General features: G+C 32.1%; 1 protein-coding gene and 1 long non-coding RNA gene across 2 annotated transcripts; both read left to right on the top strand.

Annotated features, from left to right (window-relative positions):
* Nucleotides 1-22049: 22049 nt before the first annotated feature.
* Nucleotides 22050-23194, top strand: LOC133814523 (uncharacterized). The gene is made up of 3 exons (XM_062247470.1): nucleotides 22050-22465; nucleotides 22619-22906; nucleotides 23014-23194. The coding sequence occupies exons 1-3, from the start codon at nucleotides 22050-22052 to the stop codon at nucleotides 23192-23194; spliced, it is 885 nt and encodes a 294-aa protein (XP_062103454.1).
* A 493-nt stretch (nucleotides 23195-23687) lies between these two features.
* On the top strand, nucleotides 23688-24041 carry LOC133816182 (uncharacterized). Its single transcript, XR_009885060.1, has 2 exons — nucleotides 23688-23758; nucleotides 23837-24041. It is a non-coding gene; the product is annotated as an uncharacterized LOC133816182 (long non-coding RNA).
* Nucleotides 24042-50575: the final 26534 nt, after the last annotated feature.

The following is a 50575-nucleotide window of genomic DNA, read 5'->3' as shown; positions in this document are numbered from 1 at the left end:
TTATTTTAGGTATATGTGTAGTTATTCATGTGTTTTTTGAAATTTTTTAATTTTCAATTTTTATGCATTATTTGATATCTAGTTGATTTTGGGGTACTTTTTAGTGTTGTTTTTTTAGTTGTTTAAATTTATGTATAGTTGTTTTCACGTTGTTTTTTAGCTGTTTAGATTTATGTATAATTGTTTTCACATTGATTTTTAGTTGTTTTAAGTTTATACGTAGTTGGTGTGTTGTTGTGTTGATGTCTAATTGTTGTCTAGTTGTTTCAAATATATTTTGATTTTTTTTTATAAAAGAAAAACATGTTAGTATGTAATGGGTTGACTTCTAGTTGTTCTTCATTTGTTGTTTTTAAATGTGTGTAGTATGCAGTGAGTTAATGTTAGTTGTTGTCTTATTGTTGTTTTTGTGCCATTTAGATTTTATGTATAGCTGTTTTCATGTTGTTTAACTTTATTTATAGTTGTTCTATTGTTGTGTTGTTGTATAGTTGTTGCTGATATATTTTGATTTAAAAAAAAAACAGGATTATTGTTTAGTTGTTGTCTTATTGTTGTTTTTTAGATGTTTCATTAACACCGTATTTTTGTAAATATAAAACTTTAAAAACATATTTTTCGAAAACTTAAGATAGTAATTTTGAAAAAAAAATCAGAGACAGTAAAAAAGTAAAAAAATACCAAAAAAAGTTTATTTTTGAAAAAACCCCTAAAAAAATGGTTTACGTTTTTCTTTAAAGTTAGATAGATTTTTTTTTCATTCTTTTATCATTAATTAATCATAAATACATTTTTTTGTAAAAAAAAAACATAAATAAATTTTTTTTTCTTCTTTACGTTTTTTATTTAAAAAATTAGATATTTTTAGTTTTTTTTCTAATCATAAATTTGAAAAATAAGAATTAAAAATTGTGAAAAAAAAAGAGTGCTTTGGAACAATTTTAGAGTGTCACGTCACCTCTTTGGGGCTCTCTTTATATAAATATTAAAAAACATAATCGCACTTTGCAGTATTTCGTAATGATTAAAAAATATATATTCTGAAATAATTTTTAGGAGATTGTGTAGTAGGGATTCATTTTCACCCTACCCGTACAACATGCTTCTTATATAGACACGTGAAGGCATCTTGATTATAATTTTTTTTCATGATGGTGTTCATTGTATAACGAATCTCTTGAAGGTTTTCAAGAAAATCTGAATGACAAATTTCCCGTTTTAACCCTTTATTTTTTAAAATTAACATTTGGACTGTGTAATTATTCAAAAGGATAAAATTCTTTATAAAAAGTAAATTATAAATTATATATTTATATAATTTATATTTTCTGTAAGAATTCACACAATTTTGAACCTTGTGTTTTAGTTGATTACCCGTTTGGACTCTTTACTTTTAAAATTAACTTGTTGACCTCAAGTTTTGTCAAAAAGTTAAAAATATAAATAAATAGATCGATTATTTGAACACTATGTTTTGGCTGATTTCCCTTTTTGACCCTTTATTTTTTTAAATTAACCTTTGGACCATGTATTTATTCAAAAGGTTTTAAATTCTTTGTAAAAAAAGTAAGTTTTTGTAAGGATTCACACCATATTGAACCTTGTATTTTAGTCGATTAACCTTTTGGTTTTATTATTATTATTATTTAAATTTTTGTAACAGTCCCTTGGGACCAAAAAAATTGCCTTCGGCCTTAGGTCGAGGTTTTCTTCTCCTTGAGATGACAATATATTTTTGAATATACACCTAACTTGTGATCTATTTATGTTTCCCTCAGTTTATTATTTTCTCATGTTTATGAATCCTTAGACTCTTGTACATTCGAAGTCTTAGGGATTGACTTTTAGATCGAGATAGATTTTATCAATATCTTAGTTGTATCCAAGATTTTGCTTGCTTATTTGTGTCATACATGTTAAGAATCAAGTCTTGGACCTGGTTATGTCTAGGGATTTTAATAAACTTAATAGCACTATTTCTGTTAGAAATCAAGTCTCGGACCTAGTTATATCTAGGGTTTTTAATAAACTTAATATCATTATACCTGTTAGAAATTAGGCCTCGAACTTGGTTATATCCAAGGTTTTAGTCATTTCTCAAACTTAGTTCACATTAGGTTTATTGAAAACTCGAGCTTTAAAAAGTCGTTGAATAATCAATTTCTCCAAACTCCTAAGTTTTTAATCCTTATCCGAGTAAGTTGAACTTTCTCAAAAACTCTCCTCAATTATGTGCCCCCCAAGGAACCAAAACGTATAAACGTTCGTGGTTGCTTTTACAGCGTGAGCTCATAATAATAAAACAAATAAGTAATTATTTAATAATCCAACTGTTATTGAATTGAAATGGATTTTATAAATAAGCCTCACATAAATGGTAATACTATTGATAATACTTTTTTAAATGGAGGGCATTCCAGGTCCGTGGGACTATTTCCCCATTTAGCCGGGCTAGCTTGAAAGTTCATTTGCATAGGACCTCTACGATCTGATACGATCCTTCCTAGTTCAGGCCTAACACACCATCCTTGGGATCTTTATTTGCCAAAAAGACCCTTCAGAGAACCAGATCGTATAATTTGAGCCTGCGTCCCTTGACCTTTGAATTGAAATAATGAGTGATCTTTTGTTGATAATGGGCGAGTTGTAACTGTGATGCCTCTCATTTTTCTTCGATCAAATTGAGGGATGCCCTAAGCAGCTCGCTGTTATGATCTTTTTCAAATGTCCTTTGTCTCTGAGTAGTCACCATTGCCTCAATTGGAAGCATAGCCTCGCTTCCAAAGGTTAGGGAAAAGGGAGTATGTCCCGTGGAGGTTCTATGGGAGGTCCGGTAGGCCCAGAGTACTTATGGGAGCTGCTCGGGCCATAATCCATTGGCTTTATCTAATCTTTTCTTTATGCTTGACTTCAGGGTCTTATTTACAGCCTCGACCTGCCCATTAGCTTGTGGGTATGCTACCGATGAGAAGCTCTTGGTTATGCCATATTTTTCACAAAAATCTGTGAAAAGATCACTATCGAACTGCGTTCTGTTGTCTGACACGATCTTTTTAGGGAGTCCAAATCGACATATGATATTCTTCACAACGAAATCCAGGATTCTCTTCGAGGTGATGGTTTCCAGAGGTTCAGCCTCTACCTACTTCGTGAAATAATCGATCGCCACTACTGCATACCGAACCCCTTCTTTTCCCATCGGCAGGGAACCTATCAAGTCAATTCCCCATGCTACAAATGGCCAAGAGGATAAAATCATGGTTAGCTCGACTGGAGCAGCTCGGGAAACTATGGCAAAACGCTGGCGTTTGTCGCACTTCTGCACATACGAGATTGAGTCCTTTGTTAAAGTGGGCCAAAAGCAGCCTTGTCTCGGTACCTTCAGAGCTAGGTTTTGCCCCCCAGCATGATCTCTGTAGAAGCCTTCGTGTATTTCTTGTAAAATAGTTTTTTCTTCCTCAGGCAGAACACATCGCAGGAGGGGCAATGAACGACCTCGCCAGTATAGGATTCCTTCAACAATTACATACCATGGAGCTTGATATAGTAGTTTTCTCGCGTCTTTCCTGTCATCGGGTAGCTTTCCATTCATGAGGTACCCCATTATAGGAGTAATCCGGGTCAGTCTTATGTCAGTCATTCCGACCTCCATCGTTTCTCCCGTTACACTTGGGCTTTCCAAGAACTCCACCGAAACTGCATTCATTGTTTCGGTTTCTTTGGTGGTAGTGAGTCGAGCCAGAGCATCAGCGTTGGAATTCTTCTCACGGGGTATAGGCTCAATGGAGCTAAACTCGAAATCATACAACTCGCCCTTTACCTTAGTCAGGAAGACCGCCATCTTGATGCCTCGAGCTTGGTACTCCCCCAATAACTGATTTACTATGAGTTGGGAATCACTATAGCATTGGATGGCTTTCACCTTCACCTCTTTCGCCGCCCTTAACCCTGCCAATAAGGCCTCATACTCCGCTTCATTGTTGGATGCTTCAAACCTGAACCTGGAAGTTGTATGGAACTGATGTCCTTCAAGTGACATCAAGATTATCCTAGCTCCCGATGCGTTCTCGTTTAACGATCCATCAACGAAGATTTTCCATAATTCCTGCACTAGCTCCCTTATCAGCTCGTTAGTGCACTCAACCACAAAGTTAACAAGGGCTTGACTCTTGATTGTTGTTCGTGGCATGTATAATATCTCAAACTGGCTAAGTTCGATGGCCCATTTTAATAGACGTCCCGACGTTTTAGGCTTTTGCAACACCTACCTTAAAGGTTGGTCGGTTAATACGTGACTAGAATAGGACTGGAAGTATGGCATGAGCTTCCTTGATGCCAAAATGAGACAGAATGCAAGCTTCTCTATCAGTGGGTACTGTGATTCATCTCCAAGAAGCCTCTTCCTTACATAATATACGGGTTTCTGCACCTGGTTTTCTTCTCGAACTAACATAGCATTGACTGCATTCTCTGTCACGGCCAGGTAAAAAAATAAACACTCTCCAGATGTCAGTTTTGATAGTACGAGGGGTTCAACTAGATGCATTTTTTTATCGTGAAATGCCTGTTCGCATTCTTCGGTCCACTCAAATTTCTTGTTTCTCCTGAGCAAGTTGTAGAATGTTAGGCACTTGTCAGTGGATTTTGAATGAAGCGGTTTAGAGCCGCCACCTTTCCGGTCAGGCTTTGTACTTCTTTACATGACCTGGGTGAAGGCATTTCTAGTAGCAACCTGATTTTTTCCGGATTCGCTTCTATCCCCCTTGTGTTGACTATAAACCCCAGAAACTTTCCTGACGCAACTACAAAAGTGCACTTCTGGGGATTCAGCTTCATATTGTACTTTCTTAGTATGCCAAAACATTCTTCCAGGTCGAATACATGGTTATTGGCAGTTTTTGATTTGAAGAGCATATCATCGACATACACCTCCATGTGTTCTCCTGATCTGGTTAGCGAACATCTTGTTGACCAACCGTTGGTATGTGGCCCCGCTGTTTTTCTACTTGATTTACATAACTTTGTAGCAATATACGTTATGCTTGGTCATAAAACTAGTATGCTCTTGGTTTGCAGGGTTCATCACGATCTGGTTATATCCAGAATACGCATCCATGAAAGACATAAGCTCGTGACCGGCCGTGGCGTCTACCAACTGATCAATTCTTGGTAGTGGGAAACAGCCCTTGGGACAAGCCTTGTTGAGATCGGAGAAATCGATACAGGTTCTCCACTTCCCATTTGGCTTCGGGACCAACATGGGGTTAGCAACCCTGATCGGGTATTTTGCTTCCCTGATAAATTTGCATTTAAGTAGGCGAGATATTTCTTCTTCTAATGCTTCAGCTCGTGCTATCCCCAAAAGCCTCCATTTTTGGGACTTTGCAGGCACACTCTTGTCCAAGTTTAAGGTATGAATTATTATACTTGGACTGATTGCCACCATATCCTCATGCGACTAGGCGAAAACATCCAGGTTCTTCTGTAGAAACTCGACCAGCTCTTTCTTCCTTTCGACTTCAAGATTTTTCCCAATTTTTACAACTCTTGAAGGTTCTTTCGGGTAGATGTTTATTTCCTCGAGCTCTTCTATTGATTTAAGCTCAAACATGTCTTCATCTACTCGCATATCAATATTGTCCCATTGGGCGACCTCACCATATTCTTCTCGAGGTTCTTCCGTCCCACGGGTGACTTCGACTCCCTGGGACTCCTCACCTCCCTCACTTATGACCATTGTCTGCTGCCTGGGTTGTGATTTTTCCTTCATAGAAATGTTATAGCATTCTCTGGCGGCGAACTAGTCTCCTCTTACTGTGCATGTCCCTGAGGTTGAAGGGAATTTCATTGCCAGGTGTTGGATTGAAGTGATGGCTTCAAATGCCATCAACGCAGGTCGGCCCAAAATCGCGTTATATGCGGCCGAACAATTGATTACCACGAACTCGAGTATTTTTTAGATAGTTCGTGACTCTTCTCCCAATGTCACTACTAGTCTGATTGTCCCTATGGTCGCTGCTCCTTCACCCAAAAACCCGTAAAAAGTCATTGAGGTCGCCTTCAAATTGGTTACAAATAATCCCATATTTTCTAGGGTGGACCTGAAAAGTATATTTATGGAACTTCCGTTATCCACTAGTACTCTGTGTACCCTTTGGTTAGCGAGCTGGACGGTTACCACCAGCGGGTCCTTGTGAGGGAATTGGACGTGGCTAGCATCCTCTTTCGTGAAAATGATTGATTGTTTTTCCAACCGTTGTTGTTTCGATAACCGCTGCTCCGGGATGAACTCCACACCTTTATGAGTTTTCAACTCCTTGATATACCTCTTTTGGGCCCTGCATCTCGTGCCCGCCAAACGAAGTCCTCCGACAATAGTGGTTATATCTCCTCCTACTATTGGGGGAGGGTTGACCTGATTCGTCTGAGTTCCAGGTTGACCTATTGGAGCTTCTAGAACTGGCTGAGGATTCTGCCTAGCAGGTTCATTGGGAACTACCCAATGTCGAGCGTACTGGGCTAATGGTCCAGCTCGAATGAGAGTCTCAATTTCATCCTTCAACTGTCAGCAATCATTAGTGTTATGACTGATGTAATTGTGGAATCAGCAAAACTTTGAAGGAACTCTCTTTGCCCTCTGGTGCCTTAAAGAATCTGGCTTCTTCCATAGGAGGCGATTAAAATTAGCCAGGAAGATACGCTATCGGGTGTCTGTTAGGTCAGTTTAGGTAGCATAAATGGGCTTGAATTTCTCCACCGACTTGTTCTTCTTCGTCCCTTTCTGGTCACCCTCACCATTCCCCTTCCTCTTGTTATTTCCCCCAGTGTTATTCTGGGTATTGGGTTGAGTCATAGCTACAACATTCGTCACTGTTCCAATGGGTTGGACAGGGACCTAGCTGGTTCTTGCAACAGAAGCTCATGCCTCCTCTAGGTTTATTCACTCCTAAGCTCAGGCCAGAAATTCATCTATGCTCTTAACTCCTTTTCGTTGGAGTTCTTGCCACAGGTCGCCTCCCACCATGATTCATGTTCTCATTGCCATGAGCTTGGAGATAACATCAACGTCCTTAGATCGCGCTGCAACATTAGAAAATCTACTCAAGTATGCTTTCAGTGTTTCACTAGGTTGCTACTTTACATTGGCCAATGAATCGGCTTTTGTTAGAGAATAAATATTTATACTCAATGGAAATATGGAAAAACCAAAATACAACTCTATGCAAACATACAATGGACAAGATAATTGATTAAATAAATATTACAACTCAATTGCTCAAAATAAAAGTAAATAGAAAGATGTAGAAGAAGAAGATTACAAACTCAATACTATAATAATACAAGTAAATAAGAAGAACAAGAGGAACAAAAGAATGAAAACACAAACAAACTCTCACACTACCAAAGTGTAGAGTAGTGGGGATTACCAACTTGAACAAGGTTCAAGACCTTTGTCCAAAAGCTTATTTCCCCTTATTCTCTAAGCACTGAGGGATCTCTCAAGGAAATAGCTGTCTGGAATAATCAAGCCTCAAGGTGTATTTTTCAGCCAAGTGCTTTGTGGATGAAAAATGGTGTGTCATACAAGTGAGCATTAGGCTCCTATTTATAGAGTTTGAGATACCCTTTGGATTTCAAATTCCACCAACCCCCATGGCTGTTACCAATGTTTAATTTGATTAATATGGAATTAAAATTGAGATTTGGGAGTTATTTGGGTTTTTAGAACCATTCAACACATTTGGAAAAAACTGAAAATTTGGCCTAAAATGCACTTGTGGCCGCGGCCAGGGACATCAGTGGGCGCGGCCACTGCTCTCTGTCCCCCAGGCCGTGACCACCATCATTCAGTGGCCGCGGCCACAGCCCATTTTCAGCACTTGAAAATGTGCTGTTTTTCCAAACGGTTCCAAACCCTCCCAAATGATTTTGTAAGTCCCAAAACACATTATTGGGGTTAAAATCATATCTCCAACAGCCATATTTCATAATGGCTTTATGAATTCCAATATCAAATGTGTAACATATAATATACATAACTGATTCTGTAACTCCAAAATATGTCACATTTGGGCACACACATGTGTCCAATTTTGTGACTCTCAATAATATGTTACAAGATGTGACAAATCACATTTTGTCACATTATTTAATATAATATTATATTATATGAAATAATATAATATTCCCCCACTAGATTAAATAATCACTTTTTGTAACACTTATTTAATCAATCAAACATTATATTGAAATATAATATTCCCCCACTTGATTAAATAATCACTCTCTATAGAAACATTTGCATTGGTGCATAAAGTAAAATGTCTTTCGACTTGAAGTTTACCTTAGTGTAATTATCACAAAGTTTGTTGAAATTTTGGTTGCCGAAGCATTGAACCACTATCCCTTGATAACAAACCGATGATAACACACACACCTTTGCTATGTTCACTTGAGACCTCAATGTCTCGCTCTTTTTCACCGTTAATGGCCATGTGCACATTTCATTCATAGACTTTTCTTGAGAATGACTCCCAATTCTAATGTCGGGCGGCACCACCCCTAGGTCTATATAGGTAGAACTCTTACAGTATTTTGTTACCCTAAAATACTTGTCTTTTCAAGACTGAGTTCTATTAAAAAAAACCTTTCGGTTTTAACCCTCATTTTGGTAACAAAACACTAGTACTCATATCTTAGATGGGACAAAATTTGAGTACTACTATCTATTCACTTGATTGACTTGTTATTACCTATTGAACCTAATACTAGTTTGGTTACTAGTATTAAGATAGATTACCATCAACCGTGAATCTCTTTAGGGAGTCTAAGTCCCACCCCTTGAAATGTAGAAATGATTCCATTTGAATCATTTTTTTTTCATGTATGCATACTTAGACACTCTCATTATTTTATTCAAACTTTGTTGCTAGCCATAGTTTGATTAAAATAGTTACCCCTTTAAAATAGTGATTTTGACCATAGTCAACACCCCCACTATTTTATAGTTTAATATCCAAGATAAACATTTGAATATTAATTCTAGAAACCTCTTTGTTTCTAAAATTCTCCTTTATGTTTTAAATTGATTCCTTCTTGAATCAAAATATTACAAATAGTAACTTTAGACACCAAGCATGTCTACATTTATCCATTCTATACACATATAGCGAATGTGATTTAGAATGTAGAATTCCAAATCACCTATTTGATAGGATGACCAAATTAATCAATTAATTAACAACAAAATAAATTGATTAACTTTGGAGCATCACCCCCACATTTCTCATATAGTGACAATAAAATATCACTTTAAAATAGAAATCTCTTCATTTCTAATAAGTCATTTATCCTCCAAGATAAATCTAGACCTAAGATTCTCAAAGTTCATCATGAGTCCTTAAGCTTCATGATAAACACTCAATGGATCAAGATAAAAAACCTCAATGTTTATCTTGATTCATTTACTTGGTAAAGCAAGGCACACTTATTTGAAAGTAACTTTCACTTGGTTGCTTTCTTTTATATATTTCACAAAATAAAATGTGAACACAAGTGTAATGTGAGAATTTCTCAAACAAATAATCACATTTTGAAATAATAGGTGTACACACTTACCTATTATTTTAACAAGTTCATTTTGAAACTTTGTTAATGTCTCACACAAATTTCTCATAGCAAAATAAAGAATCATCATAGAATAATACTTTAATTTTATTGATAGCTTTCAAGAGTACAAGCTTTATTACAAAATAACAATTTTCCCAATAAGGCACATAAACATGGTAATCATGCTAGGATCTCTTCTTCCTTTTCTATAGCATTTACCTCATTCTCATGTGGGTCCTTTCGGTACCTACACACTCTAGCATAGTGCCCGGGTTTTCCACAAACAAAACAATGACCTCTCACGTCTTTGAATTGTCCATGATCTTTCTTTGGGCCTAAAGGGTTCCCACTACCCCTTTTGTTTTTGTTGTTGTTGCCCTTTGGATACTTGTGTGAAACCACATTGGCCTTGGAAGTCTCATCTTTAGACTCATTCACACCCTTGTCTCTTATTCTCGATTCCTCTTCAATTCTAATGTGTTTTTGGATCTCTTCCAAAGTGTAATCCTCATTCTTATGGAGGATTCTTTTCCTATAGCTCCTCCAAGTTGGTGGTAATTTTGCCACTATTGCACCAACTTGGAAGGCCTTGGGAAGCTCAATCTTGAGAACTTTCAACTTGTTCACAATCACTTGTAACTCATGAATTTGAGGTAAAAGAGTTTTCCCATCAATGAAAGAAAATTCAAAATATTGAGAAATTAAGAATTTTCTTGTACCTTCTTCCTCAGCCTTGTACTTACTCTCCAAGGCATCCCAAATCTCCTTCGCGGATTTGGTATTGGTATAGAGATCATATAGCCTATCAGATAGGGCATTAAGGATATGACCCCTACAAAGAAGGTTGTCCTCTTCTCTCTTCCTTCTTTTCTCCACCTCTTCGGGAATGTCTTTGTCGGATGGCTCGGCTATAGGTGCCAAGGATGACTCAAGGATGTAGGCTATCTTGAGTGTTGTCAAAAGGAACTTCGCCTTGTCTTGCCACCTAGTGAAATTGGATCCATCAAACCTATACAACCTCACTAGGTCTTGGTTCATGATCTTGATGGTCTCCGCTTTCATTGAAACAAAGAGAAAATTAAGCTTTTGATTGTTAGAGAATAAATATTTATACTCAATGGAAATATGGAAAAACCAAAATACAACTCTATGCAAACATACAATGGACAAGATAATTGATTAAATAAATATTACAACTCAATTGCTCAAAATAAAAGTAAATAGAAAGATGTAGAAGAAGAAGATTACAAACTCAATACTATAATAATACAAGTAAATGAGAAGAACAAGAGGAACAAAAGAATGAAAACACAAACAAACTCTTACACTACCAAAGTGTAGAGTAGTGGGGATCACCAACTTGAACAAGGTTCAAGACCTTTGTCCAAAAGCTTATTTTCCCCTATTCTCTAAGCACTGAGGGATCTCTCAAGGAAATAGCTGTCTGGAATAATCAAGCCTCAAGGTGTATTTTTCAGCCAAGTGCTTTGTGGATGAAAAATGGTGTGTCATACAAGTGAGCATTAGGCTCCTATTTATAGAGTTTGAGATACCCTTTGGATTTCAAATTCCACCAACCCCCATGGATGTTACCAATGTTTAATTTGATTAATATGGAATTAAAATTGAGATTTGGGAGTTATTTGGGTTTTTAGAACCGTTCAACACATTTGGAAAAAACTGAAAATTTGGCCTAAAATGCACCTGTGGCCGCGGCCAGGGACATTAGTGGGCGTGGCCACTGCTCTCTGTCCCCTAGGCCGCGACCACCATCATTCAGTGGCCGCGGCCAAAGCCCATTTTCAGCACTTGAAATGTGTTGTTTTTCCAAACGGTTCCAAACCCTCCAAATGATTTTGTAACTCCCAAAACACATTATTGGGGTTAAAATCATATCTCCAACAACCATATTTCATAATGGCTTTATGAAATCCAATCTCAAATGTGTAACATATAATATACACATTATTGGGTAATATTTGGGAGTTACAAACTTGTAAATGATTTTGTAACTCCAAAATATGTCACATTTGGGCACACACATGTGTCCAATTTTGTGACTCTCAATAATATGTTACAAGATGTGACAAATCACATTTTGTCACATTATCTAATATAATATTATATTATATGAAATAATATAACAGCTTCAACACGAGCTGCCTGTGAAGCTCAAAATGCTCTTTTAAACTCAGAAGATATTTCTTCCACGAGCTTATCGAATGCTTCTTATATTGTTTAAACCACTGTCTGGCAGGTCTGACCAAAGTTGCAGGGACACAAGATACATCTTAGATCGAGCCTGACATAGTGGGCCATCATCATTATGTTAAACATCCCGAGGTGATTGGACAGATCTGTGTTTCCATCAAATGTCAGCATGTGCGGCATCCTAAAGCCAATAGGATACGTAGCCACTGCAATGTTTGGAGCAAAAGGTTCGAGCTCCTAATCTGAGTCACAATCGTCCTTTCCCTTTCCAAATAAGAGTCTTTTCATTTGCTCTTCCATCAAAGTCGGTCTTTCAAGGGTTTGGTCCTTGGTCCCTAGGTTAGCTGGGGGTTGTTCAATAGCTCCCATCCTATTATACACGTTTGATGAGTTGTTGTCTTTCCAAGTTCGAGCTTGGTTAGGTGGGACATTCCCATTGTCACGTACAATGGACGGAACTCCCTCATGCTGAGTATTGCTAACATCCTCATTCCGAGCTAGATAACTTCTTTATGAGTTCAAATGATCGCGCAGGTCAGGCTATGGATCATATCGAGGACTTTGTGCTGAACTCAAGTGATTTCTCAGGTCACTCTCGGACCTACCTTCACGTCGGCTCTCTGTCCAGTAACTTCCATTTGCAAAACTTACGACTTGCGGTTGAGATCGAGGACCTGGATTCTCAGCACGCGTCCATGGGGCGTAGGTATTTACAGACGGTGGAGGATTCCTTCTACTGTTCCCATGAGCTGGAGCATCTCGTTGTGGGCTAGGTGGTGTTGGATGTCTTATTGGTGACGGAGGATGCCTTATTGGCGAGGCTATCCTCGTTCCATCAAGACAAACTAAATTAGCATGCCTCGGCTTTATTCCAACATCCCTAGTTCTCTGTGCCTGGGGCTCTGACCGTGGCACAGGGGGATTTGCTAGAGCACTTTGCCTTTGTGAGCTTGTCCCAGCCCCTCCCCGTAGGTTGTTGTGGGCATTTATGGGAATCTGTGAAGAAGGCATAGAGTTGGGAGTCGTAGTCCTGACCGACCAACTGGCATGCTGATGATGACCCCTATGATGACTAGTGGGTTGAGCACTCCGATGGTTTCACTCTGTAGGCACAGAACTCAGAGTGGCAGTTTTGACAGAACAACTCAGTTTAGACCGGTTATTCCTGTGGGACTTATGAGACCCACTTTGTTTCTTTCTGACATTAACGTCAGTTGCAAGAGGGGGTAACCGAGCCAAGACCTCTTCGATTTGCCTATTTTCCCTAGCGAGATGGCTCCTTAACTGGGTGTTTTCCATCTCGACGACAGTCAAGTGTCCTGGATTAGGATTTGGTGGGAGTGACGTTGAACTCCCAGCGTCGTCTTGACCCACCAGTTGTATCTCAGGACGTTATTGAACATCTGGGCCCCTTTCATTGGGAACAGCGGTATGATGGGCCTCCTGCCCACCAGGCTGTTCCATCTCATTATCATGCATCAATCGAGTGAGTACAATGATGAATGTAGACTAAAACTTGTGAACCACTAATTTGCTTTTAATGAGAGCACCAAACTGTTGACGCAGCTTTTCACCAACAATGTATTAAGATATTAAACGGGTAGATTAGTGCTAAATTATAAACCATAATGAAATAATTAACACTCTCTCGAACATGCACAACTTTTACGTGGTTCAGTGGTTAAAATCCACCTAGTCCACAAGTCAATATTATTATTTTTTCTCTCAATTTCTACAAAGTTTTGGTAATACAAAATTGGTCGCCCCCTTCTTTGTCCATTATTCCTAGTACTTATAGAGGAATTTCATGGACATGTTTGGGCAACCGCATGAATAAACCGCATGAATAAATAAGGTTGTTGGGGTTTTATGCCCTAATTAAAACCCAAATTCTTTGTAATCTCATTTTATTATCAATAAACGAATAAAAACCATTTTTTGACTTGGTCAATCACTTTGCTCACATGTTTTATTTTCATGATTATTTGTTTAAAATAAACTTCTATTAAATCCCGAGCATATAGCTAATTATATTTATAGTGACGTAATCATAGTGGAATATAAATATGATTATATGTTCAAAATAAGTTTGTCCTAAGATTAGTCAGTGCACAGGATTTACACTGACTTGTCAATCTACGATATGATCTACTTACACATTACAGTATTATGTTATTTCCAGAACATTAGCAAAGTAGATAAGATCGGATGTATTTGTTACATCGGACAGGACCGATATTGACAGTTGATAAGATAAGTAAACATACCGTTATTATCTATTCTAGTCATATCATATAGTTGACCATAGGTCAATTCAATCTCAATTCTGAGTGGTTAGTATTCTAATTGATTATATTATTTGAGTTCTTTGACTTGTTCGTTACCAGCTTACCCTACGGACTAGCCCATACTTACATCTTGGGAACTCGGTAGTATAATTGAGTGGGAGTGTTAATCATAGATATGAACATCCATAGCTTCTGATGAAGAAGTGAAACGATGGTTTCCTTTTAGTTTGGTTCAAGGTGTTAAATGATAGAGATCTCATTTCAGTAATTAAATTAGTTTACTGAAATATCATTTACAAGAAACTAAGTGTTTTAAGGATAAAATACAATGAGGGGTAAAACGGTATTTTAATCATATCTCATTGTAGACCGTCTATAGAGGATTGAGTGACAATTATGGTTGTAACAATGGATAATTAATAGCGTATCTATATTTGTTATAGAGTGTTCTATGAATTCAAGAGTGCAATTTTGAGTCTATAGTGGAGTCACGAGGAATTAATAAGTTAGTAAATTTATTTGTTAGAATTATATAACTTATTGGAGTTTGATTTCATAGGCACATGGTCCCCATTGTGCATTGGATAAAATCATCTAGATAGTCTCAATTAATTGATTTAATTATCAATTATAATTATCAAAGTTGACTAGGTCAATTTTTTATAGTTTCACAGAGTTATGTATTTTTTAGAAGAAAAGAGAAATTAGGGCAGATTTATTAATTAAGATAAATTGGTATCTAAATTACTAAATAAGTTTAAATCAAGGGTCAAATTATAAATAATTAATTTGATAAAGGATTTAAATGATTATTTAATTAATTAAATCAATAGAAAATAATACAGGCCTTGATTTTAAGTCCAATGAGCTTATAATCAAATGGGAAATTTCACGGGCCTAAAGCCCATGATAATTTCGACCTAGGGCTTTAAAATGACTATTATTTTATTGATTTTTTAATTTAATTAAATGGCCTAATTGAGTCTATAAAATGAGTGCTTAGAGAGAAGTCAAAACATAAGTTTGATAAGTCACAAGTCAGATTTTCTGATAGTTTTAGATTCTCTCTAAACACAAGTCCTTTTCTAAGCCTCTTTGTTATTTTCTCTTCTTCTCTTTATATCTATCTCATGTGTTGAGAATTGCCCACACTAGTCTAGGTGATTCTAAGGATACATTGGAAGACTGTGAAGAAAATAGAAGATCGGTTCAGTTTCTTAATAATAATCTACAACGGAGAGGACACAAGAGTTAGAGAAACTGAAGGAATGACTCTTTAATTCCGCTACGTATACTATAAGTATTCTATTCATGGTTTCTCTTTGAATTCAATTTTAGAAACATGTTTTAGGCTATCTCGTATTAATTTGTTTAATATTAGATATACATGAAAATAAATAAAGATCATGTATAAGTTTTTCCTAACAAAAGTATCTATTTAATACAGATTATTCTCATTTACATTGGGATATGATTTGATAACAAAATATAATATACATTTATTATCTCGGATAATAAATGATAAATATGTGATACAGCCTGGGCGTTAATGAGCGTATAAGGAGTCTTTGGATGTCTTGGGATCCTTTAGTATGCATTCTGTTTGAGTTTCCACGAGCTGAATATCTCACCCAAGCTTGTGTTCAACGACTATCTGAACCCTAGCTTGTAGTAAGCTTAGAGCGCCCAAAGTTGGATTGGTTATTATAAGTCTCGAACTCAATTGTTATCCTGAGAGGCGGTCTAATAATAACCTGTGTATCGTGCTGTCCAGTCCCCAAACTCGAGTTTTTCACATCACTGTTAGCCAGATATTCTACTTGGCTATTTTTCCACATATTCATTTGTCAATTGTACCCGAACTGAGTAATTGAACTCGTGCTAATTTCAGGGTACAACAATATATAATTTATACTAATGTGTAATTAAATTTGAACTAATGTGTAACTAAATTAATTTTTTTTTTAAAATTAAACGGGTTAATGTGGATTGTGGAATGTTTCTTTTTTTAAAAAGAAATTACATTTTTTTGTTTAAAAAGGAAAAAAAAAGACGTTAGGTGTACTGAGATAAAGACTCATATTATTATATTATATATAACATGGGATATTTATATATAATATTATTAATTTAAATAAATAATTTATAAATATCCTATTTAAATTTAAATTAATATCCAACTAAAATGAATAAAAAAATTAAATTAAAGGAGAAAATAAATAGAGTGATTTAAAGAGATTTTAGAGTGTCACAACATCTCCTTGAAGCTCTCCATATATATATAAATATAGATTTGGTCCCTTTATTTTTTAAAATTAACTTTCGAACTTTAGGATTACGTGTTTTATCAAAACTTAAAAATAAAAATAGATAGATTATTATTATTATTATTATTATTATATAGATATTTTTAATTGACATATATTATAATTATTATTAAAATAAAAAAGAAAAGAAAATAGATATAGCTTTTTCCTTGATTAATTAATAGCCATAAAATATAAAGGTAGAATAAAAAATGAGAAAAAAATGATGTTTATTATTATAATTTATACATGTTGTAAACATATATTTTTAATAAAACTATTTACGTTTAAATAAAACACATAAATACTATGAATAAACTATTTTTGTATGATAGTGTTTTCTCCATAATTTGGTCTTGGTGGTTATGAATTGTCCATCAATTTATTAAGTATATTATGAAGTTGTTTCATTCAAAAAAAAAAAATTAAAATGAAAATGATTAAACTTTTTCAAGATATCAATAAATTATATCCCTCTTCAAAAATAAATAATTATAATAATACCAATTAGAATACAACTATTTAGAATTTGAATAATTGTGTTATGACTCTATTAATTACTTTTATATTTTTTTATTATTTATCCATCAATGTTTTTAATTAACTATATGATCATTATGAATTATTACTATGATCATCGCTATAATAATTTTGTGATCCCTGATTTTTCTTGTTTTTACATAATCGCACATAGATTTGCACCATCTTAAAAAAAAAATAGAACCTAAAACGGTTGTATTGTACCAAATCACAAAGCCAACAAATCAAAATTTGTTTAATTTTGTTTTTAGTTTTCTTATTATTTTTGTTTCTTTTTGTTCTTTCTTGCAATATTTAAAATTTGTTGGTTGGTTCTTTAAAAAAAAACATTAGATCTCCATTATTTTTTTAAAATGGAACAATTTGGTAGAAATATTTATCCTAGTAATAATTGTTTTTTTCTTCATTTTTTTTCTTAAATGCTGAATGGTTTTGTATAGCCTTTGGTTTCATATTTTCCTCATGAATAAAATCTAAGACATGGTATAAAAGGATATCGTAACATACAAATCAAATGCACTTTATCTGATGGTGGCACAATGCTTTTGAAGATTTGAGAAAGTATATGATTACAAACAACATCATGTTAATAATCTCAATATCACCCACACCACATAAAACATCTGATAACATGTAAAACATGATAGAAAAATAAGATGAAGATGTTAGAATATAAAGATCAATAATTTAAAATAAAAACTTTAAAGATTAACAAATATTAATAATTGAATAAAAACCCGAGAGGATTATGTTATCATTAACACGTAAATCAATCAAATTTGGAGATATGAATTGGAATTCATTGAAAATTGAAATTGAAAGAGTTTAGAGAGAAGAAGAGAAAAAAAAATAGAGTAGAGGAAGATATGAGATTAATAGAGAATGTTTAGAATATATATAGATTCACAAAAATATATTTATATATTTAAATAATAATATCTTATAAATATCTTATTTAAATTTTAAAAATTACATTTATTATTATTATAACATGTATGGTAATTTATTAGTGTAACTACATTTAAAAAAAAAAATCATATGGTAAATAGGAAATAAGAGAAAACGTACCAAAAAAATGTGTGAAGAGTTTTTAATTTTAGATAGTTTAGATATTATAGTTTTTTTCTTTTTGTAATTATTAACTGGTAAATTTATAGATATTTGGATAGTGTAGATATTATAGTTTTTTCTTTTTTAATTATTAACTAATAATCATAAATTTTGAAAGGAAGAATTAAAAAATGTGAAAAATTTAGAAAATAGAAAAGTGGTTTGTTTTTTTTTTAAATTAATTAATATGGTAAATAGGAAATAGGAGAAAATGTACCTTAAAAAACGTATAAAGAGTTTTTAATTTTAAATATTTAGATAGTAACTACTAATATTTCAATAGTATGATTTTGTTTATATAAATTTAAAAAAGAATTATATATATTAGTACTTGTAATTTACCTAGAAATAATTACATAAAAAATTTAATAGATGATTCTATCTAGTTTGATAATAATAATTTAATAATTATAACAATTTGACATTTAAAATTAATAATAATAAATATTTTTTTAGAAATAAGACTATCATACGTAATTATATTAAAAACTCTTGTATACATATATAATTTATACTAATGTGTAACTAAACTTAAACTAATATTTAAAATTAATAATAATAAATATTTGTAGAAATAAGACTATCATAAGTAATTATGTTGAAAACTCTTGTATACATATATAATTTATACTAATATGCAATTAAATTTAAACTAATGTGTAACTAAATTAATTTTAAAAAAAAGTAAACGTGTTAATGTGGATTGTGTAATGTTTCTTTTTTTAAACAAAAAAAAAAGACGTTAGGTGTAGTGAGATAAATACTCATGTTATTATATTATATATAATATGAGATATTTATATATAATATTATTAATTTAAATAAATAATTTATAAATATCTTATTTAAATTTAAACTAATATGCAACTAAAATTCATAAAATGAATAAAAAAATTAAATTAAAAGAAAAAATAGAAAGAGTATTTTGAAGAGATTTTAGAGTGTTATAGTATCTCCTTGAAGCTCTCATTTATTTATTTATATATATATAAATATATAGATTGATATAGATATTATAGATTGGTGTATTTTAATTTTAAATTAAATAATATTTATTTTTTGGGAATATAGTATGAATTTTTCAAGTAATAAATTATTAGAAAATGTAAACCCAATAAAATAAAAAATTTAACTTAGATACTTTGTTATAATGTCTTTTAGATACTATACAATTGTAGTTGTAAAAATGGGATAAATTTATATTTACCCGTTTTTAGAGTTCATTAACTAAATATACCCAACAACAATATCTAATTAATTTATACCTAGTTTTATAGTGATATTTCCTATACTACCCTTACTCAAATACACCTAATTAGCTCTTCTCAACATAAGTTTTCTCCCTCTCCCATCGATTTTCCACCACCATCTCCACTGCACGACCACATCTATCATTGTCACTATCACTGATCCTTCACTATTGCACTTCTGTTCCTCCGCCACTGCCACCCTTATTATCTGTTTGGTGAGTTCTTCATTCTTTTGAGATTGAATTTCTCTCTTCTTCCCTCCTCAATTTTTATTTATTTTTTAATTTTTTGAAGTGTATGTGTTTGTTGCGATCATACATATAAATGAACATACATGTGTGTATAAAAATTTAGTGTAGTTATATGAAATTTAATATTCCATATTATACATAATTTAAAATGCCTTCTAAGTGTTTGTTAAAATTACTCAAAAAAATTGTGAAGATGTTATTGCAAAACTCATGCATCATTTAATCATGATTTGGTGTAAGGTTTTATTTCTGGTTAATGGATTGGTGGACTCCTTGTTTAAGGAGTTGTGTGTTAAAAAAAAAATTAAGATTTAAATAGTATAGTGCTAGGTGTTTGATAAAATGCCTCTATGTAAACTAGTAATTGCTGGTATAGCTAAGTGTTGGCCACTATGTTTGTTGATCTTTGTTTATATGACTTTTGGATTTATATGTTTTTATTTTAATGCTATATTTGGCTCTTTGATTTGGAATTAGATATACTGTAATGAATTCTTAAACCTCTCTGATGTTTGACATGTGTGCTGGCCATTTCTGGGATCATTATTCTTGTACCTTTTTGTCCAAAATTGTTGGTTTAATTGATTTTATATTTTCTGTAGGTTTGTACATGTGAGTTTTGCAGGAATTACTCAACCTGACAAACCAGGTCTTGATCTAAGTAAACAACCACCTGTCGTCCGCTTGAACAAGGAATTAGATTTTATCCTGACATTTAAGTTGAAGGTCTGTAGCTTGAACTCAATGAAAGCTTTCGTTGTTTGGGGTGATTGTGTTAGATATTATACTTAGGTTCTGTTAAATTAATTTAGAGTTTGTTTTTATGTAACTGTTTAGCTAAATGAACAACCATGTTTGGTTATAGCTGTTAAATATTGTTTTGGTGTATTAGTGAAACTCTATAAATACAAAGCTCAGTAGCTCAATCCATTACTTAATCAGAGATTTCATCAAACACTTTCTATTTTTTACATGGTATCAGCCAAAACATCGATCCTCTTCTTCAACTTTCCCTTGTTTCTTTTACTTTCTTGATTCTTCAATGGCTTCCGACACTTCTCATAGTAATGCTCCAGCGGTAGAATCTCCCGCTCCTCCAATGAAAACTCCTTTGTCTGGCTTCTCTGCCCTCACTGCTCAGCTATTGTAGAATACAGTAGGTTTTGCTTCTCTTGACTAGCTTTGGCATATGTGATTGCACATTGTAGCTGAAGATCAAACTCTCTTAACTGCCTCTCAAGGGAATCAACCTTGTCAGAGGCACCAGTACCACTCTTAAGAAGGCCCAGCTCTTCATTAAGCTCCATATTGGTCACTTGGTTTCAGCATTTTCCGCCCTACTTTCTGCTTCACTTCAGAATCTGCAATAACATTTTCCATTTCATTGATTCTGCAACATAGAGCATTAAGCTCTTCCTGACTACCATCTGCAGAAGACTTTGCATTCAGCAGCAGAAACTCAGATTCTTTTAGCTCTTTCTCAAGCAAGCTGACCTTTTCACCCAAAGTAAAGGCTTCTGAATTGGCAAGAATTAATTTATCTTCAGTGTCTCTCAATTTGGATTTTAGTTCATTTGTCTGTGCAACAAGCAAGTCATTAAATTTTGCATTGCTGCTTTCTAGCTTGCTCAAAGAATTTTCTTTAGCCTTCAGCTCTTCCTCGAAACCTTCAAGCTTTGATCTTAGCTGAGTCTCTTGTTGAGCTGAACTATGCACACTTAGCTGGAGTATCTGCAATTGACCCAACAGCTCTTTTGAAATTCCCATCGAAACCACAGCCATATTATCGGCCTCAAACAACCTTTCCCAAACATCTTATGTTTCATCTCCCATGCAGTATAGTTCTTGTTCTGAGGAGACCAGCCTTTGATTTAGCTCTTCTTCAACTTGTCTTAATTCTGTCATTTTCTTTTCGAGATCCATTTCTCTTACCAAATATTTCTCCAGCATCCTCAAAATATGTCTTTGTTGTTCAACAGATTGCATCCTAATTTTAAGACCAATGGTGTAAATTAGGAAAGCATTAGTTTAAATTTTTAGCCATTGAATGTTTGAGGTTTAAATTTTGTTGTAAAATAACATTATTATCTTCATCTTCATGATAAACATCTTTTGCATTACTTTGATTCTTCTTATTGAGTCACAAATATTATTGACACCTAGTTTTGCAAAATTGTGTTTGCCTTAAGTTGAGTGGAGTTAATGCAAAAAGTATATTGAATTGATTTTTTTTTAAATTTCTATCCAAGATAAAGGAATAAGCTCACATGAATGTGTTATTTTTTATTGCAGGAAATGGAGAAGATAATATTATTTGTAGTTTTTAACGGAAGATGGAATGCAAACAACAAATATGTTGATCATGAAGTGAAAATATTGATGGTGGAAAAGGATATTAAGTACGTGGAATTGGTAAAAAAGATATAAAAAGAGCTCAGATTGAATGAAAGTTTTATTTCAACAAACTTGCTTTTTGATGCAAAAATGGATACAAGCAAAGGAATGAAGATAGAAAGTGATGGCAATTTACAAGTCTATCTAAACTTGAACAAGACTATGGAAGAGTTGAAAAAATGTCCCCTCATTGTTGAAGTAGAACAAAGAAATCAAACCCTTTCTTTGCCAAGAGAAGCTAGCATTCCATCTGCTTTAGCAAGCAATGCAACAAATCACAGTTTGACTATCACAGACCCTAATACGATTACTGCAAGCACTAGTAAGATAAAGAGCGCCTCAACACAAGAATCCCAAAAAATTACAGAACACGGGCAAGAAGCTCAAGCACCTCTACATGTATTGCCAAATATGGAGATTGAAGACATAAGAGTCAATTATGTTTTCAAGAATAAGATTGATCTAAAATATACACTTGCGAAAATCGCCATCAAGAAACACTTTCAGTATAGAATTGAAAAATCATGTTCAGAAGCATTTTAGGCAAAATGCATAGATGAAAATTGTGGCTGGTATATACATGCAAGAAGAACAAAAGTATCAGACTACTTTCAAGTTATCAAGCACCATAAACAGCACACATGCTCCTTAAATCACAGAAATTTTGAAAATAGACAAGCAAGTGCAAAAGTCATCAGTAGTTACTTCAAAGAGAAGTTTCGTGACCCAGGATCAACCTATCGACCAAGGCAAATAATACGAGACATGAGAGATGAACATGGGGTAGGTGTAACGTACAATAAAGCATGGAGAGCAAAAGAACTTGCAGTTGATGATGTTAGAGGGTCAAATGAGGAAAGTTATGCATTGTTACCTTCATACTTGTATATGCTAAAGTTGGCCAACCCAAGAACTATCACAAGAGTATATAAAGATGAAGAAAACAGGTATGAATAATATTTATGATTTGCATTCCTATATTCAGGGCTTTACTGTTCACAATCCATACCTTACATTTCTAGGAATTGGTTGTTTTTTTCTTTAAATTTTATAGGTTTAAATATATGTTTATTGCTTTTGGTGCTTCATTGGATGGATGGAAACACTGTAGACCAGTTATAGTGGTAGATGGAACATTTTTAAAGATGAAATGTGGATGTACACTATATGCAGCTTGTGTTAAAGATGGAAACAATCAAATTTTTCCTCTCGCTTTTGGAATTGGTGATTCATAAAATGACAATGCATGGATATGGTTCTTTACAAGACTAAAAGAAGCAATAGGGGATCGAGAAAACTTGTGCATAGTATCTGACAGGCATAAAAGCATCAAAAATGCAATTGAACAAGTGTTTCCTGGTGTATATCATGGAGTTTGTCTTTATCATTTGAAGCAAAATCTAAGGAATAAGTTTAGGGGATTACATGTGCATGCCATATTTGAAACTGCTTCAAGAGCGTACTCAGCTCAAGAATATTATTCTGCCATGGTTGAATTACAGAAAATTAGCCATGAAATGACCACTTATCTTTTGCAAGCAAAACCGGAAAAATGGGATCGACCATTCTTTCCAACGAAAAGGTATAACATTCTTACAAGTAACATTGTCGAATCTATAAATGCAGAAATTGTGCATGCGAGAGAATTGCCTATAACGTCGTTAATAGAAGCTGTAAGAGATATGCTTCAAAGATGGTTTTCAACAAGAAAAGAAGCAGCAATCACCCAATGTATTGAAGTGACAAAATGGGCAAATGATGAAATGGAGATCAAACTTGATGTGGCATTTCGAATGAAGGTATGTTATTAAAGTTGCGTTTATTTACTTTTTGTTCGGCTTTTAAATCTATTGCTTAATAATTGTATTGTTTCATAGGTAGATGCAATTGATGCAATGAAATCTCGTGTCACATATGGTGATTGAGTGTTTGTTGTCGACTTGGAACAAAATATGTGCACATGTAATGAATTTCAACTAGAGGGAATTCCATGTGCACATGCTATTGCAACAATTGAAAGCAAGTACTTGGACAAGTACAAATTTTGCTCAAATTGGTATAGAAATTCTGTTTTGAAAGAGACATATGCAGGATCAATTAATCATCTTCCAGATAAAGTTGATTGGAGTGTCCTAGATGAAATTAAAGAAGATAGCATGAAAGCTCCAAAATTCAAAGTAAAACGAGGACGTCGTAAGAAAAAAAGAATTCCATCAACAGGAGAATTTTCCAAGCATGTTCGAACAATCAAGTGTGGAAATTGTGGAATATTGGGACATAATAGAAATAATTGTAAAAGCCAACCAATTCTAAAAGAAGGATAACATTGAGCTGTGAATTGCATATATATCATGATCATTGAGATTGATTATTGTCCTTGAGTATAGTGCATTATGCATGAAAGCATGAACTGTTGTTATCTGTTGCAGTGAATTGCATATATATGCCATTATGCATAAAGATGCAATGTTATACACATTTGTTGCGTTGTGGACTTGTGGATAAGAATGTTTATACATTTATTAAAGTACATCTTGTTTTTTTATTATATTATTATTAATTTAATTTATGAAAAATAGGAATTGATATTAGTGTGAGATGAAATTGACAGTAAAAGGTTATAAAAGATGATAGATTATCATCTAGAAATTATGACAAAGTTATCGATTAATCTTATGGACACTGTAAAAATTGTCCACATTTATAGTTGTTTGTATATTATGTTTTGAAATTCTTCTATGATCAATTCTATGTGAGAACAAAATCTTTCATAGTCTACATTAATATTTACACCAAACTTTCCTGTATAATATTTGCAAAAGGCAAAGCAAAGACAAACATAACCAGCAAAGCAAAGACAAAGCTAAAGCTTTTCCTCACAAACATAACCAGCAATAGCATGAAGAGGATCAACATTCAATTCAACCAGTCTCTCGCTGCTTTCCTTTTTTAGGTGCTAAATCTAGAGAGAGAAAGTAGAGAATTGTTTGTATGAATGAATGAATGGTTGGTTATGGAACTACTCTTCTCCATCATTCCTTCCCATGTGCTACTTACGCTCTCTTCTCTTCAATCCCCATACCTCCCTCTGCTCCATCAATAATTAACAGACTTTTCTTTTCCTTTTTTAATTAAGCTAAAGAAACCAATAAGGAATTAAAGCATTGTGTTTTAAAGAGACTTGGATTATAAATAGATCTTAATGGATAAAAATTTATAAATTTTTGTTCAAAATTTAATGCCATTTAGCCTTGCGGTTAAAAATTTGATGCCATTTGGTTTGTGGTTTACAAGTGATTTAAATTTAAAGCTTAGGGGTTTAAATTTAAAACATTGTGGTTTAAAGAAACTTGGATTATAAGTAGAGCTTAATGTATAAAAATTTGATTCAATTTAGCCTTGTGGTTCAAAATTTGATGCCATTTGGATTGTGGTTTAAAGTTTTAGGCAAGAGGTTTAAATTTAAAACATTAAGGGTAAAAGAGACTTGGATTATAAATAGAGCTGAATGGATAAAAATTCATAAATTTGATTAGGGGTTTAAAGTTTTAGGCAAGGGGTTTTAATTTAAAGCTTAGGGGTTTAAAATTAAAGTTTAGTGGTTTAAATTTAAAACATAGTTGGTTAAAGAGAGTTGGATTATAAATAGAGCTTAATGGATAAAAATTTGATACCATTTAGCCTTGTGGTTCAAAATTTGATTCCATTTAGCCATGTGGTTCAAAATTTGATTTCATTTGGTTTGTGGTTTAAATTTTTAGGGAAGTGGTTTAAATTTAAAACATTGTGGTTTAAATAGACTTGGATTATAAATATAGCTTAATGGATAAAAATTTATAAAATATGATCAAAATTTGAAGCCATTTAGCCTTGGGGTTCAAAATTTAAAACATTGTGGTTTAAAGAGACTTGGATTATAAATAGAGCTTAACAGATAAAAGTTTATAAATTATGGTTCAAAATTTGATTCCATTTAGCGTTGTGGTTCAAAATTTGATGCCATTTGGATTGTGGTTTAAATTTTTATGAAAGAGGTTTAATTTTAAAGCTTAGGGGTTTAAATTTAAAGCTTAGTGGTTTAAATTTAAAACATTGCGGTTTAAAGAGACTTGAATTATAAATAGAGCTTAATGGATAAAAATTTGATACCATTTAGCCTTGTGGTTCAAAATTTGATTCCATTTAGCCATGTGGTTCAAAATTTGATGCCATTTGATTTGTTGTTTAAATTTTTAGGGAAGTGGTTTAAATTTAAAGCTTAGCGGTTTAAATTTAAAACATTGTGATTTAAAGAGACTTTGATTATAAAGTAGAACTTAATGGATATAAATTTATAAATTATGGATCAAAATTTGAATCTATTTAGCCTTGTGGTTCAAAATTTAAAACATTGTGGTTTAAAGAGACTTGATTTATAAATAGAGCTTAACGGATAAAAATTTATAAATTATGTTTTAAAACTTGATGCCATTTAGCCTTGTGGTTCAAAATATGATGTCATTTAGCCTTGTGGTTCAAAATTTGATGTCATTTGGATTGTGGTTTTAATTTCTAGGAAAGTGGTTTAAATTTAAAGCTTAGGGGTTTAAATTTAAAGCTTAGTGGTTTAAATTTAAAACATTGGGGTTAAAGAGACTTGGATTATAAATAGAGCTTAATTGATAAAAATTTATAAATTTTGGTTTAAATTTGATGCCATTTAGTCCGGTGGTTCAAAATTTTATGCCATTTAGCCTTGTGGATCAAAATTTTATGCCATTTGGAATGTGGTTTAAAGTTTTAGGCAAGTGGTTTAAATTTAAAACTTAGTGGTTTAAATTTAAAGCTTAGTGGTTTAAATTTAAAACATTGTGGGTAAAATAGACTTGAATTATAAATAGAGTTTAATGGATAAAAATTTATAAATTGTGGTTCAAAATTTGATGTCATTAAGCCTTGTGGTTCAAAATTTGATGACATTTAGCCTAGTGGTTCAAAATTTGATGCCATTTGGTTTGTGGTTTAAATTTTTAGACAAGTGGTTTAAATTTAAAGCTTAGGGGCTTAAATATAAAGCTTAGTGGTTTAAATTTAAAACATTGTGGTTTAAAGAGACTTTGATTATAAATAGTGCTAACAGAAGCATTATCCAATGTTACCAATAATAACGGCTATTATTTATTTAAGAAAAATAAATAGTCCCTAGCATTATCCAATGTTACTTGTTCAAGAAAAATAATGGCTATTTAAATGTTTAGACAAGCGATTTACATTTAAAGGTTAGGGGTTTAAATATAAAGCTTAGTAGTTTAAATTTAAAACATTGTGGTTTAAAGAGACTTGAATTATAACTAGTGTTAACCCTAGCATTATGCAATGTTTCTTGTTTAGGGGAACAGAGAAGACAAAATTTTAAAGAAGGAATTGTTGTTTAACCATGCTACAATTCAAGTGTTGAAGGAATTGTCGTTTAGTCTATATATGCTTCATCCTGGCAAATTTGAGATTTTGGTATGAGAAGAAGTTTACATCATTGATAATCATATCGTAATATAGTCTGTACTAGAAGCATTCTTTGCTCCATTTAGCAAAAACATCTCATTATTGCCTGTCAATACATATAAACTACCTCATTCATTAAAGACAAGTTGCTTACAAAAGCACTTGAAGACTTGGCGTTAGGAGTACCACTTGGGTAGTAATTCTCATTAGTAAACTCATATGGTAAGTTTATGATATCAAGCACAAAATTCCCATCTTTCAGCAAAAAAAGCTGAATCCTTCCTCTAAAAAAGTTGGTACTTGAGTCCCTTGAAGAGACCACGTCTCCCTTTTCCAATACTTATGTTGGTAGCAAAGGGTCAGTGGGGTGTGACTAAAACTTTCCCATATCTTCTCTAACTTTCTATTGACAAGAACAAAGTTACCAGTATCATTGAAAATAACTATATCTACCTAACATATAAGGGGGTCAGAGTTCCACAACTCTTGGTTTTGAGGGTCAGTGAGCAATAAAAACATTCTTAAAACAAAAGTATTGAGATCCATATTTTGTTCTTGTGATCACACATGACACAAGTTTTCTGGTGGAGTTTCATGACCGTGCTTCCTCTTGTACCCATGATCCCAAAATTCTAGGGCCATCTTTCTTCTCATATCAACAACATTGTTTGGACCAATTTTGAATGGAGACATCCCCATCATTAACAACTCAACCATTTTTATCACGTAAATCCCAGAATCAAACCTGCAAATTGGTAAAAAGAAAATTCAACAGAAAAAATTGAGGAGAAAAGAAAAACGCAGCATACAATGTTATTGAATCTTAACAAACTCACGTGTTATTCTGAAAAGGAGTTTCAACCCATGAGAACGTAAAATCCTCGCATTCGGGAGCATAATGTTTACGTTTTTCATGGAAGCCCAAATAATCCAAAATGAAAGGAAGAATTCTGCAATATTTTTTCACGTGTCCTTCAACATCTTCGTTATTGGGACTATTAAATGAATCATAGATATAGATAATATTTTTATCTATATGTAAAACTCCTAAGCTCCAATGATCTAAATAAATCCCCCTTCCTTGTGGAATAAGAAATGGCATGAAACAAAGTCAACTTCAAACCATGACTTTCCAAATTTCAATATTTTTCCCAAAATGAAATCAATAATAGTCTTCATTTTGGGACATGGATGCTTTATCCTTTTGTGTTGATCATTCTTTTTTACATCTGAAATAATCTTCCTTAAATGAGCTTCATCACAACTAATTAGGGTCATGTAGTGATCAAAAACACAACTTGTTGTAGTACACTTCCGAAATGAAGGATAAAAAGTATGAGACAATGCCTTCTTTCGCAAATAGTAAAAAGATATATCAATATGCTGCAAAAAATAATATGGAAAAAAGCATAAAATATATAATACAAATATAACATGAGAAAATTGAAAATGTAAACAATCTTAAGTATGCACAATATAATAATAAATGCTAGATAGTATAAAATCTTACATCATTTGTAGAGTCCAAGAACTTTACTTAGCTAGTTAGATCGTAGTAGCAATAGTAATAGTTGTAGTATTTTTATGACTGTGGATTTTGGTTCAGACCGAGATTTAGTTGGACACTCGTAGTAACACTTGTAGATTTTATGAGTTTAACCTATAGTTTAAGAATATTAATTGTAACCTAAGGTTTAATTAATATGACTGATTATGAAGGTGATGTTTATTATAATATAAGGTTTAGATAAACCCAATAAGGAAATGACACTTGTCATGTGTATGTTTAATGAATAATTAAGTATTTTGAGGAATAAATTTAATAAGAGTAATATTTGAATATCCTAGGGTCTGCCAGCAGCTTTGAAATCGTTAGAGGACTTAGTCAAGGTTGTTTACTCAATTCAAATTAGGCTGAAAAAGTGCAATTACGTGTATAATATTTCAGCGTATGCCGATATATCGCAGCACTAGGGGGCGATATATCGCCATACGAGGATACGAAAAACACGTAACTTCGCACGGTCACCTCGACGAGCCTCGAGCATATTAGCCCAGGCGATATATCGCCTACTAGGTGTAAGGAACGCCCTAGACTAATACTTACAAAACATTCGCATAACATAGTTTATAAAAGAATACCATTCATTATCAAAGTCTCAGGGAGACTTGTTTAAAACCATGCAAGTTGGCGCCATAAGTTTTAAAATAAAACATAGATTTTTATGCAAAGTTCAAAGAAACCAAAAATTTAAATAACTGAGTCCCACTGATAATTAGGAAAGTCTCTTAAAAACAAAGCATAATTTAAATGGCGTTCTACGTTGATCATTTTTCCGTCCATAGGATTACCCCACGTCATACACCCCATGATGAAAGAACTCCTCACGTCACCACGCGTGCCATAAAGAAATCCTATTTGCTACCTGGAAGGAAAGTAAGGGGGGTGAGCTAAAAGCCCAGTAAGGAAGTACAAACAAATAAGCAAGTAAGAATACAACAAAAACAAACACTAACGTTCATCTAAAACATCATGGTATATCATAACATAATCGTAACATATCATCATATCATAACATAATCGTAACATATCATCATATCATAACATAATCGTGACATATCGTCATATCACAAACATACAGCATACATGATGAGCATGGATCGCTAGTTGTCCATGTCACCCTATGAGGTAAACAGGAGATCACTGGTCCTTGAATAACCTCGGCGCGTCCGCCCTAGGAGTTACGTCTCAATGTCCTTAGTAACTCGTTCGATGTATCTGACATCGCAATCTGTTTGATGTATCTAACATCGTAATCTGTTTGATGTATCTAACATCGTAACTGGTTTGATGTATCTAACATCCATACACATATCACATTCAACATATCATCACGTTATGGCATTCATAGTTCATAACAATTCATTCATACAATAGTCTTACCATTCATAGCATAAAATCATAGAATCTATCTAACTTCCTTACCTCAGGTCCAAGCTAAGAATTTTCACAATCTTTCAACGAGCCTATATCATAATCAAAATAACACTTCTTAGGTTCATAAAATTACTATTTTGCCCTTTCACACAACTCATGTGTGCATGGGCCACGCACACGTAATAACCGTTACACAAAACATGCAATTATCGCCATAAAAGAATAATGCTCGTTTTACCCATTTTACTAGCATGATCGTTTTATAAAAACCACATAGTTGAATAATAAACATAATTTTGGACGTAAAAATGGAGTTGCATGTAACATGCATACGTGGGAACATTGCGTAATAAAGACGTTTTCAAAACGATAATTCTACATTTCTTACTTTTATTATTTTAAAATCAATAGACATATTACATGCTTTATTTTTCTTAAAATTTCTAAGTTGATTAAATTTCTCAAAACTTTATTTTATTTTATAAAATAATTTGATTTAGCTTATAAATAAAATATGTGACAAATTTCATTCATTAATCACAAATTACAAAGAATTAACCAAAAAGCTTGGATTTAATTAAAATGCCTATTTTAATATGTTTCTTTAGAAAAATAAATTTTATCATTGTGTTACATAAATGAGGTGAGAAAAATATATTTTTAAGTGTGGAAAAATATATTTTTATTTAAATTATTTAAGACTTAGTTTTATGTAACAAAATCCATATGTGACAATTAAATAACAATTTTTAACCTTTTTAAAACAAACTTTCAGCCACCATTTATTTTCTTCAAAAATCACAAATAAATAGAATCTAAATATTTTTCTCAATCAAAATAAAGGAAAAATCATAACTTATCAAAATATGCATTCATACCATTAAAAATACCATTTTTCAATATTACCATAACTTAGGAAAAATAATTTATTCCAAAAACTCATCAAATTCATTTTAGTGAAACTCACTTCATATTTTCTTACAAAAATTCCAGCAACTATTTTTATCATTAAAAATCACCATATTCAATTTAAAAGCTCATATTTTCTAAAAAATCAATAAAAATTCTGTAGGTAATTATTTGAGTAAAATATCATTTTAATGGGACTTAAAATCCCCTTTTTAATTTCATAAAATTAACATAACATCACGGACATTACTTATGCATGCAAATCATCTTTTTATCAACTTTTACCCAATTATTTACAAAAAATCAGCAAGCTTAATTCCTCATGAAACTCATCTTTTATCCCAAAAATTTCACATAAAATCATACATGTCCAAAATCTCATCATACTCTTATTATATACATGATTCTAATATTACTAACATATTCACATAAAATCTTATAAAACCAATTTTCTATTCCATTGAATCTACACATGAAATCCAACAACAATAACCATGGCAATAGCATACATAAATTCATAACACCATATCTCATGAACATGCCTTTACAAAAACCCTAACATAATTCTTATCATATTTCTAAAATCATCATTTACCATTTTACATAAATCAAAGATTACAAAGATAACCATAGCAATATAAACACAACATATATCCCCATTATAAACCCTATCAAATCCATTCCCTCAATCATACCCATGAACCCTTTTTAAACAAATCATATTCTCAAAATATACAAATCGTAATCATCAATCCTACAAAAATCAACCATTAGCATCACCATCAAAACCTCAAAGACAAACCCATCAAAACCAATATATAGGCTAAGAAAGACCATTACCTCTCTTGATTGTAAAATCAAGAACACTTTAGCAAGAAAACCTTGTCACCTATAGAGGATTTCCAAACACCATATACCCAAAGAAAGAAACCACAAAATTAACCTTAGATTAGAGAAGAGGAGAGGATCCAAATGCACATATGTGAAACACTAGTTGATAGATTCTTACCTAGGGTTCGAAACCCTCTTCTTCTTCTCCTTCTCTTTCTTTTCTTCTTCTTCTTCTCTAGAAAAATATGGCAGCCCTTGCTTTCTCTCTCTCTAGCTCGCCTCCCTCTCTCTCCATCTCCTCTCTAGGTCACGGCCAAATGGCCTAATCTCTTCTTAATCCCCTTTTTACATTCTCATTCCCATAAAGCCACTATCAAGAGGAAATGGTAAGTTTCCTTTCTTCCCCATTTTCCTTTAATTCTTTTCATTTTTCTTTTATTATAATAGATATAAAATAATAAAGGGTGATCACATTCCTATCCCAACATAGCTAGTGCCTTTCAAATTTTGATTTTATTACCTAAAAAAAAACAATCCTTTTCCCACTACACACCACACACTACACGTCCACACTACTTGCCATTTCCTTTATTTTTATTTTATTTTTCTTTAATTCCCTACTTATTAAAATAAACTACCCAAAAATATCATAAATGACAATTATAAAATGTGTAGAAAATCAACACATGTGCACCTTATTACCATGTACTAGCACACACTAAAACACTAGAGTGCATCACTATCTACCATGCACATTAGTGCATTCAACCATAACTCACATAATTACCTCAATTGTCACATTTATTTAAAATGTAACACTAATAGTAAAATAACACATGTTACACACTATTCACTTATTAAATTAATTAACCAAACAAACAATTAACAAATTTAAATTCCAAAGATTATACCAAACAATTCTAACAATTAAATAAAATAATAAACAATCAAATAAAACAAATAATCAACTAACTAAAATAACAACACTTAAATAAAAAAATTCATCACACTTAACATTTAAATAAAATAAATCACAAAATTTAAATAATCTAAAAAAAAATAATTTGGTGCACTACACTAGGGGTGATATATCAGCTCGTGTGCATGATTTTTGAATGCTTTTGAAACCAAGCTTAATTTATTCTTTAACCTCTTGATAAGTCCAGCATATTTCTGACCGAGTCTTCAGCCTCTGCTGAACGATTATTCAAATATTTTTCAATTAAAAAGCCATTATTTTATTCAAGTTAAATGACGATCTTTTCATTCTTGAACTCTATAAATAGGACCTAGTACCCAGCCATTTATTCATTCATCAAGCTAAGTTCAGAGTCTGCAACCTGCTAGGTTATTTTAGAGTGATAAACACTTGGGTTGGGGTTACAAGCTTTATCCTTATAATCTTAATAAACACCCGAGAAGTAAGGTTCATAGTATATTTCGATTCGAGGTGTAGTTCGGTTATAGAAGCATTTGAGGTATTCCTTCTTCTAGTTCCTTTCTGTGTTATTCTTATAGTTTTTCTACTCAAAATCCTAACTCATATTCTCTATTCTTGGTTAGGAATCTAAGATCTTAAACGTAAGATTGTTCTTGGTAAGTATCTTTCGATGGTTTAGTTCGTTCATTTCATCCCTTTTCTTTAGTATACTCACCTTTCTATTTTGGTTTTTAGGAGTGTTCCAAAGTCCCGGTACTGTTCTCATATCCCGGTATATTGGTAAGGAAAATAGGATAGGATTTTATATGTTATATGTTATCTTATGTTATGATATGTGTATTTTATGATATGTATATAGAATATGTTTTCAGTCGCTTGGGCACATGGCTTCCTTAGATAAGCAAGCCCCGAGAATCTATGATCGGGCATATGACTTGTTAAGATAACAAGCCCCAAGAATGGATGATTGGGCATATGACTTGTTTAAATAAGGAAGCCCCAAGAATTTATATTGGGCACATGACTTGCTTAGCTAGCAAGCCCCACAAATTTATGGGCATATGACTTGCTTAGTTAAACGAGCCCCATGTAATATGATGGCCATTGTAGTAAATATGACATATGTTTATGATACGCTGATGGTATATGTTTATGACATGTTTTTAGCATATGATATGAATTTTATGTATATGATTTATGTTGTTAGATTTTCCTTGCTGGGCATTAGGCTCATTCCTTTATGTTTATATGTGCAGGAAATTAGCTATGGCGGCGGGAAAGGTTCTTGGCAGCTTGGGGATGTGTATTGAGGCAGGGTGGAATCGATGGACTGAGCGTTCGATTAGAGGATGAAGTCTTTAAGTCTTTAAATCATATTGCTATGTATTTTTCCGCACTTAGTTTTGTAATCGATTTATTTAGATCATGTTATGTTTTATTTTTAAAACAATGGGATCCCATATCCTAAACGCATTTTTATGTATTCAAACCTTTTCTTTATATAATAAAGTTATGATGTTCTCGCATGTACGTTTTTTTATGAATAATATAGTAGTTATTAATTGTCCAAGGTCTAGAATAGTTGGGTCGTTACATCATTACTGATGAGACCTTCTGCATCACACAAATCAAAGAACCACTTTTTATTGTCAATTTCTATTCCTCCCAATAATAAAGGTGATTTTAATTTGGCATGAAATGCAGCATATGGAGATGATTTATTTCTACAAAATCAACAAACATTTATAAAAAGATATAAAGAAAATAAAAAAAAAATTGAGAAAAAAAACAAACGCAATTCATTTACCTTTTCTTATTCATACCATGAGTGTACCACTCCAAGAAGAACGAAGTTGCTTCTGAATCAAGCATAACTTCATATTCACTCTCAAATTGAAATCGGCCTAAGAAATGACAAGTATTCTTTGCCTCTCTAGAGTTTACAGAAGAACAAAGCAATTCACTTGGTTCCACAATAGTTGTCATAGATGTTGGTGAAGCCATGATTGCACTTGAATCATCATGATCACTTTTCATTTGCTTAACTTCTTTTTCTTTTTTTTGTTCTTCTGTTCGTCTCAAGTTCTTTGAAATATTTTCTTCCTTTTGATAGAATTTTTCATTGACAACCTACATATGAAAAAAATTAGCAACTACAATTAAAATAAAAAAAAATTAATACATGTTTATGCAAGTATAATCAAATTCAAAGTTTATACTTGTGGGGCACTTTTTAGAATTGACAGAGAAGGAGGAATGCATTTCGGATTGCTAGGAACGATCTCGCCAGTTGATAAATCACTTATGAATACTTTCAAAGCCTTTTGTGTAGAAGGTTTTTTAATTTTCTCTAAAATTTTAGAAATATTTGGTGGTTGCTTGCCCTATATGCTCCTCTTATTATAATTTTCTCTTTGTTCAATAGGGGCATTGCTTGCCAAATATATGCATTCCTACAAATAATAAAAGATGAAAATTAAAAACATGATAATTAAATGAAATTTAACGCAAAACTTTATTGAAAAATAGATAATATTTTAAATTTGTACCTTTGATTGAGGAACACATTCAAGACTACTTAGAAGTATTTCACCACTTAACAAATCTTTTATGCATGCTTGCAAATCCTCTTGCGCAGATAACTTTCTTGTTTTCTCTGAAACTTTGGAATCTTGCACATATTGCAATCGTTTTTTGCTTCTCTCTTTCACTTGTTCTCCTTCTTCACGTATGCATTTCTTTAAATCATCTTGTTTCACAAATTTCTTAATTAGTTGTTCATAATCTTCTATTTGTTTCTTCATGGCATCTATATCTTTTGTTCTCTCATCAATTTGTGCCATGCATATGTTAATCTGACCAATTCCATTTTTAATTTCAACAATATCTTTTTTGATTTCAACGTTCTCCTCTTTGAGCTCCTAGGAAAAAAAACATAGGTGATAGAACAAATTAGAAAAAAAGTAAACAAAATATACTAAAATATAAACCGCAAGTCCTAAACAAAAATGAAAAAAAAAAAAAACAACATACATCATTAAATTAGGAAAAAATAGTAGATAATATAAAAATACCTTCAATATTGAAATAATTTCTTCATCAATTGAGCTACTTTTTGTATTCTTACTCATCATTGAGGGGGGATTGTTTGCATCCATGTATATTCCTCTTTCAAGAATTACTGTGTTAGAAAACATACCATTAAGGTGTAATGAATCTTTTTCCGCACTAGATGGAGACAAACAAACATAATCAACCTATATACATAAAAATAAGAAACCAATAAACAAACACAAATTGTTAACAGTACAACAATTGAAATTAATTGAAGAACAATGTTAAATATATATATATATATATATGAATATGTACTTATGATTTTTGGAAAACTTTAGACCAAATTGATCGAAGATTATTCACCTTAGTTGACTTCCAATTTAAAATTCTAGGGATTTTTGTACTTACACAAGCACCAAACAAAGATCCCAAGGATGGAATAACCTCATAACCCCACACTTGGAAAGCCACAGGGAAGCCGCACAACTCATAGTTCTTTTTTTGCAAATCCAAAACACTTGAAATACTCCCAATAGTTTCATTGAATGAACGACGACCCCATGGATAATTCTCAAACTTTTGTTCATCATCAACCAATTTCAGAACAAAATCATCAACAAACCTATCACCTCTTTTACTTTCTAAATTTTTTTTTCACAATATGTACTTTAGCTATCTTAATGGCATCTTCGTCATCTATTTTTGAAGACATGAGAAGGTTTTTCAAGTCATTTCTTGAGATTTATTATTTCTCGGAGAAGTATTTTTCCATTAATCTATTGGGTTGAACACTATCATCAACATCAGTAGGAAGCTGGGAACAATTTAGACCAGTTATTAGAGCAAATTCTTCAATTCAAAACTTTGCTTTTTTCCCTCCAAAGTGCATTTGGATGTCTTGTCTACTAGAGCTACCCTCCTCATGAAGTATTAGAGAATGAACAATCATGGAACAAACTTTTAGGTTACTATCAATATCGAAGAGAAATCCCAAGCATGAATCCTTTAACTTTTCAAATTGAGCATCAGTTAGAGAATTCTCAATACAACGGAAATTGAGTTGATGATCTTGAAAATTAACTTTCATTTAATTCTTAGCAAAAATCAGCTTATTTGGACTTAAATTCTGCACATAAAAATGAAAAAAAAAATGAAAACAAATAATTAAATCCAAAACATTATCTTCTTTTTTTCAAAACAAAAAAAGAAACATAAATAAACAATGAAAAATTACCTTGAAAACATTCAATTTTTTATGATAATAACCCGATTTCCTATTCTTCTTCATGATACGAGCTTTCTTTGCCATATCTTACATAAAAAAACAAACAAAAATATAAACAACATGTTTTTAAAATAACACTTCCGGCTTTAAGTATATATAAAAAAAAGAATAAACAAAACACATAATATTAAAGACATTTTCATACATTTAATCATGGAATTTAATGCCCTATTAATATAATAATATTGAATCAAAATTCGTATATTCTCAGGAATATACAAACTGCAATTTAGTTAAGACATTTTGTCAAACACTTACAAGGCATGTGTAATGCACCAAAAAAAAAATTTCTTTTAGTTTATTAAAATTTTGTGATTTATTTTATTTAAGTGTTAAGTGTGATGAATTGTTTTATTTAAATATTGTTTATTTTATTTAGTTGTTGTTGTTTTATTTGATTGTTTGATATTTTATTTAATTGTTAGAATTGTGGATAGAATATTTTTTTTTAAATTACTTGTTAAATGATATATATTTATTTTTATTTTAAAATGTGATTATGTGAGATTTGGTTTAATGCATTAAGGTGCATGGTAGGTAGTGATGCACCCTAGTGATTGAGTATGTGCATGTGCATGGTTGCATGGTGTGCATGCAATAGTTTTCTACACATTAATTTCCTTTTATTGGTTTATTTATTTTTATTTTATTAAGGGATTTAAAAGGAAAATAAAAGGAAAGGTAAATAAAGAGGCTTGTGTTCACACAAGAAAAATATTGGGAAACAAATGGTGAGAAATGATAGAATTGTCATTTTTTTTTTAATTCCCGTAACCTTAGACCCAACCTCAGTAAAATAGGTATAAAATGGGCTGTGGATATCCAATTTAGACACAACTTATACCGTTAGAAAGCTAATAAAATTATCTACATTTTCTGTGAATATCATTTTTCCTAAAACGTAACAGAAAAGGGTCAAAACCCAGTCCCAAGTCTCAGCACCCTAGAGTTACGAGAATAGCATTATTTCATTTATTAGCCATGGACAGCCAAGGAAGACAAGAGAGGAATTAGTGTGCTGTCAATGATAAAATGGATTGATTGGCTGAGTATAATTTTTAATTGAATTATATTTTGATTTAGGGAAAATAAAGGAAAATGATTATTACATTTTCCTTAGCTAGGTTTTGAAGATTGAGGCATTTAAATAGAAAATAAGAAAGAGGTTGAAGGCTCATTTGGGATGGAGGGCTGCCAAATTATAGAGAGAAGAGAGAGAGAGAGAGAGAGAGGGCGTGACCTAGAGAGAGAAGAAGAAGAAAAAAAATAGTTCAAGCTAGGGTAAGGTTTTTGGTTGTTTTCCTTATGATTAATTTAGTATTTTGATTGGGTTGTCTCTAACCTTGTTCATCTTCTTCTCCATCTTGATTATTAAAAATATACAACCCCTAGGGTTTGAGCAATGAGGTTATTGGATTCTTGATTGGATTGGATTCTTGATTTTCTATCAAGAAGAGGTATTGAAATCCCTCCCTAAATTTTGTGATTTTTGGTTTTGATGGATAGATTATTAAAGGGATTATGGTTAAAGGGGATTTATGTTTTAGGTAAGAAAAAAAAAATGGGTACTTTGTGTTCTTGATATCTTGATGATAATAAGTTGTTTGATTTGCATGAAGGGTATTATGGTTTGATGTATAAAAGGGTTTTGATGTTGATTTTCTATGTATAATGATTAGTGGTAATTATGAATGCAAATATGGGGTTTCGGCCTAGGCATACCTAAGGATCATCTTGATATTTTGTTTGATGTTATATGATTTTCAATATATTAGATCCATGTTTTAGGACCTATGTAATTTGGGTAAAATGATAATTGGAAATCTTGCTATTTGGATCTATGAAATTTTGATAGGATGCATGTGATATTGTGAATGAATAAATTTTAAGATGCATGAAAATAATGATAGAAACACATGTTAGGTTAATATAAAGGCATATGTGAATATGGTGTTTATGAATTAATGTATGTTATTGTTATTGTTAGTGTTTTGTTGGATTTCATGTGTAGATTCAATGGAATAGAAAAAAATGGGATTTTATAAGATTGCATGTGAATATGTTAGTAATATTCTTAGGATTATGTATATAATAAGAGTATGATGAGATTTTGGACATGTATGATTTTATGTGAAATTTTTGGGATAAAATATGAATTTCATGAGAAATTAAGCTTGCTGATTTTTGTAAGTAATTGGGTAAAAATTTGAAAAAAAAATGATTTGCATGCATAAGTAATGTCCTTGATGTTATGTTAATTTTTTGGAATTAAAAAGGGTATTTTAAGTCCCAATAACATGATATTTTACTCAAATAAATACCTACATAATTTTTATTGAATTTTTAGAAAAATAGGAGTTTTTAAATTGAATATAGTGATTTTTAAAGATAAAAATGGTTGCTGAAATTTTTGTAAAAAAATGTGAAGTGTGTTTCACTAAAATGAATTTGATGAGTTTTTGAAACAAAATTATTATCCTAAGTTATGGTAATATTAAAAATTGTATTTTAATATGGTATGAATGCATATTTTGATAAGCTATGATTTTTCTTTATTTTGATTGAGAAAAATATTTAGATTCAATTTATTTGTGATTTTTAAAGAAATTAAATAGTGGCTGAAAATTTGGTTTAAATGATTAAGAATGATTATTTAATTGTCACATATGGATTTATGTTACATAAAACTAAGTCTTATATAATTTAAATAAAATATATTTTTCCCACACTTAAAGATATATTTTTCTCACATCATTTATGTAACACAATTGACCAATGTTAAAATTTATTTTTCTAAAGAAACATATTAATCATAGGTATTTTAATTAATTCCAAGATTTTTGTTACTTCTTTGTAATTTGAGAATAATAAAGGAAATTGTCACATTTTTTTAAAGCTAAATCAAATTATTTTATAAAATAAAATAATGTTTTGAGAAATTTAATCAACCTAGAAATTTTAAGAAAAATAAAGCATGTTATATGTCTATTAATTTTAAAACGATAAAAGTAAGAAATGTAGAATTATCGTTTTTAAAACGTCTCAATTACGCAATGTTCCCACGTATGTATGTTACATGCAAATCCACTTTTACGTCCAAAATTATGTTTATTATTCAACAATGTGGTTTTTATAGAAAGATCATGCATGTAAAATAGGTGAAAATGAGCATTTTTCTTTTATGGCTTTATGTGTAGTTAAGAATAATTGCATGTTATGTGCAAATATTATTATGTGTGCATGGCCCATGCACACATGAGTTGTATGGAAGGGCAAAATAGTAATTTTATGAACCTAAGAAATGTTGTTTTGGTTATGGTATAGGCTCGTTGAGAGGTTGTGAAATTTCTTAGCTCGGACCTGAGGTAAGGAAGTTAGATAGATTCTATGATTTTATGCTATGAATGGTAAGACTGTTGTATGAATGAATTGTTATGAATTATGAATGTCATAATGTGATGAAATGTTGAATATGATATGTGTATGGATGTTAGATACATCAAACAAATTATGATGTTAGATACATCAAACGAGTTACTATAGATAAAGACGTAACTCCTAGGGCGGACGCGCCGAGGTTATTCAAGGACCAGAGACTCTTGTTTACCTCATAGGGTGACATGGAAAACTAGCGAGCCATGCTCATCATGTATGTTGTATGAATATGATAGGGTGACATGGACAACTAGCGAGCCATGCTCATCATGTATGCTGTATGAATGTGATATGATGATATGTAACGATTACGTTATGATATGCTATGATGATATGTTATGATTACGTTATGATATGCAATGATGATTTGTTACAATTACGTTATGATGTGCTATGATGATATGTTACGATTACGTTATGATATGCAATGATGATATGTTACGATTACGTTATGATGTGCTATGATGATTTGTTACGATAATGTTATGATATGCCATGATGTGTTAGATGAACGTTAGTGTTCGTATTTGTTGTATCCTTACTTGCTTATTGTTTGTACTTCCTTACTGTGCTTTTAGCTCACCCTCTTACTTTCCCTACCAGGTAGCAAATAGGATTTCTCTATGGCACACGTGGTGACGTGAGGAGTTCTATCGTCGTAGGGTGTATGACGTGGGGTATCCTATGGACGGAATAAATGATCACTTTAGGACGCCAATTTAAATATGTTATGTTTTAAGAGACTTTCTAAATTATCAGTGGGACTTAATTATTTAATATTGTTTCTTTTCAACTTTGCATAAAAACTCATATTTTCTTTTTAAGCTAATGGGCCCAACTTGCATTGTTTTAAGCAAGTCCCCACTGAGACCTTTATAAAAAGTGGTTTTCTTTATGGACCAACGATATGTGAATGTTTTAATAAGTACTAGTCCAGGGCGTTCTTTACAGCATGAAAATCAATTCAACCAAAGAATAAAAAAATCCTTATTCTTAATACTATACAATTGAATTTTAGTTGAAGCATTTTGTCAAACAGATACAATGCATGATAATGAACTAAATCAAACCATTAAAATAATCATTATTGGATGCATGGATAAGTTAACTGAAACAATGAATATATATATATACAACGAAAAAAATACAGAATATATTTTACAGTTAGTTGCATCTGTTAACATTGTTAAATTTTAATTTTCAGTTAAACTTGCAAAAAAACACAAAATAAATTTGCAAGGAAATATTGAAAATACCTTGTTAGAAGCTCAACTTCAGCTTAAATTCCTCTAGTTAAGACTAATAACTACGAATATGGATGATAAAAAAAAAGAATGGTTGTCCTCATAAATGGAGGGTCGAACCAAGGCTATAAATGAAATGTTGAAAATGGAGAAGAAGATAATGAGTTTAGAGCTAAGAATGATTTGTGAAAACAATGAAGTTGGGATAGGAAAACATACATGTTGAAATAGCACTTGAAAATATAAAAAAAAATTACAAATACGTACGTGTTTATAATACAGTTTGGGCATATGAAGAATGAGCCGCGTGTATTTGATCTAATCATCGCGTCGCGGTGCGCAGTAAAAAGAAAGGCTAGAGCCGCGGCGCACAGGTGGCTTAAAAATAAAGCAATTTTATGTAGCTGTGCGCCGCGACTCGGAAATATATGGGTCGCGGCGCACAGTGAACACATATAACAAAATATATAATTTATTTTTTTTGCCAATCACAACTTGGGGTCTAAATTTTGAACCAATGAAAAAATATGTTTTAAATTTTAAGCCTAGTATTTTAAATTTAAAGGGTGTTGGTTTAAATTTTAAACGTAATGGTTAAAGAGACTATGTTTATGATATAAGCCTAAATGATTATAACTTAAACTTTGAGGATTAAATTTGGATGCCATTTAAGTATAGGGGTTTAAATTTTAAGGCAAGTGGTTAAAATTTCAAGCCTCGTGGTTTAAATTTCAAACCTAGGGGTTTAAAGATACAAGATTTATAATTTAAGCTTAAAAGGATAAAAAATTGTAAATTGTGGTTTAAATTTGATGCCATTTAAGCTTTGATATTTAAATTTATAAATTGTTGTCTAAATTTTAAACCATTAGGTTCATATTTTAAGCCATTGAAGACTTGTGGTTTAAATTTTCAGGCAAGTGGTTTAAATTTTAAGCCTTGTGGTATACATTTAAATCTTAGTGGTTTAAATTTAAAATATTGTGGTTTAAGTAGTCTTGATTTATAATTAAGGCTTAATGGATAAAAATTTATAAATTGTGGTTTAAATTTGATGTCATTTAGCCTTGGGGTTCAAAATTTGATGTCATTTGGTTTGTGGTTTAAATTTTTAGGCAAGTGGTTTAAATTTTTAGGCAAGTGGTTTAAATTTAAAGCTTAGTGGTTTTAAATTTAAAAGATTGTGGTTTAAAGAGACTTGAATTATAAATAGAGCTTAATGGATAAAAATTTATAAATTGTGATTTAAATTTGGTGCCATTTAGCCTTGCGGTTCAAAATTTGATGCCATTTGGTTTATGGTTTAAATTTTTAGGCAAGTAGTTTAAATTTAAAGCTTAGGGGTTTAAATTTAAAGCTCACTGGTTTAAATTTAAATCATTGTGGTTTAAAGAAACTTGGATTATGAGAAGAGCTTAATGAATAAAAATTTGATACCATTTAGCCTTGTGGTTCAAAATTTGATGCCATTTGGTTTGTGGTTTAAATTGTTGACTATTACTATTCTTTCAAAGGAATATGTTTCTCAAAGGAAGAATATATGATATATGTTTCTTCCATCCTAAAATCTTCTATATGAATTGCAATTTATATAATTATATGAAACTTGCTTTGCTTCATTGAAATGGGTTTTGATTACAAAGGAAAGAAATGTCAAATATCCACTTTCGATGTCGTTTTCAAATGAATCTTCATGTGAAGAAGATGAGCTCATCATCTTCATGTGAAGAGCTCCCTTTAGCCAAATGACTTCAGCAATAAGGGGAGAAACAACTCCTTTGAACACTTCTTTAGCAGCCTCAATCAGCTCACCATCTTCATTCCTTGTTATCCAACCTATACTGAAACAGCCAACATAATCAAACAAAGCAGCATCAACATTGATTTTGATTCTTCCTTGTCCTGCTTTAGTCGAATGCACCAAATCCTGAGATTCACTGACACTACCAAACAGATCCATCTCAATCTTGTCTTGGGCAGTTTTCCAATGATCAAAATAAGCTCTAGCCGAAGCCACTATCTCCTCTGCTGTCATTCTTTTCTCCATCCACACCACTTCTTTTCTAGCTTTCCAAAACATCCAACAAACCATGCCAATCAAGCAAGAGTTATCCAAGTTGGCCCAAAAAATAGTTGATAAAGCAACAGTAGATTGAAAAGATTAGCTTTCCAACTTATAGTGTAGCCATTTAGTTGAAATACAAAACCAGTTTGAAATCTTCTTGAGTCTAAATCCATTGCATAGTCAGATTCAACAAAGCCAATCACACTTGATGCATCAGTTTGGGAACCGTATACTAAACTTGTAGTAGAATAACCCTTCAAATATCTCATTAGCCACTTGACAGCTTTAAAAATGCTCAATTCTTGGATTACTCATAAATCTGCTAAGAATACTAACCCCATGACATAGGTCTGGCCGAGTGCATACCATGAGGTACATGATACTTCCAACCATGCTGGTATAAGGAATTAGAGCTGTAAATATGGGCCGGGCTTTCTAGCACGGCACGAAACCGGCACGAGCACGACACGGCACGAAAAAATATGGGCCTGGGCCAGGCACGACACGAATTGAAATTTGGCACGGCACGGCACGACAAGCCCGAAGGCACGACACGAAAGCACGAACAAACTAGCCCGAAAGCACGACACGATAAAAAACCTGATATTTTGATATTAATAATCATAAAAAAAAATTATTTGTCAATTATTAATAAATTAAAATGATAATAGAAGTCTTATTTTTCTCAATGTTTATATTTTTATAATTATATTAATTTATTTTAAGATTTGTGAGTTAAATTTAGCATTTATTAGTAGGTATTAAAATTCTAATAATTATCTTTGATATGATTTTGTGTAAAATATTGTTAAAAAGTATATAAAAATATCTAAAATTATGATTTAAACAAACAAATGTATTTGGTTTGGTGGTTAGTCCATTGATGGTTAAGGTGGAGGTAGAGGGTTCAATTCTCCATCCTTACATTTTTTGCCAAAAATAAAGTGGGCCTAAAAGTGGGTCCAAATTTGGGCCTGAATATAGAAAGTGGGCTGGCCCGACTTCGGCCCGGCCCGAATTTACCGGAGGCACGAAAATGTGGGCCGGGCCGGCCCACATTTACAGCTCTATAAGGAATCCTTTTCATATAGACTATATCAGCTTTAGGGATAGGAACTTGAGAAACAAGAAGTTTGAATTGTTGCCCAATAGGTGTACTTACAGCCTTAACATTAGAAAAACCAAACCTCTTCAGTACTTTTGAGATATACCCTTCTTGAGATAGCTTAAGCTTCATGTGATGCCTATCCCTAATTATTTCTATTCCTAATATTTTCTTAGCTGAACTGAGGTCTTTCATTTCAAATTCTCTATTCAACAACTTCTTTACTTTGTCTATTTCCCCAAGATTCTTGCTGGCAATTAACATATCATCTACATACAAGAGTAGATAAACAATAGCCTTTGAATTGCTTCTTCCACTTGTTTTGAAAATGGCCTTTTAAATTTAAAGGTTAATGATATATATTTTAACCCTTGTTGTTTAAAGACACTTGATTTAAATAATAGATTTAAAATTTTTGATTGGCAAGATTTCTTTAATAAATAAAATTTGTCTTGTGAAAAAAAAAACTAAAAACCTCGCCCTACACTTAACATTTCACTTGTGCTTGTTCTCTTGCTAATTAATACAAACAAAGCATGAGACAAACTAAAAAAACACAAACAAAAAAAAACCTAAATGAACAAAAAGGTCCTGTAAAATAAGTTTTGAGCATATGATGCGGCATAATTAACGAGTTGAACAATGAACTAGTATGGGGGTTGCGGCGGATGTTGAGGATATGGTGGTTGGGAATCAAATGGTGGGAAAAGTGTTGGCTGCTGAAAGAAGATAGGGTCTTGTTGATTTTGGTCCCAGCACCCAAGCAAAGAGTTGACATGACTAGTGTGATCCGCATCATATTGACTGCGTTGGGCATAGTACTGCATCAAATGCGAATTTTGTCGATATATATAATCATTTTGTTGAATGATATGGGAGTTTTGTTGAGCCAAGAACTGCATATATGGATCTATAGGGGGAGTGATACGAAGATGTGCATCCTCTGCCATAGGTTCAACCTCTTCTTCTTCATTCTCCTCTGGTATGGCACCTGCTAAATTAGCTCTTGTTATCCGTTTAGCAGTTTGTTCACCATATGCATTCACCATAGCAGTAGTAATAGTAGGAAGAGGCTTAACATGAAGGTCATATGTCCATGTTGGAGCGCCAGCTTCTTCACACAACAATGTAACAGTGGTTGCATGTCCCAAACCTCCTGTTGTGCCTCCCCGTCCAAAACGTTTGAGGCTACTATTAATCACTTTGCCGATGTCAATTGTGTACCCCTCCATAATGGCATAAACAAGTAGTACATGCTTGGTAGTAATAGAGGATACATGAGAAACTGGAAGAAGATTTGCACACACACAAAATAAGTCCAACCAGTGGCTTCTTTTGTCATATCTGCTTTCATCAAATGTTGAGGTTGGCCATTAGACATAACCCAGTGAGAGCCTGGTTTACACAAACGATTTATCACTGCACCAAAATCAATTTGTCCTTCTATAAATTTATCATACTGGTCTTCTTCAGGATTTAAGGTAACCAAATTGAAAATACCATTTATAGTCTTAATATCAAAAGGCACCCATTGTCGTCTTCCTCCATAAGGTGCATGAACTAAAGTCTGCCACCCCCTCTGCTCAATATTAACAAGAATATTATTGTAAATTGGATCATCTTTTAGCCTAGAATCGAATTCCATGCCTTGTTCACCCAATACTTTCTTTGCTCGCATACTATCAAACCTCTTTTCAGCTTCTTCACTAACAAACTTATTTGAGTTAAAACTTGGATTTTTATCCCTAGAAGTAGAAGCTTCAGTAGATCCCTTTGATTTCTTTTTAGGAGCCATTTGCACAAGATATGACACACAAATATTTCTTCAAAATCGCCTAAAAAATCTAATACCAAAACAATGATGTCAAAACATTGTATAATCATCAACTAGGCATATATTTATATTTATAATAACTCATATATATATAATATTAAATTGCCTAAAAAAGATTTAGGGGTAATCAAAAAAGCAAGCAATAAGCTCACAACATATAATTCTCCAAGACATAAAAAGCAAGAAATGTGCTTTAATGTGTGATTATAAGGTGGAGACATATCGTGTGCTCACAACATATAATTCTCCAAGACATATAATTCTACAAGCAAGCAATGTGCTCACAACATAAAATTCTCCTACACATAATTATGTTTCATATAATTTACAATTATCATCTTCTGCTTAGAAAATATCATAAAATGTAATTTGGAAGTAAACAAAGTAGATTACTAGTATGATTCTTGAAAATTTGACCATATATTACGAATGCTTATGTATCATGATTGATCTTTGAAATGCTAATGTTTTTAATTTCTCTATTGCAGCTTATATAGGAAATGGGTTCTTAGCTTCTGCACTAAAAGACTGTTTATTATTATTCATTCGAATATATGTACATTCGTTTTGTTTTTTTATTAGTTTCAATGCTTTGAATCTTAGGAATCAAAGAAGCAATGCTTTCTTTGGTTTAAAGAATATATTCATGTAAAATATTTTTAATTTATCAGTGAAAGTGATTCTGTAGCAACCTCAAATAATACACATGCACAACATGGATAGGAAAGTATTATTATTATTATTATTATTATTATTATTATTATTATTATTATTATTATTATCAAATAATTTGTTGTGGTGTGATAATAAAAAATTGCAAAGATTTGGAGCTGTTCAGGGTAACAATAATACAAGCAATGAAGACGAAATAGAAGCAATCAATACTTGTAGTCTCATATCATATATGTTTTTTTATACGATTCAATCAAACAATTTTTTTATTTTTTTTTCTTTGGTTTAAATAATCTAGAAAACTCAAATGTCTTCTTCTCATTCTCTACTTTAATAAATAAGCAGCCGCCCCAACCCCAAACGGTTTAAGTAATACGATGACATGTTTGTCTCTTTTCGATTCCTTATGCCACAACGTTACATTTTAAACCTTTTCTATCTAGGCCAAAAATAATTAGGAGACCAAAAATAATGAAAACATGACAATGAACCTCATTGAGTCAATTTCACAAACACTTGGTGAGCACACTAATAAAACAACCTTCAAGACTTGATTTTCAACAATGTAATGCCCAAAATCTTAAACATAAAATACAGTAATAAACAAAAACTAAGAATCAAACAACAATTTAAACAAATATAAAAGTTCATCTACTAACAATAAAACACCCCTAAATTACTAACATCATAACATAAATTTTTTTCTAAACAATGAATCTTCTTCATACAAGATTTAATATAAGAATTATAATACATATACTTACTTGAAATCTTCCTCAAAGATGGCACACAAAAGTTGTAAACCCAGAAAAGATGATTGATCCCTAAAACTTTTTTTTGGGTTGCTAGGGCTTTCAATAGAGAAATTTCAATAGATAAAGAAATGAAAACTTAAAATTATGAGGGAAACATGGTAGAGAAGAAAACAAAAACAATGTAGACGAGTTGTTTATGGATGAAAGATCAAAAGTACAGAAGAAAAGTAGAGAATTTGAAAATAAGATGTTGGAATATGATGTTTTGAAATAATGAAAAAATGAGATTTTGAAATGTATATAAAAAACAGATGGCTCGGGGTTGCGCCGCGGCACTCAATTATTGAGCCGCGACGCTCAGAGAAGCTAAGTTACTGCAATTTTAGCGTCGTGGCTTCCGTTTCTTGAGCCGCGACGCTCAGCAAATCTAAACTTTTTTTGCAATTTTAGCACCGCGGCTTCCTTTTATTGAGCCACGGCGCTCAGCGATACCAAACTTATTGCAATTTTAGCGCCGCGACTCTCTTTTCTTGAGAGAGAATAAGTTGTAATGTTTATGAAATCTAGCTCCAAACTCCTCTTTATAAGTATTCCTGATTGAAATGCCGCATTAGCTATAACATCGAGAAGTATCAAGCTTAACCATCCTCCTGAGGCTAGTGCGTATGGGATTGAAAGTAATCCAGCTCCTGTAGTCGACAACACAAATTACGTTAAGATCAATCAATATAAACATTTTATTACCATATCTATTAATCACTTTGACATTGTTATTATTATTAGATATTTCTAGATTTTCTGATTCATTTGATTCGAGTATGGTCATGATATTTACTTGTTTTATAATACATATATATATGTATACTCTCATCGAGTGTCACACTTCTGTATGAAAAGTTTGAATTTCACTTGTGGTATATCAGAGAAGATTAAACTTAGAAATGATAATTATTAAGAAAGAATAGCTAGAACCTAATAAAGCATTTAAACCATTGCAACAGGTTTTGGCAAAAGATGAATTAAGGGAAGTGGTTTAAATTTGATGACATTTGGTTTGTGGTTTAAATTTTTAGACAAGTGGTTTAAATTTAAAGCTTAGGGGTTTAAATTTAAAGCTTAGTGGTTTAAATTTAAAACATTGTGGTTTAAAGAAACATAGATTTTAAGTAGAGCTAAATGGATAATAATTTGACACCATTTAGCCTTGTGGTTCAAAAATTGATTGAATTTAGCCTTGGGGTTTAAAATGTGATGCCATTTGGTTTGTGGTTTAAATTTTTAGGTAAGTGGTTTAAATTTAAAGCTTAGGGGTTTAAATTTAAAGCTTAGTGGTTTAAATTTAAAATACTGTGGGTTAAAGAGACTTGGATTATAAATAGAGCTTAATGAATAATATTTTATAAATTTTGGTTTAATTTTGATGCCATTTAGCCTTGTGGTTCAAAATTTGATGCCATTTGGTTTGTGGTTTAAATTTTTGGGCAAGTGGTTTAAATTTAAAACTTGGTGGTTTAAATTTAATGCTTAGTGGTTTAAATATGAAATATTGTGGTTTAAAGAGAGTTGGATTATAAATAGAGCTTAATGGATAATAATTTATAAATTGTGGTTTAAATTTGATGGCATTTAGCCTTGTGGTTCAAAATTTGATGCCATTTGGTTTGTGGTTTAAATTTAAAGCTCGAGGGTTTAAATTTAATGCTTAGTGGTTTAAATTTAAAGCTTAGTAATTTAAAGAGACTTGGATTATAAATAGAGCTTAATGGATAAAAATTTGACACCAATTAGCCTTGTGGTTCAAAAATTGATTGAATTTAGCCTTGGGGTTTAAATTTTGATGCCATTTGGTTTGTGGTTTAAATTTAAAGCTTAGGGGTTTAAATTTAAAGCTTAGTGGTTTAAATTTAAAATATTGTGGGTTAAAGAGACTTGGATTATAAATAGAGCTTAATGGATAATAATTTATAAATTGTTGTTTAATTTTGATGTCATTTAGCCTTGTGGTTCAAAATTTGATGCCATTTGGTTTGTGGTTTAATTTTTTTGGCAAGTGGTTTAAATTTAA

The sequence above is a fragment of the Humulus lupulus genome, chromosome 2, assembly GCF_963169125.1.
Source record: "Humulus lupulus chromosome 2, drHumLupu1.1, whole genome shotgun sequence".
In the NCBI taxonomy this organism is placed as follows: Eukaryota; Viridiplantae; Streptophyta; class Magnoliopsida; order Rosales; family Cannabaceae; genus Humulus; species Humulus lupulus.
This window is presented reverse-complemented; position numbering and strand designations above follow the sequence as displayed.

What these genes read in the sequence shown, in the direction of transcription:
- LOC133814523 (XM_062247470.1), top strand. Translation starts at nt 22,050, where the DNA reads ATGGATACAAGCAAAGGAATGAAGATAGAAAGTGATGGCAATTTACAA. An exon ending in GCCATCAAGAAACACTTTCA is followed by an intron (nt 22,466 to 22,618) that starts GTATAGAATTGA and finishes CTTAAATCACAG; the next exon opens with AAATTTTGAAAATAGACAAG. An exon ending in TATAAAGATGAAGAAAACAG is followed by an intron (nt 22,907 to 23,013) that starts GTATGAATAATA and finishes TAAATTTTATAG; the next exon opens with GTTTAAATATATGTTTATTG.